A 72,089-nucleotide genomic window follows, 5' to 3' on the forward strand; every position below is an offset into this window, starting at 1 on the left:
ACGCTGGACGAAAACAGAGGACTGAGCCGGTCTTTGACTCTGAACAGAGACCCTATTGTAAAGGGATTTTTCGGGATGATTTTCAGGTTTAAAGCTGGAAAACTCTTTTGAATAATGGCTGTGCATTTTCTCCTAAAAGTATCATCATGCACGAAAGGGAAACTTGCATGCATCTTTAGTTTCGGCACAGTCGATTCAGGTGTTGCCGAGTCATTTTCTGTAGTAGCAGTTTATTTAGGGATCTGAAAAAAGTCGTGATGGAAAACAATTATTATTGAAATATTTCACTAAAAAGGATATCTCATCGTGGAAACTCTTCCAGTTTGACGAGTGGGTGTAAGCCCTATGGAGGAGGGTTAAAATAGAGTTCAGTTTCAAATGAAAGAAACACGAACTATAAAAATTCATTCCCAAACCAGTAAATGTATTTTTCTATACACACCTGTGTAAAAACCTGAGTCACCTCTGGAAATAATAAGATCAAGGAAGGGGAGTTTGTTATTTACCTCCTTCTCCATAGCGAACCTTATGTTTGGATGTTGTCGGATGACGAACTCCAGAAAGGACTCTGCATGACATTCATGACGAAATAGGAGAACGTGTCGTCAACATATCTTCGATAAAATAGAGGGCGGAACCTAATGGGACATTCTTCTATTATGCGCTCCTCCAGGGAGCACATGAAGATGTTAGCAAAAATTGGACCAAATGGTGATCCCATGGCCATCCCTTCAGTTTGTTTATACAAACTGAAGGCAAAGGTCGTGTCCAGCACGGCCAGCTCTAAAAGTTGTTTAAAAAATGTTCTACTAAAATTATTAAAAATTGCATCTTCATCAGTAAAAAGTTTGCTTAATATTATCTCAGTATTATTATTATTATTATTATTATTATTATTATTATTATTATTATTATTATTATTGGAGAAGCAATTCCACAGTTATGTATATGTACATATATTTGAAGATAAATATACAACTGTGGATTTGCTTCTTCATTTTAAGACTCATGCTACTATGAGTATTTTTTTTATTACTATTATTTTTTTTTTTTTTAGAATATGAATCCAATTCATACGGGACAAGCATACAGGGACCATTGACTTGAAATACAAGCCTCCAAAGTATATGGTAGACAGGTTTTCCAGGAATATTGGAAAAGTTTTCCGTGCGTCTTTAATAGTGTTCTTGAAGAATCTAAAAATTATTTCTTTTCCGAAGAAGAATTTTCTTTAAATAAGACAAGCGATTTAAACTACTCTGTATCCTTCAAAAAATCTACTATTATAATTTGATGCTGGTACCATAAAAAAATATATATTTATAACTTACTCTGCTATGCGAAAAAACTTAATCATTCCTTGCTGGAGGCAGCCATCTCTCTCTCTCTCTCTCTCTCTCTCTCTCCCTAATAAGGTGATCAATGGCAATGGAGAAGCCTTGTTAAAACAAAAAGGTCACTTTTCTCTTGAAGCTGACTGGATTACTGGGCGCTAGTGATGACCATTTCAGGAAACAGAAATTCTTGAGACCACCTTATTTTTAACTATTGGGAAAAATTAACGCACACAGACGCACAAACCAGTGTATAACACACACACACACACACACACACATATATATATATATATATATATATATATATATATATATATATATATATATATAAAATATATGTATATATACTTATATAAACATATATTTATGTATATGTATCTATCTATAATAATAATTTCCAAGTTGATCTTGTCCTCCCCGGGGTGAAATTTTCTAGAAAGCTTTATTGCCGCGAAAATAGCATTTTTTTTAAAGAAATAAATGTAAATGTAGCGAAAAATCATCATCATCGTATCCTTTTCCCTCGTCGTCGGGAGGAGATATCTATCTATCTATCTATCTACCTATCTATATGTATATATATACATATATATAGATATATAAATATATGTAGATATACATATATATATACATATATATATATATATATATATATATATATATATATATATATATATATATATATATATATATATAATATATATATATATATATATATATATATATATATATATATATATATATATATATATATATATATATATATATACATACATGTATATAATATATATACATATATGAATATATATATATATATATATATATATATATATATATATATATATATATATATATATATACTGTATATATTATATATATATATATATATATATGTGTATGTATATATACATATATATATATATATATATATATATATATATATATATATATATATATATATATATATATATATATATATATATATATATATATATATATATATATATATATATATATATATATATATATATATATATATATATATATATATATATATATATTCTCCCAACGACGAGAGAAAAGGATACGATGATGATTTTTCACTAAATTTTTAATTTCTTTCTTTTTTAAAAATATTGATGTTTTCGTCGCAATAAAGCTTTCAAGAAAATTTCATACCTTCTGCTGCAAGAAAGAATCATTGTCGCCTGGCGCCGTAATATCTTCGTGTTTTTCCTGCAGTCGTTTTAGAATTCTTCCGCTCATGCGTATAGCGCCATCACTCAATAGGTGCACTGACACCAAGGACTACAGTGGCCATCTCAGGGATCCTCCAGGAAGACGTCTTGAAGCCTTCAGAGACAGCATGTGAGCAAAGAAGGTGAAGTTTATGGTTAAAATGAACTGGATGACGAAGCAGATCGACTAAAAGAGATTTTCAAGAGGAAAAGTACATCACGAGAATGGCAGATAGCTTCAGTCTGTAATTGTTTACTGCTGAAAATATGGACTACTTCGTGGAGCAGTATGAAGTCGAGGTTCCCGCCTTCTGCGATTATTCGGCACCTCTACAGTCGTATTGTCACTCACGGACGCAAGCTCTTCATTCGAAATAAGAAAGGAAATAATCAAGAAGAGAGGAAGACAGTGGAACGGAGGAACTGAAGAATTTATACGAAATAAAAGGTAGAGAACTTGAGGTGTTTTCTAAGCTGATTGAGAGGGGATTTTGGATGCCCAAAATTACCGCTTGGAGCAGTTCTTCGCTCTAATTAAGAAAGAGAAGAAACAAAAAAGAGACGACATCGGCGTGGAGGTATACTGAAGAATGCTGACGAAGAAAAAAGTAGATAACCTGAGGTGTTAGAAACTACTTCAAAGATTTTGGATTCACAGAATTACTTTTCGGAGAAGCAAGGAAGAATCGAAGGGATGATCAATATTGTCAGTAAGAGGAATCTCATAAGTTTATAGAAGACGACTCCTTAAAGCAAAGAAGCTGTTTATGTGCCAGAAAAAGAACTCCAAGTAATGGTTATCGCGATGTTGAAATGATCTAAAACCTTCGAGATTTTCCTTGAAGACATTTTGGAATCCTTCAGTCTCCGGCTCCTGGAAGGACGAGAGAAATGCCATTCGCGCATGCGCCGAGCTTCAAAGTGTCCAAGAACAATCTCCGAGATGCTTCAAATCGTCTGGAAGCCTTCGGAGACAGAAAGTGTCAGTTTTGAAAAGTAGGGTAAGAGAAAGCAAAGAGTATTGGTGAGGGGAAGGGTCCGACCCAGAGGCCGCTTCCTTCCTCAAGGAAGCAGCCTATGGGTCTGACCCTTCCCATGGAAAGGGCCCAAGCCCTTTAAGGATTGGCCCCAAAAGCCTACAAGGCTTGCCAGTCTTTTGAGGGCAGCCTTGAAGGGAAGGGTCCGACCAGAGGCTGCTTCCTCGGAGGAAGGCAGGTATCCTGTCAGGCTGGGGAAGCAGGCCTGGAGAGGCCCCAAGAACTTCAAGGATGAGGCCCAAAGTCCTCCAAGGGTGGCCAGTCTCTTGAGGGCAGCCTTGAAGGGAAGGGTCCAACCCAGAGGCTGCTTCCTCGGAAGAAGGCAGGTATCCTGCCAGGCTGGGGAAGCAGGCCTGGAGAGGGCCCAAGAACTTCAAGGATGAGGCCCAAAGTCCTCCAAGGATGGCCAGTCTCTTGAGGGCAGCCTTGAAGGGAAGGGTCAACCCAGAGGCTGCTTCCTCGGAGGAAGGCAGGTATCCTGCCAGGCTGGGAAGCAGGCCTGGAGAGGGCCCAAGAACTTCAAGGATGAGGCCCAAAGTCCTCCAAGGATGGCCAGTCTCTTGAGGGCAGCCTTGAAGGGAAGGGTCCGACACAGAGGCTGCTTCCTCGGAAGAAGGCAGGTATCCTGCCAGGCTGGGGAAGCAGGCCTGGAGAGGGCCCAAGAACTTCAAGGATGAGGCCCAAAGTCCTCCAAGGATGGCCAGTCTCTTGAGGGCAGCCTTGAAGGGAAGGGTCTGACCCAGAGGCTTCTTCCTCAGAGGAAGGCAGGTATCCTGCCAGGCTGGGGAAGCGGGCCTGGAGAGGGCCCAAGAACTTCAAGGATGAGACCCAAAGTCCCCAAGGATGGCCAGTCTCTTGAGGGCAGCCTTGAAGGAAGGGTCCGACCCAGAGGCCGCTTCCTTCCTCCAAGGAAGCAGCCTATGGGTCTGACCCTTCCCATGGAAAGGGCCCAAGCCCTTTGAGGATTGGCCCCAAAGCCTACAAGGCTTGCCAGTCTCTTGAGGGCAGCCTTGAAGGGAAGGGTCTGACCCAGACGCTGCTTCCTCGGAGAAAGGCAGGTATCCTGCCAGGCTGGGGAAGCGGGCCTGGAGAGGGCCCAAGAACTTCAAGGATGAGACCCAAAGTCCCCAAGGATGGCCAGTCTCTTGAGGGCAGCCTTGAAGGGAAGGGTCCGACCCAGAGGCCGCTTCCTTCCTCCAAGGAAGCAGCCTATGGGTCTGACCCTTCCCATGGAAAGGGCCCAAGCCCTTTGAGGATTGGCCCCAAAGCCTACAAGGCTTGCCAGTCTCTTGAGGGCAGCCTTGAAGGGAAGGGTCTGACCCAGAGGCTGCTTCCTCGGAGGAAGGCAGGTATCCTGCCAGGCTGGGGAAGCGGGCCTGGAGAGGGCCCAAGAACTTCAAGGATGAGACCCAAAGTCCCCAAGGATGGCCAGTCTCTTGAGGGCAGCCTTAAAGGGAAGGGTCCGACCCAGATGCCGCTTCCTTCCTCCAAGGAAGCAGCCTATGGGTCTGACCCTTCCATGGAAAGGGCCCAAGCCCTTTAAGGATTGGCCCCAAAGCCTACAAGGCTTGCCAGTCTCTTGAGGGCAGCCTTGAAGGGAAGGGTCTGACCAGAGGCTGCTTCCTCGGAGGAAGGCAGGTATCCTGCCAGGCTGGGGAAGCAGGCCTGGAGAGGGCCCAAGAACTTCAAGGATGAGGCCCAAAGTCCTCCAAGGATGGCCAGTCTCTTGAGGGCAGCCTTGAAGGGAAGGGTCCGACACAGAGGCTGCTTCCTCGGAAGAAGGCAGGTATCCTGCCAGGCTGGGGAAGCAGGCCTGGAGAGGGTCCAAGAACTTCAAGGATGAGGCCCAAAGTCCTCAAGGATGGCCAGTCTCTTAAGGGCAGCCTTGAAGGGAAGGGGTCTGACCCAGAGGCTGCTTCCTCGGAGGAAGGCAGGCATCCTGCCAGGCTGGGGAAGCGGGCCTAGAGAGGGCCCAAGAACTTCAAGGATGAGACCCAAAGTCCTCCAAGGATGGCCAGTCTCTTGACGGCAGCCTTGAAGGGAAGGGTCCGACCCAGAGGCTGCTTCCTCGGAGGAAGGCAGGTATCCTGCCAGGCTGGGGAAGCAGGCCTGGAGAGGGCCCAAGAACTTCAAGGATGAGGACCAAAGTCCTCCAAGGAAGGCCAGTCTCTTAAGGGCAGCCTTGAAGGGAAGGGTCTGACCCAGAGGCTGCTTCCTCAGAGGAAGGCAGGTATCCTGCCAGGCTGGGGAAGCGGGCCTGGAGAGGGCCCAAGAACTTCAAGGATGAGACACAAAGTCCCCAAGGATGGCCAGTCTCTTGAGGGCAGCCTTGAAGGGAAGGGTCCGACCCAGAGGCTGCTTCCTCGGAGGAAGGCAGGTATCCTGCCAGGCTGGGGAAGCAGGCCTGGAGAGGGTCCAAGAACTTCAAGGATGAGGACCAAAGTCCTCCTAGGCTGGCCAGTCTCTTAAGGACAGCCTTGAAGGAGGGTCTGACCCAGAGGTTGCTTCCTCGGAGGAAGGCAGGTATCCTGCCAGGCTGGGGAAGCAGGCCTGGAGAGGGCCCAAGAACTTCAAGGATGAGGCCCAAAGTCTTCCAAGGATGGCCAGTCTCTTGAGGGCAGCCTTGAAGGGAAGGGTCCGACCCAGAGGCTGCTTCCTCGGAAGAAGGCAGGTATCCTGCCAGGCTGGGGAAGCAGGCCTGGAGAGGGCCCAAGAACTTCAAGGATGAGGCCCAAAGTCCTCCAAGGATGGCCAGTCTCTTAAGGGCAGCCTTGAAGGGAAGGGTCTGACCCAGAGGCTGCTTCCTCGGAGGAAGGCAGGTATCCTGCCAGGCTGGGGAAGCGGGCCTGAGAGGGCCCAAGAACTTCAAGGATGAGACCCAAAGTCCTCCAAGGATGGCCAGTCTCTTGACGGCAGCCTTGAAGGGAAGGGTCCGACCAGAGGCTGCTTCCTCGGAGGAAGGCAGGTATCCCTGCCAGGCTGGGGAAGCAGGCCTGGAGAGGGCCCAAGAACTTCAAGGATGAGGACCAAAGTCCTCCAAGGATGGCCAGTCTCTTCAGGGCAGCCTTGAAGGGAAGGGTCTGACCCAGAGGCTGCTTCCTCAGAGGAAGGCAGGTATCCTGCCAGGCTGGGAAAGCGGGCCTGGAGAGGGCCCAAGAACTTCAAGGATGAGACCCAAAGTCCCCAAGGATGGCCAGTCTCTTGAGGGCAGCCTTGAAGGGAAGGGTCCGACCCAGAGGCTGCTTCCTCGGAGGAAGGCAGGTATCCTGCCAGGCTGGGGAAGCAGGCCTGGAGAGGGTCCAAGAACTTCAAGGATGAGGCCCAAAGTCCTCCTAGGCTGGCCAGTCTCTTAAGGACAGCCTTGAAGGGAAGGGTCTGACCCAGAGGTTGCTTCCTCGGAGGAAGGCAGGTATCCTGCCAGGCTGGGGAAGCGGGCCTGGAGAGGGACCAAGAACTTCAAGGATGAGACCCAAAGTCCTCCAAGGCTGGCCAGTCTCTTGAGGGCAGCCTTGAAGGGATGGGTGGGCAGCCTTGAAGGGATGGGTCCGACCCAGAGGCTGCTTCCTCGGAGGAAGGCAGGTATCCTGCCAGGCTGGGGAAGCAGGCCTGGAGAGGGCCCAAGAACTTCAAGGATGAGGCCCAAAGTCCTCCAAGGATGGCCAGTCTCTTAAGGGCAGCCTTGAAGGGAAGGGTCTGACCCAGAGGCTGCTTCCTCGGAGGAAGGCAGGTATCCTGCCAGGCTGGGGAAGCAGGCCTGGAGAGGGCCCAAGAACTTCAAGGATGAGACCCAAAGTCCTCCAAGGCTGGCCAGTCTCTTGAGGGTAGCCTTGAATGGAAGGGTCCGACCCAGAGGCTGCTTCCTCGGAGGAAGGCAGGTATCCTGCCAGGCTGGGGAAGCAGGCCTGGAGAGGGCCCAAGAACTTCAAGGATGAGGCCCAAAGACCTCCAAGACTGGCCAGTCTCTTAACCCTATCTGGTGCAAGTTGGGTCTGGGCAGACCCACCCTACGGGACTTTTTTCATTTTTAGATAATTTTATTTAATAATCGTTTTTAGTTGATTCTATGATTACCAAAGTATGGGAAATTATTAATTATTTTCATTTTCATTAGATGAACAATAGAAGTATATTTAGTTATTACGGTATTTAAATTCTAAATGTGAATTGCAATATTCAGTACTAACAGGAAAATATTTTTACTCGTCAGTTTTAGTAGCGGGCATTTTATCAGAGTATTTTGAAGCGTACCTTTTATTCTGAGACGAAAAATAACGTAATGTGTGTTTTCAGTTATAAAATAGCGTATCAGTTTTAGTAATATTTACGAACTAATGAAGGGATTTGTATATACTTAAACAATTGTCTGAATAATTCTATTTTGCCAATAATAATAATAATAATAATAATAATAATAATAATAATAATAATAATAATAATAATAATATCATTGATACTATACTTATTGGCTTTATTATTTTTAATTATTATCATTAATGACATTAATTATGCCTCGAAATAAAATGTCCACACATTACTTTAACTTATTTTAGTTCCTACATATCCATTTGTATGTAAATAACTGAATAAAACAATACATTTGTTACCATTTCAACAAAATTGCCAAAGTTTTCTTGCAAAAATATGATGGAAATGTAAATTTTAATCAATATCTACAACAAATGACCTTGGCAGCATGATAAAATACACGGTTAACGTGTCATACAATAATATTACATGTTGAGAAAGCTTCATGTTAATCAGTACCGCAAGAAAATTACCCAAATTGTTGCTAATAAAAAACCTGACTAAAATTTTCATGAAGGAACATGATAAAAACAAGTAAAAAATGCGCCGAAGTTTCTTCGGCGCAGTCGAGTTTTCTGTACATCGTATAATTAAGGCCTCCGAAAATAGATCTATCTTTTAGTGGTCACGGTATAATGCTGTATGAGCTGCGGCCCATGAAACTTTAACTACATTGCCAGATGCACGATTATGGCTAACTTTAACCTTAAATAAAATGAAATTTACAGAGGCTAGAGGACTGCAATTTGGTATGTTTGATGCTTGGTGGGCGGATGATCAACATACTAATTTGCAGCCCTCTAGCCTCAGTAGTTTTTAAGATCCCAAGGCGGACAGAAAAAGCGCAGACAGAAAAAGTGCGGACGGACAGACAAAGCCGGAACAATAGTTTTCTTTTACAGAAAACTAATAATAGTCCAATCCAATTCATAATTAAAAATGACCCAAAATCATTTCTAACTCCATAAAAATCACTTGAAAAAAAGACGAACCACAAATCCCCATCAATGAAAGATTATTTCCTACCTCTAGCTAAATCTTCTCTTCCTTTCCCTTTAAGAAAACATAATCACACGCAGTTCCTGACAGCCTTTTGATGACTACTTCATCCCTCTTTCACCCTCTCGTTCCCTCTCCATATTCATGTTTTTTCGATTTTTAAAATTAATTTCCTCCAACGAGAATTGTCCACTAATCCTTCATACATCATTACTGGGTTCCGACTATTTTCCTTGTTTGTTTTTTTTTTTCAATTAATTTCCAGTGGTTGAGTAAAGCATGGATTAACTGCAGTGTGCAAGCGTTTTCAATTTCTCTTTTAATTTTTAAAACGCTGTGCTTGTGAACAATTTCTGAAAGATTAACTCAACCATTGCTTGTAAATTGAAGTGTGTAGTTGTTCCTATATGTAGGTGAAATTGATCGATAACAGAGAGATATTTCGTTCTCTGAATAACAAAAACAGTAAAACATGACGACAAAAGGTAGTGAGGCAAAAGTTTGAACTATCGTGTTATATACAGCCAATACAAGGCAATAAGCCTTCCTGTAATTCTATTTGTTTTCTGTACACGTCTTCATTTCAAGGAGGGCGGAACAGATTGTCTCTGGGAAGCCTACAATGATTCATGAAGTCTTTTAACAAAAATATAAAATGATTACCATAGATTACTGCTTACAATATATAATATAGCAAATGCATTACTGGAGATGTTGTTGGTGTCTGCTCAGAGTAAATACGTCTCTGTCTGTCTGTCTCAAGCAGAACTTTACGTGACGGACTCTATTAACAAAATGTACTGAAATACTGATAATGAAACCCAATTTATTGATGATATCGTTCTCTGGTTGGTAAACATTTCATAATAGAATCAAATTAACATCATCGACAGCAAAATAATACGATAAGCCGCAGTGATTCTCAAACTGGGTGCCGTGGCACCCTGGGGTGCCACAGACAGTGCCTAGGGGTGCCGCAAGATTGTCATGAATTTTGTCTTGGCTAGATCATCTCAATGAACATTTGTAAAAATAAAAAAGTTTGCAGAAGTTCCATATAATTATTATCAGTGTGTCTACTCTAATTATGTTTATCTAATTCTTCTGATATGCTCTTTGTTTGTACAGTATATTTCTGCATGTACGGTGTGCTAATTTTGGTTTGAGTATGGATAATAATTTTATTCGTTAAATAAGAAGTTTATTCATGCGATATGGTGGAATGGTGAAGATGGGGTGCCACGGTAATGATTACATTAGTTAGGGTGCCATCACTAAAAAAAAATTGAGAGCCACTGAGAGGCTAAGGTGTCACTGACCAGTAAGATAATGTTTTATAACCTCTATAGGAAAAAATGAATGGACCTACCTTTTTTTTTACATCGACAAGGAAAACGCTTTAGAAAAAGAAGATAACTTTTTGACAAATAATAATGATTTTACATTAGCATAATTTTATCGATTTCGTAGTGTAGTGTCTGACTCACATTTTTTAACTGACATTTTTTTATTTGACTTAGTTATTTATCTAAATAATTAATATATTGAATATTTAGAAGTTACACTAATTATAAATTTCTAGAGCAAATAATGAGGTATGTAAATAATGCGGTATTTGTCTGATTTAAATATTAAAATAACAACCAGCAGTCTAAATTAAGCTATCAGTGAATAAAACATTAAGTTAACAAAAATATTAACACATCACCTAAATTCCTGGTTTTCTGATGAAGGAGAATGATGATGATAAATAGATAGTACACACACACATATATTATATATATATGTGCGTGTGTATGCATATATATACTTATGTATGTTATATAATTATACATACATTATATATATATATATATATATATATATATATATATATATATATATATATATATATATATATATATATATATATATAAAATATGTGTGTGTGTGTCTGTGTAGAATCTACTGGACACTTTTTACCAGATTCGTATGTAATTGTAATAGCCACAATGCCCTCTTAACTTCTCGAATTCTTCGCGCTTTTTTGGATGCACTTTTCACTACAAAGCCTTAAGAACCAGATGCAAGAAATATGAAGAAATTATGATGTGATGTCCAGTAGCGGGAAATGAACGTGGGTCCCATAATCAGAATGAGGTCCCATTGTCGACCTGACCACGAGAGGGATAAAAGTCTACTGCCTCTCGTGCATACATAAACCTGTCGTTTTCAGATATATATTAGAGGTGGAATAGTCCCATCCTCACCATCGTAGCCAAGTGGACAATCATTTTTATTGCTTTTTAGGCTGAAATATTTATGTAGAATCTACTGGTCACTTTTTACCAGGTACATATGCTATTGTAATAGCCACAAAGTATGAGAGGCAACAGTTTTTTCCTTCTCGTGGTTAGATCGACAATGGGACCTCGTTCTGATTAGGGGACCTGGGTTCGTTTCTTGCTACCAAGCATCATAATTTCTTCATATTTCTTGCACTTGGATCTTAAGGCTTTGTAGTGACAAGCATATCCAAAAAAAGCGCGAAGAATTTGAGATTTTAAGGGGGCATTGTGGCTATTACAATTGCATTATACACACACACAGACACATATATATATATATATATATATATATATACGAGTATATACACATACATATATATATACACAAATATATATATATATATATATATATATATATATATATATATATATATATATATATATATATATATATGTGTGTGTGTGTGTGTGTGTGTGTGTGTGTGTGTGTGTACATATGTATGTGTGTGTATGTGTTTGTGTATCTTGTGCTTTTACAGTAGCTTTCTTGTTTTAACCATCTTTTAGGTTTTACCCCTTTTCGTGAATTCTCCTTTTCTCCTCCTTGGACCCTCTTCAGTTCATATCCTAACCTTTCTTATCATTAGCATTATATACCACAGTACTAGCCATTAGTTTTACCCTACATGTCACCTTATCGTTTTGGGAATTAATATTTATTATATTCAAAATATAAACAAATATTATCGGCTTTTTTATTCCTTCCAAATTTGTATATATATACAGTATATCTTTTCAGATAACGAAATCCGTTCCTGTTCGCCTGGTCATGATGTTGAATACACTGAATTCTACAGTTGATGAAATATTTTCCTAATTGATCTCAATTATTTTACTCAATCTAGTTATTATGTATCTTCTTCCAGAAAAGAAAAAATATCATGAAATTTCTCTTTCTTCTATGAGGATGGCACGAAAGTTATTCTCCATGAAAGTACTTGCTTTCAGATAGTCATTAAAATTGTTTTATTTCTTACATTCGCTCATTTTGATAAATATGACACAGACCGAAAAGAAAAAGAATCAGCAACGGTTGGGAATCCTTCAGTAATATGGAAATGTTTTATGCGTAAACGTACTTGGATACTTTGTGTCAATAAATGCCAATATGCATCATCCGGTCTTCTAACGAATTCACTTTAGAATTAAGATGTTGTGTGTAAACAGGCAAGAAGCAGCTCTTTATTCTACTTACCTTATATCTTGTAGTATTAAGACGTGGATCAGTCTCTTTCTTCCATTATACTGGCTGACTTGTTCTTTGTCTTGTTTTTGAACCAGAAATGGACAGCCCTGTCCCAATACCGTTAGCCTTTAGGGATAGAAAATAAAAAAAAAATTATTTTAACCTGGAATGTTCATTCGTAAGGATATAATTGCTTGTTTTAAAATAAAATTTCTACTTGGTCAGTCGAAGAACAACTGCTTATATCTCACAACAAATAATTGTATATTGACAGCCACAGCGTTTATGCAATTCTGTTATAGATTTTTTTTAACACTTGTCCACCTGTGCATGATAATCTACAAATAAGACTAATTTCCGTGCAACCTCCCTGAATACAGAAAAGAGATAAAGTGTTGCCAACATGAATTCACCACTTTTGTGAGACAAAGGCGCTAGAGATTCATTTTATTTAAAAAAGACTCACTGCCTTGAGGCTGTTCCATCTCGATTATGAGCAAAGAGGATGAGGGCAATCCTTTATAAAAACTGTAGGATACTACGAATGTTGATCTTTTTTTTTATTTTCTATCCACATCGCTGACGCCTCGCAGGAGTGACAGCTCGTTCAAGGATCGTTTTTCTCCAGCAACCAATAAAAGTCCTCCAACAAAGTCGGGTCCTTGATGGATGTGTCCCCATAAAGAAAAAGAAGAAGAAGAAGAAGAAGAAGAAGAAGAAGAAAAAAAGAGGCGATAAATTAAAAACATGTCTGTTGCTCAATTTTGCACGGAACAAAGAGGTGGCCATGGAAGACCTTTTTTTTTAATTATTTTAGATGTGAGAGGTCATTTTTAGGAGCGGGAATTAAAAAAAAATATACAAAAGCAGAAGTCACGTTTAGGAACGGGAATTAAAAAAAAAGACATACAAAAGCAGAAGTCACGTTTAGGAACGGGAATTTCAAAAGAAATTATTTATATACAAAGTAGAAGTCACGTTTAGGAACAAGAATTAAAAAAAAATGACTGCAAAGCAGAAGTCACGTTTAAGAATGGGAATTAAAAAAATTTACATACACAGCAGAAGTCACGTTTAGGAACTGGAATTTTAAAAAATTGATATACAAAGCATGCATAAATCACATTTAGGAACGGGAATTAAAAAAAAAATAAACATACAAAGCAATACGTTTATATTTTCTTTTCTTCTGTCTTCCTGATCCTCATCGTCAACTATGATTTGAAGCAAATGAGTATTGTACGAAAATATGAGAAACAAGGAATCGTTTCCGAAGTAATGCATGTCTCCACAAATATTCACGTTGAATCCGATCTACACCAACTCTCATTGCAAACATTACTCTTCAAGTATTGAAAATTCGCTGTGAATAATTACGTAGGTTGCCGATGAACTCTGATTAACTTGCTAAGTTCATAGAAATTTTCGACTTATAACATTCTGTTATTGATAATTTGATTATGCCAACCGAAAAGTAACTGAACATAAAATATACACAGACTTCAATACTGCTTTGTGCAACTGATCTCTTGATCTCTGTGAATCGGACAAACATGGCTTCAATTCCAAATAAAGCTGTTTTATGGACTCAGTACATCAGTGAGCCTTTGAATCTTTCGCATGCAAAATCTTAATCCTCAATAAATGTTTTCCTCTTTGGCTTTGATGCAACGAAGTGTAAAATGTATTGCTCCTTTTAAAACATGAAAGAGTAAATGGATATTTATTTTGAATGACTGTCACAAAGTACAAAATAACATAAGCCTTGAACAACAACGGTAGTGTAATAGCGTCTCATTAAGTATACTTGAAAAAGATTTGTAAAGAAAATAGGTTAACAAAACCTCGCAGTGGAACAAAAAATATTTTTCTACTTTTTACTTTGCTGTAAAAGAAAACTATTGTGCCGGCTTTGTCTATCCGTCCTCACTTTATTCTGTAAGCACTTTTTTCTGTCCGCCCTCTGATCTTAAAAACTACTAAGGCTAGAGGGCTGCAAATTGGTATGTTGATCGTCAAACTACCAAATTGCAGACCTCTAGCCTTAGAAGTTTTTAGTTTATTTAAGGTTAAAGTTAGCCATATTCGTGCTTCTGGCAACGATATAGGACAGGCCACCACAAGGCAGTGGTTAAAGGTTAATGGGACGCGGCTCATACAGCATTATACGGAGACCACTGAAAGATAGAGCTATTTTCGGTGGCGTTGATTATACGCTGTAGCGGCTGTGCAGAAAACTCGACTGCGCCGAAGAAATTTAGGCACATTTTTTTTACTTTTTTTTTTTTTTTTTTACAAATTGTTGCTCACAGCTTTTCTGTGAACAGATAAGTCAGTTTCAAGTTTACGTACCCTGGGCCATAAAGAACTATGTTGGATCTATAATTTATCGCCTTTAAAAGCAATATTTCAGTCAGCTATATAAGAACAAACACAGGTGAGTGTATAAAGAGAGGTATATGGAGGAATACATGCAATACGAAAACAAAATCAGATAGGTGAAATCAGATTCATAAATGAGTCAGTAAACTTCACTTTGAGATAAAATTGGCGTCATCTTTGTAAAAATTATGGAACTGAAAATTAATCAATATATATATATATATATATATATATATATATATATATATATATATATATATATATATATATATATATATATATGTATGTGTATATATATATATATATATATATATATATATATATATATATATGTATGTATTAGTATGTATTATCTTAATCAGCACTATTTTAGATAATATTAAATGACAATATTGAATTCTGCTGTCAAAATTAAAGGTTTTTAAAGCTGATAAATTTGAATTACTTGAGTGAATATAATTATATTCTCCCCTTAGCCTGATATAGCTGGTATCAGTTGAAAATTCCATATGTATTCTTCTATCCATCTGATGACATTTCGTGAACATAAACATTCTTCATATTTGATATTCATATTGCAACAATTTAATTTTGAAGCGTATCCCATTTGACATATTCACTTCCCGTACAACAAAAAACATATACAACGCTGAATTCCCATCCCTCGTAAAAATCAAATATTTTAGATTTGTGGCGATGTATCTTGTTTTTTAAATCCTACATATTTTCTCAAATAATAGTCCCTATTTAATATTCTTTACATTTTCTGGGGGTACATTTAATTTTGAAACATAATGGACAGTTATTATGAAATATTTTTGCTGAATGAGTTCTGGAACCCAACTTCTACTGTATATCAACTGCAATGGCGTCAGTGACCTTAGTAGTTGTGACGCCAGAAAAATCCCAAAAGTTAAATTATTCAGTTACTAACATCAATTAGTATGTGAAATCAAAATGAATAATCTTTTGTAAGGAAGTAATAAAACATCTGATCCATTATGTACGTTCAACAGTAACGACAGTTCAGAAATGTAATTTATATGACTTATATATATGTAATTTACGTTTACTTAGTTTACAATTCATCTTGAACGAAGAAAATATGTATAGCTAACACTCTTGCGCAAAAAAATAAAAAAAACAAAACTTACCCAAGCACCCTCTCTCTCTCTCTCTCTCTCTCTCTCTCTCTCTCTCTCTCTCTCTCTCTCTCTCTCTCTCTCTCTCTCTCTCTTCAGCTATAATTAAAAACCAAATGTAACATCTCGAACAATTCATTCGAACTTATTTTGAAGACTCTCCGTTGTTTGTGACGTCATCGAAATGACTATTGTACACCACTGTCAATCAGAAACCAATAATGAAGCTGAAATGTATCTGTCACATCTGAAGTTTGTGTTGCAATGTCGCAATATGAGTAATAATGCATCGAAGTCTAAGATAAGGAATGGCGATGTGAAGCAATCATTTTCGATACACATTCTTGAGATCAGCTCTATAAACCAACTCGAGAAGTAACGAATATTTTTTTTTAATCATAGTGTATGAGATGAGCAATCGAGTGATTGCAAGCAAAAACGTGTTACCGATTCCTCTTCTTAAATAATGACAAAGCCCCTTGGCATGATGCACAATATCTCGCTTTTCGTGTGTTGCCTAAAATTAGTATTCATTTGGCATAGCTTTCGAAGAGATGGATACCTGCAGACGGATGATCTCGATCATTGACAGTCTTCCTAACTCTTATATCGGGCATGAGCTTGTTGAATTTTTATCATCTCGTGTGTATGTATGATAGCTGTTAATATATCGTAAATACATACTGACAATATACATATATATATATATATATATATATATATATATATATATATATATATATGTGTGTGTGTGTGTGTGTGTGTGTGTGTTTATTCATGTGTGTACACACACACACACACACACACACACACACACACACATATATATATATATATATATATATATATATATATATATATATATATATATATATATATATATATATATATATATATATATATATATATATATATATATATATATATATATATATATATATATATATATATATATATATATACACACATATATATAATAAATATAATACATATATATATATATATATATATATATATATATATAATATATATATATATATATATATATATATATATACAGTACATACATTTACATACGTGTGTATTATTTGTGAAAAGAAACAAACTTAATTTTTTCACATTCAGTTTATATACCTGAAGACCCTCAAACGGAAGTTTTAGAGACTTCAATTCCATTCACAAAGCCATAAAAAGTGTTCAGTATTTCCAGATTTAAATTCTTGACGTTATTTTAGGAACAAAGCGGGCACTCGTTTTGGCTTCGGAGATAAGTATTTATAATCATGCTGAGAGAGTCTGATTTTAATCTCGATATGTAATTTCATCTCTGAGTCTGTTTGTAGAAGTAATTTGATCCAGCTTGAAAGAATGAAGATTCCTCTTATCTGTCTACTCATCCTGGCCATTAATAAGTAGTGTTTCGAGCTAATTCCCCCACTGTCTGCCCTTCGGATTTTCTCTTCAAATGCTCTATATATTCCATTACTTTACTTTCTCTACGTTTTCCAAAATTTCCAGTAACATTTTTGCTTCATACACTGCCCTTTCTCTTCATCAGCAAGCCCACTGTAAATCCGTCAAATTAACTCAACTTTTAATTTTTAAGAGAATCTCTCTCTTCTCTCTCTCTCTCTCTCTCTCTCTCTCTCTCTCTCTCTCTCTCTATATATATATATATATATATATATATATATATATATATATATATATATATATATATATATATATATATATATATATATATATATATATATATATATATATATATATATATATATATATATATATATATACATACACATACATATGTATTGTCAATAAGTGTTCCAAGTACCTAGTTATTACACAACTAATCTTAGAATTAAAAAATTTACCTCACTTCAGCCAGATACCTGAACTCTCATAACAATAAAATTGCGACTGAGTACTCTAAAGGCAACAGTGATCCCTTAAAAACTTACTAATCATGTGAGAAATCAGACTAAGTTTATCAAAACAAGTGTGAGGTATCAACATTTAAACAAGAAATATACTAAAATAAAAGGGGATCACTCCATCAAACATCTTTAACTGTTTCCCCGGCCGTAATTCACTTCAGCAACTAAAGGAACAAAACACGGTTATCACTATGCCTATCACTGGTGGTCAGTAAATGAAACATTGCTGTAAAAATCTTAAATACAAAAATTTATCTTTGAATTCAACATTTATAATCAGAATTCACAATCTGAAAAATTTACTATTACTTGAAAAAAACACAAAATTAATTCATTCTTGAGTTAAATTACAAAGGTCAATTTATCAAGAAATTGAATTAATCAAGCAAAATTTAAACTATTCAGAAATATTTAAGATTTGAAAAGAAAATCTAAGTAAATGAAAATTAAATCAAGAATCCAAAGTTAAATCATTAAGAAATACTTAAAATGCTAAGTAAATAAATGTTAAATCATGCTATATAAAATGTGAAAACTAAGAAATTGTAAATATACAAAATATGGCAAAGTGTTAAATTCACAAAGAACTGGAAAAATAATTCAAAAAGAATCAAATAATTCAAATGACATTAAGAACACACTATTTTACAAAATATCCGTTAATATATCGACTTTATAATACCATGGTAATAATAAGTAAAAGTCACTTTATCTTACAAAAGCTTGTGAAAACTTTCACAAAATCACCCCAAATGCAGCTGCTCGAGATTCACATAACACACTTTTTTTATATGCACCATTACCAATATATACACTTTTTACTGCGTTATCAGATCTCAAAAGCTAAGATTAATATCAATGACCACACAAATATTTTATGTTAATAACTTCTCTCTTTTGAGAGAGAGAGAGAGAGAGAGAGAGAGAGAGAGAGAGAGAGAGAGAGAGAGAGAGAGAGAGAGAGAGCCACACAAGAGGTCCCTGAAATCAGAATGAGCAAATTTGTAAGATTCCAATCAGTTGACATCATTATTAGGGCATTTTGGGAACGAGATACAACTTTTGGGGATGCGACCCACAAAAGAATATTCTGGAACATTCTGAACCTCTGGTCACATGAACACGACCAGAAAAATATATGATGTAATCGATCAAGAATAATGTGACTTAGGAAATCGCTTTGGACAAACCCAGCAGGTGGCTAATCATGATTGGCATGTTTATAAAACACGAAAGAGCAAAACGTTCTCTTATCTCTTGACTGGGGAAAAATCTTATGCTACTGGTCGAATATCTGTCAACACCTTTAACTTTCGCGAAGACACTCAAAGCACAACAAAGCATTCGCTATCACAAGTACAGAACACATGTGTTGCTGTTAGACAAAATGAGAGATTATATACGATGTTATTATCAAAAGCGTATTATTAATTCTCTTTTACGTTCTTAAGTTATCTAAATCATTAATTCATATAAGATCTGACATTACACTACTTACGATACCTCAACAATTATTATTACACAAAACACATGATAACTACAACAGAAAATACATCAAAATCATGGAAAGATATAAATTTTAAAGACAATATCATGAGAGTATATATATGTACATATATATAAATATGTATATATGTATACATATATATGTATGTTTTTATACACATATATATGTGCTTTTATACATTTGTAAGTCTGAGCTTTTATGTACACGTGGTTACATCTGTGAAGTATTGTTTATTCACAAGTATTGTAAATAAGCATGTTCTTCTTTGGATGGAGAAAATGACTTCAAGATCTTTGCATGCATCTTTAAAAAAAAAAAAGTATCACTCTCTTGTTTTCTCAAAACTCGCAAGGGAGAGGAGAAGGCCTTTAGCCCGTTATTGGAAAATCAATAAGAGGTCGTGCTTCATGTATTCAGTGTGTCTTGGGAAGTAAAATGAAATATCTCTACCGGTATTAACCATGAGTATTTTTTTTTTATTACGGAACTCCTTTTGTGATGTGATTATGAAAAACTTCTTTGAAAATTGCTGCGTGTAACTGCCTTTTTTATAATGATAAATATCTTCAGAGTCACAGCAAACCACTGCTAATATTTCTTCCTAACACTATAACTAGTACTACTACTTTTAATAATAATAATAATAATAATAATAATAATAATAATAATAATAATTATTATTATTATTATTATTATTATTATTATTATTATTATTATTATTATTATTATTATTATACCAAAATAATTTCAATGAAATATACGCAGCAGAATTTTCTTTAATTTCACTAAAGATTATTTACAAAAAGTCAAATTATGACAGGCAGAACTTTGATTTTTTCTGTCTGGTAGGAATTTTTTCTCTTTCCATATACCGAGCAGATTGTTCTCTTTTCAAATCCAGTATATTATATAAAGAGGACTCTCTCTCTCTCTCTCTCTCTCTCTCTCTCTCTCTCTCTCTCTCTCTCTCTCTCTCTCTCTCTCGTATAATCGAAAAATTCCCTCGCTCGCCTAGCTTAAAAGACTGGATTAAAACAAGTCTGTAATAACTCCTTACCAAAAACAAAGGAGAAATATCTTTTACTTTTTTTTATATCTTAGGCATCCGCCATGTCACAATTAAGAAGCCCATTTTAAAAGCACTCTCATCATTAGGCGGAAACGCAGAGAGACTTCTCTCAGGAAACTTATGAGGAAGAGACAAAACGCAAAGTTTTCCTATTATCGCTTAAAACGAGCGTTAATTAAAAGTGATCACGAGGGATTCTCTCTCTCTCTCTCTCTCTCTCTCTCTCTCTCTCTCTCTCTCTCTCTCTCTCTCTCTCTCTCTCCTTTTCGTTTTTTCTGAGAGGTAAAACTTCTCAAATATTATGCAAATATTTAAGGATAGGAATCTCTCTCTCATTCCTTTTCGTTTTTTTTCTGAGGTAAAAATTTCTCGAATATTACGTAAATATTTAAAGATAGGAAATCTCTCTCTCTCTCTCTCTCTCTCTCTCTCTCTCTCTCTCTCTCTCTCTCTCTCTCACACGGTCGCTCTTCTTTAACATGAATTGTTGGGGGTTTTCCTCATAAGGGTAGTAATTTAAGAGACTTCCTCTGATTTATCCGTCAATTATCTGGAATCACAGGAAACATGGAACAGTGTTACAATCATTTGTTCTCTTGTAATACGCTATTTATTCAGTTTTGTCTAAATCCATTTGAACGTTTTAAAAGGAATATTGCAACAATCATCTATTCACTTATAAGCGTTAATAATTCAAAACTTCGTCTAAAATCAAAATCATCAATATTTTCTTTTTTCACCATGATGGTACAGAGTGATCCGAATGACTTCATTATTTGAAGTAATCGGATTATGAAGGTCAGGTAAGAGAATTTAACATTCCAAGAATAACATTGGAGGAATTTATGAAAAAAACATAATATATGTAGTTGGATGGAAATATATATGAACATATAAAGTTCAAATTGAAAATTTATTTTCCATGATTTTGATGTATTTTCTGTTGTAGTTATCATGTGTTTTGTGTAATAATAATTGTTGAGGTATCGTTAATCTTATAAGAATTAATGATTTAGATAACTTAAGGTAAAATAGATAAAACATCGTATATAATCTCTCATTTTGTCTAACAGGTGTTCTGTACTTGTGATAGACAACATGTCTTCGCGAAAGTTAAAGGTGTTGAAGATATTCGACCAGTAGCAAAAGATTTTTCCCAGTCAAGGATAGGAAATAAACATGAATCATGATTATGTTTGTCAAAGTGATTATTCTTGCATTACATCATATATACTGGTCGTGTTCATGTGACCAGAGGTTCAGCTTCCAGAATATTCTTTGTGGATCTCGTTTTAAAATGATGTCAACTGATAAACAAATTTGCTAAAAACCTTTTGTGTGGCAGTTTTCTTGAATATTACGTAAATTAAATAAATTGGTGGGGTTTTCCTCATAAGGGTAGTAATTTAAGAGACTTCCTCTGATTTATCCGTCAATTATCTGGAATCACAGGAAACATGGAACAGTGTTACAATCATTTGTTCTCTTGTAATACGCTATTTATTCAGTTTTGTCAAAATCCATTTCAACGTTTTAAAAGGAATATTGCAACAATCATCTATTCACTTATAAGCGTTAACAATTCAAAACTTCGTCTAAAATCAAAATCATCAATATTTTCTTTTTTCACCATGATGGTACAGAGTGATCCGAATGACTTCATTATTTGAAGTAATCGGATTATGAAGGTCAGGTAAGAGAAGACATTTAACATTCCAAGAATGAAAAGGCATAATAGAAGTTGGATGGAGATTTATGCATGTGTATAAAAACATGCATATATATGTATACATATATACATATTTATATATATGTACATATATATACTCTCATGATATTGTCTTTAAAATTTATCTTTCCATGATTTTGATGTATTTTCTGTTGTAGTTATCATGTGTTTTGTGTAATAATAATTGTTGAGGTATCGTAAGTAGTGTAATGTCAGATCTTATAAGAATTAATGATTTAGATAACTTAAGAACGTAAAATAGAATTAATAATACGCTTTTGATAATAACATCGTATATAATCTCTCATTTTGTCTAACAGCAGCACATGTGTTCTGTACTTGTGATAGAAATGCTTTGTTGTGCTTTGAGTGTCTTCGCGAAAAGTTAAAGGTGTTGACAGATATTCGACCAGTAGCATAAGATTTTTCCCCAGTCAAGAGATAAGAGAACGTTTTGCTCTTTCGTGTTTTATAAACATGCCAATCATGATTAGCCACCTGCTGGGTTTGTCCAAAGCGATTTCTAAGTCACATTATTCTTGATCGATTACATCATATTTTTTTCTGGTCGTGTTCATGTGACCAGAGGTTTGTTCCAGAATATTCTTTTGTGGGTCGCATCCCCAAAGTTGTATCTCGTTATGTCAACTGATTGGAATCTTACAAATTTGCTCATTCTGATTTCAGGGACCTTTTGTGTGGCTCTCTCTCTCTCTCTCTCTCTCTCTCTCTCTCTCTCTCTCTCGCTCTTCTTTAACATGAATTGGTGGACAAAAAATTTATCCGTCAATTATCTGGAATCACAGGAAACATGGAACAGTGTTACAATCATTTGTTCTCTTGTAATACGCTATTTATTCAGTTTTGTCAAAATCCATTTCAACGTTTTAAAAGGAATATTGCAACAATCATCTATTCACTTATAAGCGTTAATAATTCAAAACTTCGTCTAAAATCAAAATCATCAATATTTTTTTTTTTCACCATGATGGTACAGAGTGATCCGAATGACTTCATTATTTGAAGTAATCGGATTATGAAGGTCAGGTAAGAGAAGACATTTAACATTCCAAGAATGAAAAGGCATAATAGAAGTTGGATGGAGATTTGTGAACAGCCAAAGTTCAAATTGAAAAGATTATATGAAAGTTAACTTACGAAAAAGGTAACAGAAAAACTGTAGTAGGATTGTGCAGACAACATGAAAGGGAAGAAGGTTGTACGGTAGGAAAAGATAGAATGTGCAAAGTGATTATCTAGCATACTCTGTTATCTGGGAATAAGCTGTGGATTTTAAATATCGATAAAAGCTAAAAAATGTGCAGTTATTAATAATAGCATGCGGCGCATTTATTGTGAAAGGAACCAGGTTTACCTATGACACAGTAATACACACACACACACACACACACACACACACACACACACATATATATATATATATATATATATATATATATATATATATATATATATATATATATATATATATATATATATATGCAATAAACTTTATAATTATCGATGAAAAACTACAGTACTGACTTCTAGACTATTAATGTACAGAAATTTTTGGGAAGAAGAGTATGTTAATGTTTAGTAAAAAAAACGTGAAATTATTTACACAAATTTATTATGTTAACTAGAGATAATCACTATTTAGACAAAAAATCAGCGTCGAAAATTAGTGCCACCAATTATATATATATATATATATATATATATATATATATATATATATATATATATATATATATATATATATATATATATATATATATATATACATGCATATAATTGGTGGCACTAATTTTCGATGCTGAATTTTTGTCTAAATAGTAATTCTCTCTAGTTGACATAAGAAATTTATATACAAAACTTTGCGTTTATTTTAATAAACATTATCATACTAAACATTAATAGTCTAGACAAGTCAGTAATGGTAGTTTTTCATCGACAATTATAAAGTTTACAGCTTAATATCCCCTGAGAAAATTTTATATTAAAACAATAATGAAGAGATTTTCTTAATCTATGATAACAATGCAGTTCATTAGTGAAAGATATAATAAACTCTCTCATAAATGTTAAATTGTACATAAACTTTTCATTACGTTTTAACCTTAGCGTCATATATATTTCTCTGAACTTCCCTTAACAGAATAAATTATGACCAACATAAAAACAATTTAAAAAAGCGCCGAAGTATCTTCGGCGCAATCGAGTTTTCTGTACAGCCGCTACAGCGCATAATCAAGGCCATCGAAAATAGATCTATCTTTCGGTGTTCTCGGTATAATGCTGTCTGAGCCGCAGCCCATAAACTTTAACCACTGCCCGGTGGTGGCCTAACCTACATCGTTGCCAGGAATACTATTATGGCTAAAAACCTTTAAAAATATAAAGACTACAGAGGCTAGAGGGTTGCAATTTGCTATGTTTGATGACTGGAGGGTGGATGACCAACATGCCAATTTGCAGTCCTCTAGCCTCATTAGTTTTTAAGATCTGCGGGCGGACAGAAAAAGTGCGTAGGGACAGACAAAGCCTGCACAATAGTTTTCTTTTCAGAAAACTCAAACAGAAACATCTGTTTTTCAAAGGCTCCGAGACTCCTGTTCTCATCTCTCAGGGCATCACATCATCTTCCAGGTCTTGACAAACGATCGCCCCGCTGGGAAATGGTTCTCAAAAGTGTTCGGGGCAAAATCCTCTACGAATATTTGCCAGACAATATCTTTCCGCACCATTATTTCTCCTTTACTATCCGGGATGTGGTGCATTTAATGTGGCAGACGGATTATGGGATCATGAGCCTAATGGGTTTTGCAACATCACGATCGCGGTGTCGTTTCTTGCTAGTTTCTTTATGGTTGTTATGGTAATAGTTAATATCATTATTGTTGTTATTTCAATTTTTTTTCTTAATTTCAGAGTCGGTTTTTTTTTAAGTAGGGTTTTTTCCTTCCAAGTTTTTTTTTATTTTCAGTAAATAGGTTGTTTTTTAAATGTATTTGAGCGATGTTGTTTTTCCAGTGCTATTTGCGCTTCAGATTAATTTACACTCACTTAGGTTTCGAATAGTTTTTCTATATAAATTTTTATTTAGGGATGCTTATACAGGTTCAGAGCTTAATGAAGAGTCCTACATAAATCAGTGCGACCAAATTTAAGCATATCATAATTTCCAAATGTGTTTTTTTAACGCATCTAGAAATGATAGAAATGAACACCAAGAAAGAATATCATCTTCCCCTTGATATTACAAATTTCCCTCCTAATACAGTGGAATATTAGGCTTAGATTAACGTAAATCATAAATTGACCTGTTTAAATTTGGCCTGTCGTGCTAGGCCAGATTGGGGCACTTTAGATAATTGAATATTTGGATTCCGCTCTGGTCAACAGGGCAAAACTGTCGGTCCTCAAAAACTCTCTCATCTTGCGCTACGCTTAATTGCAGAGCGTTTAGAATGCAATAAAATTCTCAAAATATTAAAGCGATTCCATTACACTGACGTATATCCTGCATAGAGCTGAAACTGTTTCATAAAGTAAATGAAGAACTTGCCCACATTTTCAGTAAATATTTGCCAATGTCGCTTCGTCTATATGATGATTTTCTTTCAATGCGAACCACATCTTTTAGGCAACGCACTCGAGCGGACTGAAACTCAAATAGTTTGCTCGTGACCAAATTTCTTTGATTTCTTAAAAAAAAAAAAAAAATCACACAACCGTTATTTTAGCCTTGAATGTTAACTAATGTCAAGATCAGTCGTCAAAATATTTGTGTACGACGAATATCTTTGTAGGTACGGAAATAAGCATTGAAAAAGGTTCCCGTTATATTACAATATTTCTTGTATCAAAGTAAATGATCCACTAGGTAAATAAATAATCACTGAATTAAATAGTTCAACAGTGAAAATGTGCTCTCCCCATCCCTTCCAAATTTAGAAACCGTCTGGATTATTATTATTATTATTATTCAAATCATGAACCCTATCCATATGGAACAAGACCACAGCGGCCACTGACATGAAATTCAAGCTTCTAAAGAATATGGTGTTCATTAGAAAGAAGTAAAAGGAGGTAATACGAAACGCAGAAAGAAGAGACAGTTACTAAAGATGTAATAAACTAACAAATTAATAAACAAACAGATAAAGAGACTTGGTTGCACTGAACTGTAAATACTGGAAAAGCCCAGCACACAAATACATACACAATGCATTATCTAATAAATTATTTTACTCCGGTTTGGGAGAGAATTACCATATTGGGTCCTGATCTGCTAGGTCGTGAGTCATACCAGCTAACACCTGATCTACGATGCCTGGAAATAGTGATGTTTAGAGTCGAGATGAAATGATGGAATTATCTGTTATGGCAACATAAAATGAAAAAAAAGGGGTGTAGGGAAATTTAAAGTTTGGTGATCTAAGAATCCCTTGCGACAAGACAAAAATATTAATGAAATGTGGAAAATTAAGTACTGAAGTCTTAATCCATGAAAAGTGAATAAAAATTAGAAAAAGAATACAGAATTTGTTCTGTAACATTTACTTAATATTCAGAATGTTGAGATATAAACACAGATGTACTGGTTTAAAAAAAAGATAAGAACCAGAATTTTGCAGACATTAAAAGACAAAAGAAAAACTGTCAGTGAAACACTAATATGAAACTATTAAGAGCCTGATAAAATATGTCACTAATTCTAGTTAAATAGGTGATATTAAACAGGCTTCCTCTTCTGAAATGAAAAGTGGTAATGAATTACCTGAAATACTTCGATTTATCCTCAGATAAATAAGGCACAGCGGTACAATTTCATTGAGGCGAAGCAAATATTTATAATAATAATACGACCGGTCTTCAGATTGAGAGAGAGAGAGAGAGAGAGAGAGAGAGAGAGAGAGAGAGAGAGAGAGAGAGAGAGAGAGAGAGAGAGAGAGAGAGAGTCGTTGAGATTCCTTGCCATACTTTGTTTCCTCCTGATGACTTTGTTGTTAAGTATGAAACCTTTCTATTAGGGTGTACATATTTTTACTTGATGGACGGCAGGAATTTTATGAAGAAAAATCTCACCAGGAAAATGAAGGCTTCATTTAAGACGGCAAAAGACATAAAAAAAAATCGAGGCACTCGAAATTGAATTACTTTTGCTACTGAAGACTGGATATTTTTTAAAGTTGTGTACTGGTCTGTGATTTTGATGGTCCTTACCAAGCGATTCCTTTTTATCTCATGAAGAGTTTGTAACATTTCATAACCGTTACATTTATATCCTCAGAATCTTCAAAGATATCCTTCATTCTAAAATTAAACAGCTTATCCAGAAGAGTTTTGAGAGCAGAAACCACATGGGAGACAACTGAATTTCTTGAGTATGTTAGGAACACCAACCAAAAAAATACATAATTAGCCATCAGTGTGTCAGTCTGTCTAAGTGTCTGTGCATGTGGAAATGAATGTACAGAAATTTATGTTGCTTGCAGATGAGGTTAGGATAGGTATACTATTTTTCCAATAAAAACTGATCATAGATAAATGACTTTTAGGCGTTACAGGATCCAATCAGGAAGGAAATCGGTTTTAACTTCGTAATAAAGGAGGTAAAGGTACTCGTCTGCGTCAAGCATTCTGTATCGACTGAGGATTAAATGGCAAATGAATTTATTAGTTACAAGGCTTCCTTTATTATGAAATTAAAACCTATTTCCTTCCTAGCTGGATCCTGTAGCGCTTAAAAGTCATTCACTTTTAATAACTTCTTAACGGAAAGGAAATGACACCTATCCTGACCTTGTCTGCAAGCAAAATAAATTTCCATAAATCAATTTCCATACACACACATTAAAATCATGAGCAGCTCAAGCCACGAAGGAATACTCTTAGAATACGCTGATGCATTCAAAATGCAAACTGGCGCCCGTTCTATATTCGAAATTTTGTGCTATATCCCTTTCAGATGTGTCTGGCCATGTCTTAGCTCTCAGCTCGCAGTCCATATTGAATGAGGTCTCTGTGTGATACAGCAGGGACAAGATACACTCGAATAGCTTCCCTGAATAAGTGATGTTCATCTAGGCTAGATTTGACTCCTAAAAATCTGATAAATCAATGAAGATTCTCTAATTTCGTTTAAGAAAGAACTCATGTTAAAAAAATAATAATCTTGCGGTAAAAACGTTTCAATATTGCAGCTTCTAGAGCCATCGATCTTTCAGTGATTAAAAATCTTGTTCGTTGAAATAAAAATAAAATCTCTCTCTCTCTCTCCCTCTCTTAATCTTACGAAAGAAACCATCCATGAAATTCCAGCAATGTTAGTTGCCGGCAAAACTGGATTGCACGAGTTGATCCAGTCCTGTTTTTATCTTAATTTTCTTTGAAAACTAAAGGTTTCTCTCTCTCTCTCTCTCTCTCTCTCTCTCTCTCTCTCTCTCTCTCTCTCTCTCCCCCCTTCAACAGGAGAGCCCCTGTCAACACCTCACGTTATTACTAAAACATCAAAGGCTAAGGGTGTTGAAGCTAGTAAACACGTCCCTGATATGATTCATATTACCATATATTTCATATACATTTTTTTCCTTTTTATTCTTTGACTGGTGAGTGGGGTGGAAGAGAGGAAAATGACGATAAAGTCTGCAATAAACCTCTCCGGAATGGAAATGTATTTAGGAACTTTCAATACTATTTGCGAGGGTCCTTAAATTCGTTTATTTGTAGTTTTAATGAGATTATAGAAGAAAGTGGTGAAAAAGAAAAATAGTAAGTGATACCTGATCAACGTGAAAAAAAAAAATATTCATAAACAGAGAAATGTAAATCTAAAAGGCTTACGCAAAATAAAATAAAATTTTTTTACAAATTTGCGCAAAGTTATTCAAATAAATAAACATTACGAAAGAAGAGAAAGCGTAAACTCGTATTTTGAATTTCAAAGACGATTACTGAGACACTGGAGAAGAAATCCTATATAAACTAAGTTTAATTATGAGCTACAGAATACATGTACTGTAGAAAAAATAAATTAGATAAAGATGCTAGTAATCAAATTTTACAAAAAGTAAAAGAACATATATATAAGACAAATATAAAGTAACAGGGCAAAATACAGGAAAAAGCACAAAGAAATCCAAAGAAATCAGCAAAGAAAAAAGTTCGAAACAAAAAACTCCGAACAAAAGTACTTAAATAAATGGAATTCCTTTACCTTCAGAAACACTGAACATATAGAGTAAAAGAGAATCAAGTGTAATATGAAACAGCCAATAAATTTTTATTTAAATAAATCTAAATCCTGTAATATATATGCCCTCCTTCCAAGCACCCTTTCAAAGGAAAGCGATAATGTCACCGGTGAAAGTTTTAAAAAGGACAAGAGGGTGCGTGCAGCAGACTGAGTTATGCAACAAAAGAGAAACCGTTCTTTGATGATTAAGAGATTAGTTGGGTTTTATTTATTTTTTTAATAAGTTTTTATTCATTGAATTACTTACAAAAGATTACACAAAATCTCGAACTACATACATTCACATTAAGAATACATTGCACTCAATATTGAGAATTTCTTTTTGTGAAAAGCTTAAACATTTTATTTTTAAAATGGTTTTGACATCTCTTTGGTTGCTTATAATGGAAGCTTTTATTTTATTTATAATCAAACGTTCAGGCACATTCTTAGCGAGAAAGTGTAAGACTCTCTCTCTCTCTCTCTCTCTCTCTCTCACACACACACACACACACATATGCAGCTAACTCAGACTTTTGTATGTACATTACCGTTAAACTTATTTGAATGTTAACTAATACTTAATGGCGTTTATTGAATTCGCATGTTATGATAATAAATATTCTTAACGGTCGACAGTTCTTTTTAATATATTGGCTTCTAATATATTTCTGTAACCATTACATCACGAAATAAAATAAATTTTCTTTATCGTGGTTTTCGATTTAGAATACAACGGTACTCCTTACAATCGAACTAGACCTTTCTTAATACATATTCCACAATCATTGTTATATTCTTTGTGTTAATCATGTTAAACAAGCAATAAGATTCGTGACGTGATGTTCAATACAGAATGCCGACAATTTAAAACAATTTTTATGAAAGTAACCCTATCTAATGCTACACACACACACACACACACACACACACACACACACACACACACACACACATATATATATATATATATATATATATATATATATATATATATATATATATATATATATATATATATATATAATATATACATACATACATACATACACACACATTATATATATATATATATATATATATATATATATATATATATATATATATATATATATATATATATATAATATTCTTCGCTATTAATATGGTATGAATATTTTACGTTTTTTTAAATGAACGAACGGGAACTAACATTTTCTAAGTAAATTAAAATGTTTAGCCACCGACCGTAGCAGTAATGTAAAATAAACAAGTTATCAGCAGATTTTAAGGATTTCTTCACCATTAAGTTCCAAAAGAACAAAAAGAGACTATTGTTTTCGTAGACTAAAACATGGCAAAATTCGTCTTTACTTCAGCCATGCCACTTTTTGTTTCATGAAGAAGAAATCTCTGTAGTCAATATTGGGCGATGGAGACTTTTGATGAGGGCAATATAATTATGCTAAGCTGTGGCAAACATATAGATATAAGTCCGTTCAGATATTTTCATACTAGTTCTTAGCCACGCTCATCTTTAATTTCTATTCAATATCTAGGGTTTTTAGAAGTATTGGGAATCACATACACTGCTCAGCTTTTAACAAGTAAGCATTCTGTACATTTTATCTTACCGTATAATAAGCCGGTTTTTCAGATTGGAGGGTGAATATTTCAAGACTACTGTTATTCAAATGCAGGGTAACAGTTCACCCCTATTAGCCGATTGTAATTTCTTAGGAAACCTTTCTGAATGTTAAGTAACTTTCCTGAAAAATGTTATCTGTATCGAACATTTTGAGAGACAAGAGGAATAGTTTGGCCAGCATGGTGAAGGTTCTAAACGTTTTATTTCATTTCAAAGAGAAGAACAGCTCTGGAGAGAGAGAGAGAGAGAGAGAGAGAGAGAGAGAGAGAGAGAGAGAGAGAGAGAGAGAGAGAGAGAGAGAATATTTCTTAAACCAAAAATGCTGGATTTCATCTTTTTTTTTTATAAAAAGTTTCCGGAGGAAGAATAAGGTCTTTCGATAGGTAGAAACCTACAAAGTTGTCTTCTATTGTAGCATCCTGGCAGATAAAAGATCCACGGAGCTCCCACGTATTCACGAATGCGCTTGGGGAAACGAAGTTAGTGGAATACGTCTTTGCCAGTCAGGTTTTGACCTGGGCCAGGAATGGAATTTAGTAAATTTCGGAGAAAAGCAACGAGAGAGAGAGAGAGAGAGAGAGAGAGAGAGAGAGAGAGAGAGAGAGAGAGAGAGAGAGAGAGAGAGAGAGTCGCAGAAATTCCTTAAGAAATGCAACTGCAATTAAGAGAAAATGACTACCCCCAGTTAATTTTGGAACAATCAGCAACAGATTATACACGAGGGCAACGTACATCGTCATATTCCTGCCAAGGCCAAGAGAAAAAGAAGGTCTGCTCACTTCCCCCCAAATTCCCCATGTAGGCGGAGCTTTGTCTACCTCCTTATTGCGTCAGCAGGTGAATTGCCGTAATGAGCAGGTACCTCTAAGATACGTCATCGCCTACGTAGTTACTCCAGGTGGGAGGCGACTCCACCAATTGCGTAGACCTTGTCTCTCTTGGCCTTGGTTCCTGAATAGTTCCTCGTTGGACGAGTCGGTAGAGTTCTCGGATAGCACTCTGCTAGGCCCGAGTTCGCTATAATGTGGTTCGGATTCCACAATAAGCTGTAGGTCCCGTTGCTAGGTAACCACGTAAAATAAGTCTAATCCTTCGGGCCAGCCCTAGGAGAGCTGTTAATCAGCTCAGTGGTCTGGTTAAACTAAGGTTTAATTAACATTATCCTGACAGGAAACCACTCCTGACTGAGGAGCACTATCAAAATAGACTGGCATTTGGTTTGCAGTAGTAATCAGTGGAAGGAGTATTTTGGAAGTAAGTTATCATTTCAAACGAATCTGTCAGTGAAAAATGATATTGTAAAGGAGACTTAAGGATTTCATTTCCAGTAGACACTGTTCATATTAAAGAAGTCGATGCTTAAGAATAATCTTGCGAGAGTGGACGAGTACCAGGCTTTTTAATTTCCAGAACCATGTCAGCGTCCTTCGCGAGTAAGGAAATGGAAATGAAATATACAATCTAGGCCTAAGGCCAAGCGCTGGAGTCTAAGAGGTCGTTTGGAGCTGACAGGGAACTGGGAATCAAAAGGTTTGAAAGGTGTAACAGGAGGGAAACCTCGCAGACGCACTGTGAAACAATTGTTAGGAGAGGGTGGAAAGAAAGATGGAGGAAAGCGAATATGAACCAAGGTACAGTGAAAGGAACCTTGAGTAATGCCTACAGTGCAAAAAGCGAGGTGCACTAACGGCACCAAACCCCCTACGGAATCCTTTCCGAGTATAACAAGGAAGAAATTCTAACCTGTGAAACGGACTGACAACTGAATGAAAGGTTTTAAAGTATAGAATTATAGGAAGAATTTAAAATTTTGACATTTTAAGGTGTGGTAGGGGAAATTTAAGATGATTATTGTATAAAATGGGTATATGTTGAATGAAACCTAACAAGAGAAAAAGCAAGTGCAGCATACGAAGTGGCTGTTCCACAGAGTGAAGAAAACGAAAATTGTCAGAGATCTGAACGTCACACTCTAATTAACAGAGGGCCTTGTAATACTTGTATGGCCTCTGAAGAAGCTGTACTATATATACATGTGAAATATTTTTAACCAAGGCATCTTACAGTAATGGAGTATTTTGAAGGGTACGTTCCTGATGACGAATTTAATCTGATGAAACTACATTTCCTCTTTGGGTAAAGTAGAAGTAATAATAATAATAATAATAATAATAGTAATAATAATAATAATAATAATAATAATAATAATAATAATAATAATAATGATTTAATAACACATTATTATTATTATTATTATTATTATTATTATTATTATTATTATTATTATTATTATTATTATTATTATAAAATACTAAAATAAAATAAAATACTAAAATAAAATCAAATAAATGGAACATTTTACAGTTATGGAGTATTTTGAAGGGTACGTTACTCATAACGAATTTAATCTGACGAAACTACATTTCCTTCTTGGATAAGTAGAAATAATAATAATAATAATAATAATAATAATAATAATAATAATAATAATAATAATAATAATAATAATAATAATAATGATAATAATGTGTTACTGAATCATTATTATTATTATTATTATTATTATTATTATTATTATTATTATTATTATTATTATTATTATTATTATTATTATTATTATTATTATTATTATTATTATTATTATTATTATTATTATTATTATTTGAAAGGAGACCCATCAATATCAACAGTATTCAATGCCAAGTCAATAGTATTTACATTAAGAAATATACGCCTGACACTTTTTTTCATAAATCGAGCTCTGGATCTGATATGCACCCCCCCTCTCTCTTTCGTGGATGTTGCAAACTCCCTCCTGCCTTCCTAGTCTCATCTATTTCATTGTTCACCTCTTCTCTAATGCTAGTATTCTAGCAGGAGAATGAAACTGCTTTGGAGAAATTTATGTGGGACTAAACACAGCGAATAAATGTCGGAATAAGAGAAGAGGTGAACAATAAAATAGTTGAGACCAGGAAGGGAGCAGGGAGTTGGCAACATCCACGAAAGAGAGAGGGGGCTGGCATATCAGATCCATAGCTCGATTTATGAAAAAAAAAAGAGTCAAGCATATATTTCTTTATGTAAATATTTTCTCTTCTAAAAGAACAACTGTTGAGTTGGCACTAAATACTGTTGATATTGATGGGTCTCCTTCTTATAATAATAATAATAATAATAATAATAATAATAATAATAATAATAATAATAATAATAATAATAATAATAATAATAATAATAATGTTATTAAATTATTATTATTATTATTATTATTATTATTATTATTATTATTATTATTATTATTATTATTATTATTACTTCGGTATATGAAACCTGATGCACTGATTGAGACCTTCATTAGTGTTCGTTGTCATTCCACAGAGTTGCGGAATTTGAGTCAGTCTATATGCTTTTAAACGAAACTTCTAGGATTAGGTATGAACTTATTTTGCTTTGAATATAAATTCAAAACTATCATGGGCGTCTAAATACAAACTTTATGCTTCAGCTCATAAACTCATATATTTACTCTTCTTTCCAAGTAATACTGTAAAGTTATCCATCTGCATTTTTTTTCCTTAACAAGACATAAAAATGACTTCTGCTGAAATAAAGTTCTAAATAAAGCACCCCATTAAGAAAGAAAAGAGAAAGTAAATGAAACATAAAAGTCCATTACATTAGCAAGCACAAATGAAATAACCTTTTATACCTCCAGAAGAGCTCCTCTAGAATAAAGGGAATGAATAATGTCCACCTAATGATAAAATTATCCACGCCGTTTTGAAAGTGAAGACGCTGGTGAAGTTTTACGTCCATAGTGAAATGCATACCGGGAAGGGAGACATGTTACTATGAATAAGAAAACGTTAAGAATTATTGAAAATTCCTTTTATGGACTTTCAGAATTCTTAAGTTTCTTGCACGAAATTTTTAAGAATTAAAATGGAATTCTGATTTGAAAGTTGGACGGTGCTTATTCTTCAAGTTCGGCTATTTTTCCATGAAATTCACGAATGAACTAATTAATCCATGAATGAACTAACTGATTAAAAAACAAGATTCCTGTCTTTCCACATAATGAAAGATTGCACGTATACTTTTTTTTTTTCGGGGATATATTTTGAAACTAAAATACAATTTTCTTAGTATGTTAACGCGAGAAAGAACAAAACAAGGAGTGACGTACAACCTCCGAAATTTCAAACAACCAAAACATTGGGAAACATCCAGACATTTATATTAGATTTAATATTAAAAAACTAAAAAAATGCGCCTAAGTTTCTTCGGCTCAACCGACTTTCCTGTACAGTACATCGTATAATCAAGGCTAACGAAAATAGATCTATCTTTCGCTGGTCTCGGTATAATGCTGTATGAGCCGCGGCCCATGAAAATTTAACCACAACCGGTGGGGGCCTGGCCTATATCCTTGCTAGGCGCATGATTATGGATAACTTTAACCTAAATAAAATAAAAACTACTGAGGCTATAGGGCTGCAATTTGGTATGTCTGATGATTGGAGGGTGGATGATCAACATACCAATCTGCAGCTCTCTAGCCTCAGTGGTTTTTAAAATCTGAGTGCGGACAGAAAAAGTGCGGACGGACAGAGAAAGCCGGCACAATAATTTTATTTTACAGAAAACTAAAAGTATTATTTCAGTACACTTCATAACCAAACGGAGCCAGTGCTCTTAGTTTAAATTCAATGAAGAATTTCATATTCCAATGAACCAATCAACGGCAATTAATAAAAAAAAAAAACTTTAGGCTTCCTCCACTGTCACATGAAGAAAATATTATTGGTTCAGAAAATTCGGACGACTCTGATATCACTTTGCATCGTGATATATATATATATATATATATATATATATATATATATATATATATATATATATATATATATATATATATATATGTGTGTGTGTGTGTGTGTGTGTGTGTGTGTGTATACAGTATGCGTGTGTGTATGCATGAGCGAATCCCACAGGAAAGTGACGGCCAGAAGTTCAGTACCAAGCGCCTTCACGTTTATTAACGCATCGTCTTGCCAGTTCATGAAAATCTCCAGGAATTTCTGGTTAAGCTAAATAGTTTAGTCCCTTCTATACAATTTCCCGTAGGGGAAGAAAGATATTGTAATTTGAATTTTCTTGGTGTAACTGCCCATAGACAAGATAGAAATTTCACCTTTTCAGTCTTTCGAAAATCAACTAACATGGCCTCTTTTGTTCATTATTGTTCCAGTCACCATCAAAATGTTGAATTCTCTGTCTTTTCTGAAATGTTCTTAAGGGCTTCACGCGTTTGTAGCCCGCAGTTCATTGATGCTGAGATTAAAACTATTTATGATGTTGCTTTGAAATTTAAATACCCAAGGACTTTTATACATGTAGCATGGAAAAGAGCCAGGAAAACATTTTATTTAACTGATGTAGCATGGAAAAGAGCTAAGAAAACATTTTATTTAGCTAATGTACTGTAGTATGGAAAAGAGAAAAAAAAAACATTTTATTTACGTAATAACAAACTTTATGCTTCAGCTCATAAAGTCATATGGTAATTCTCAAATTACCATATGATGAAAGGTTTTTATAAATTCCTGGAATTTTAAAGCTTTCCAACATAAATGTTATTTTCATTATTTTAAGTTTAATAATAAAAAAAATTCTCCTAAAGATGATTCTGGCTGCATCTATGAAATTCCTTGCAAAAAGTGTGATAAAATATATTATGGACAAACTGGAAAATCACCTTCACTGCGCATCAAACAACACCAATATTCTGTGAGAACTGGCCAAATATCGAATACATTATTCGTACATATGAGAGATTTAGATCATCCTATTAACTGGAGTGAAGCAAGATCTTTAGTGCCGTGCAACGACACAGTTAAAGGAATATCAATGAATCTAGTTTTATCAAGTCAAATAATGGAAGTGTTCTAATTTTAAGACTTGGTTTGTTTAAACTATGCCTTCACAATTAAAAAATTTTGTTGATAAATATAAGCAAAATTAGTATTCAGTTTTGTACATGTTTCTGGAATTTGAATGGGTAACATTCCGTATCTCTTATGGTTAGGTATATGGTTTTATTTTGTGACCGCGTGATCCCGGATTATCCTGGATTTCCTTTTTGTTTATTACCCTTTGACAATTAACATTCTGGTATTCAACTATATACATGTTTTTGGATTTTGTATGGCTAAACTTCCGTATCTCTTGTAGTTTGGTCTATGGTTTTAGTTTGTGACCGCTCGATCCCGGATTATCCTGGATTATCTTTCTGTTTATTACCCTTTGACAATTGACCATCTGGTATTCTTCTTCTTTTTGTTTACTTTGTTACCTTTTCATCTGTGTCTCATTTGTGCCCAGACGATGCGTTAATGAACGTGAAAGCTCTTGGTACTGAACTTCTGCCTGTCATTTCTCCTGTGGGATTCGCTTATGCACTGAGGTCTCGTGCATCTACTGTGATTTTTAAGCATATATATATATATATATATATATATATATATATATATATATATATATATATATATATATATATATATATATATATATATATATATATATATATATATATATATATGTGTGTGTGTGTGTGTGTGTGTAAATATTATCTTAATGTTTATCTTAAATATTCTTGATCATACCTCGACGATGCATTTCCCTTCACATGTGACATTTGACATTTTCACTGTTTTAATCCATCAAAAATTTACATTAATTTCATTTTGCTTCCACAAAGACGGGAGGTATTTATGTAACGACCTTGGGGAATCTTACATATTATTCACCTCTTCATTTAGGCAAATAGCATTATCTTTACAAAAATATATATTTTTTTTCTTGAGTGTAAAAATTATATTAATTTTCCTACTTTAATTAATTGTGCATGGAGCAAAATATTCCATTATCTATGACATTCTAGTCTGAGATTACTTGTCCTGTTCGCGTTATTTTTAAAAATTCTTTTGTGTATATTGTCTCCAGTAAAAGGCCTCCTTCAACAAGGATGTGAATTTTAGTATTTTTATAAATAGCAGCAAGAAAAACGTAGATAAGTATCCTCAAATACGATCGGAGTGTCGAAGGGGGAAGTAGGCCGAGAGAGCAGTTCGAAATTAAGGGCAGGTTCCATAAAAGTATATCTTAGTTTAACCAGACCACTGAGCTGATTAACAGCTCTCCTAGGGATTGCCCGAAGGATTAGATTTATTTTACGTGGCTTAGAACCAACTGGTTACCTAGCAACGACACCTACAGCTTATTGTGGGATCCGAACCACGTTATGACGAGAAATGAATTTCTATCACCAGAAATAAATTCCTCTAATTCTTCATTGGCCGGACGGAGAGTCGAACGCTGGGCCAACAGCGTGCTAGCCGAGAGCTCTACCCACCCCTCCAACGCAGGTTCCATAGGATGACCGGGAAATAAATGAAGCGGATTTTGGATGACTGTATTTTGTGGATGACTCCATTTTGAGGGAAAACTTAAAAGGAGACAATCTAGACGTCACAGAAGAAATCGCAACTTTTTGGGAGAGCTAGAGCCTGGAAGAGTACGATGAAGTGGAAATAAAGCAAACAAGTGAAAAATGCGCTGAGGTTTCTTCGGCGCAATCGAGTTTTCTGTACAGCGTATAATCAAGGCCATCGAAAATAGATCTATCTTTTGGTGGTCTCGGTATGATGCTGTATGAGCCGCCGCCCATGAAATTTTCAGCCGGCCGTGGTGGCCTGTGTTGTTGCGTTGCCAGACGCACAATTATGGCTAATTTTAACCTTAAATAAAATAAAAACTACTAAGACTAGGGGCTGTAATTTGATGACTGGTGGGTGGAAGATCAACATACCAATCTGCAGCCCTCTAGCCTCAGTAGTTTTCAAGATCTGATGGCGGACAGAAAAAGTGCGGACAGAAAAAAGTGCGGACAGACAAACAAAGCCGGCACAATAGCTTTCTTTTCAGAAAACTAAAAATGTCACTAAGAACCAAACAAATATTTCATTCGGGTTAAAACCTCATACTGCCTGAAAGCTTTGGCTCTACTCAGACTAATGCCAGACGCCATTAAAAGCCTCAGAGAGACAAACAACAGAACTAAAATATTCCTGGAGCCAAATTTTAAAATGAGAAAGCCTCTGGCATATAACGCGTAATGGAAGCTACAGTGGGGCTATAATCAAGATAATGTTACTGAAATTCCCATCATTATGATGAGAATATCAGCAGATGAAAGCTAAGATATGCGTGAAAATTTCTCTTTTTATACAAACAACAAAGTAAAACAAGAATAAATTACATTCTGTCCAGGTGTTAAGAAGTCATCATTTCTATGTCAGTACCTGGATACGCATTTCCAGTTCGTGCTTAAAGGGATAGCCTTGAGGTATTGGATTGGCCTCCAGGGTCTACTTTAAAACAGAGAGGTTGGTGGGAAGGAATAGTGACCAATCAAATCGCTTATGTTTTTCATCAATTATTTTGAACGTATTCTTAAAATTCTGTAAACATGTTCATTTATAACACACACACACACACATATATATACATATATATGTGTGTGTGTGTGTAATATATATATATATGTGTATATAAATATAAGTATATATACATACATATATATATATATATATATATATATATATATATATATATATATAATATATATATATATATATATATATATATATATATATATATGTATATATACACGAGTTAATATGTATTTATATGTATATGTTTATAGTGGCGTTGTCTTTACCACATCACGTGTACTACAAGTGGTCTGAAAATTAAAATTTGGTTGTTTCCACACGATTCTAAAATTTACATTTCTTCGGAAAGATTGCATGCAAAGTAACAATATACAAACGAGGTTGGACACCGGTGAAAGGCGGTAACATCCCATACTGGCTGCATAAATGCATGGACAAATAAAATATTCTGTATACCCTTTTGATGAATCCATATTTTACTGTTATTCTCCCACTCCTGAACTGATGAAAATTTTGAAAATAAACTCATTGCTCCACGTATATTAATTAAATAAACAGACTGATTGTTCCACTTGAACGTTTATTGTTTAAGAAAATAAATAAATATATAAAAATAAATGCTTCGAAGCAATTTCAGGGATGGGCGTTTTCAATGGCGTTGAGAAATGATAGTCTGAAACAACATTCCATCTTCGTCGCATCTTTCCTTGGCGGCCTTTTACTGGATGAAGTATTTCTTTTTCGCATTTCTGACGAGTAATACTTTGTCAGGTCATACTTATCCTATAATTTATGATACTGGTCTCCATGTGGCTGCTCTGTTAATGAAACCAGGTGCTGATGCATCAAACGATTTGGGGAAGTTTCAGGTAAGTCAGTCAGATGAGAAACTTTTATTATTATTATTATTATTATTATTATTATTATTATTATTATTATTATTATTATTATTATTATTATTATTATTATTATTATAAAATCAGTCTGCATAATGCAACCATAATATTCAACAATGCTTGCCTAAAAGAGGGTCTTCTTCCTTCTTATATTATTATTATTATTATTATTATTATTATCATTATTATTATTATTACCATCATAAAATCAGTTTGCATAATGCAACCATAATATTCAACAATGCTTGCCTAAAAGAGGGTCTCCTTCCTTCTTATATTATTATTATTATTATTATTATTATTATTATTATTATTATTATTATTATTATTATTATTATTATTATTATTATTATTATCATCATAAAATCAGTTTGCATAATGCAACCATAATATTCAACAATGCTTGCCTAAAAGAGGGTCTCCTTCCTTCTTATATTATTATTATTATTATTATTATTATTATTATTATTATTATTATTATTATTATTATTATTATTATTATTATTATTATTATTATTATTATTATTATTATTATTTGGGTAGTAGACCTTCTTTCAAACAAGTATCGTTGAAAGTTATTGCTGCATCACCTGCATTCAATTTTTATAGAGTTTTCTCTATTTTTCTAATAACTGATTTCTCTTGGCCACTGCATCGGGCCAGCAACATACAGCTTTCAACATCCTAGGGAGGAAAAATTGTCGTAGATCAGGGAGTAGTTTTATTCGTATATTCAACTAGTTACCGAAGCGTGGATATCATGCTCCGTAGAGCCTTGTACAATCAGGTACAAAGCAAACTGAATATTTTGTTGTTATGCCAACGTTTCTCTCAGTTCCAGCTAAGTATGGTCACGGCGGATGGTGGCATTAACAAAAGAATAATTGCAAAGGCGAATATTTGCTAGTAAGCCACAATTTGTGAAGTGGTTAAGAAATATAACTTAAATAATTTTTTTATATGAAAATCCAAATATTCCTGTAACAAATATAAAATAAATGGTTTCAAGATAATTTCATTGTCGCTAGTCATTGTAGACCTATGTTCCAGGTGTTTGCGCCGCCACGCTAATGGTTGCTTCAGACACGCTCCGTTCACCCGCTGATATCGGTGGATGCATTCTACTTTTGCATTTACTTATTTACATTTTTTTCACCGTTGAGGCGTAAAAAAGCCATCAAATAGGACTGTTTTAAATTTTATGGTTGCATTGGAAGCAATATTAATGTTATGACAATTTTTTTAGTTTTTTAACTAACATTTGAATTGAGGTTTGGGATGACTTTTTTTTTTATTTTTGTCAAATGCATCGACGATGAGTGAACGAAAATTTGTTTCGTAACTGTTTTTGAGAAATTTGGCTACTCGTGATATTTTTTTTTAGTTTTGAAATATATGACAGATTTCACTCTCATGAAACATTTATGGCCTTATTGTGTGTAATAATCGTGTTTTCGCATTGAAATAATTGATAAATATGGAGCATGTTAGGTTGCCATTTCGTGAATTTTGAACGAAATCCTATGCAATCATGTCGCATCACTTAAGAGCGTAGCTGTACAAGTCGTTATCACCTCTACATGAAGCCTACAAGGCACAGATTTAATTTCTGTCCCGAGGCGATGCATTTAAATGTGCTTCTCTAAGGTGCATTTTATCGTCAGGGTAAAGTAAATTCGATATTAATATGCATTTATATTTTCGACTTGACAGTCATACCCAGATGTATATATTGATGTATATATATATATATATATATATATATATATATATATATATATATATATATATATATATATATATATATATATATATATATATATATATATATATATATATATATATATATATATATATATATATATATATATATATATAAATAAACTCACAGTCATACCCAGTCATATGTTTATGTTTATATATATATATATATATATATATATATATATATATATATATATATATATATATATATATATATATATATATATATATATATATATATATATCACTTGGTATGACTGACTTCGTGAATATTTCAATGCAGAGGAAAAATAAATGTTCCTAACGTTTCATACAAATAAAGAGAATCATAGTCTATAGAAAGTTTATATAAATCTTAGCAAAATATGTAAATATATATACTGTACTCTGACGTTTAGACAGTCTCAACAAAACGACGAAACCGAGAATTAAAAAGATCACGGAGATGAGGTTCGTGACAAAGCGAAAGCATAGCTGAGCTGCAGCTGAACTGACGTCACGGCATCTTACCGAAAGGTCATTAGATTTAGTGAAAAGGTCAAAACGTTGCAGAAACGTAACGACCCTCCCTTGAGGTAAAAAAAGAACTATTGAGTACATTAGATGTGACTCATGGGACGTTAGCGGAAATAGAAACATTAGTTATTAATCCAGTGGGAGCAATCACAAAGGCTTGGAACCAAACCTCTGATTAAAATGTAAGTAGCCAAGGATTCTCTTTCGTCTATAATCTGATTTTAATGACTTTCTTCATTACTAATTTATTATTATTATTATTATTTCGGTAGATGAAATCTATTCACACGGAACAAGCACACTACAGGGGCCATTGATTTGAAATTCAAGCTTCCAAAGGATGTTGGTTTCAACATCCCACCGGAGACCCCACACTGCAGCAGTAACTGATCATGATACAGAGCCAGTGATTTTTTCATCTCCTTGGGGGAGGCTCACTCTGTATTCCTTCGAAGCCAAGATGGTTAATGTGGGAAATGATAGCAAAGAACAATGAATTATATCAATATCCATTTAGAAAAAGCTGCATTAAAAATTCATTTCTGATATGACGGCCAAAAAAAAAATGAAGGGACATCAGTATTTGAGTTGAGTGAGCTATGATACAGTGCAAAAATTACACCATTTCCACATAACTGCCTTTAATTATATACTATTGCAATTTTCTACTAAACTTCGATATACTTTTAAAATTCTATGGATACGAAATTAACCATTCAATGTTTTCCTGCCAGTGGCTGGGGTAAAAAATGTTCACCTGATATTTTTTTTACAGCTCTTGAGTTTTCATTTGTGTGGTCCATTTTTCATCTCGCCATAATCCCAGGCACTGGAAGGAAATCATTGAATGGTTAATTTAGTGTAGGAATTTTAAAAATATATCGAAGTTTAGTATCAGCAAGTAAAAAATGCGCCGAAGTTTCTTCGGTGCAATCGAATTTTCTGTACAGTGCATAATCAAGGTCACCGAAAATAGATCTATCTTTAGGTAGTCTCGCTATAATAAAACTAATGAGGCTAGAGGGCTGCAATTTGGTATGTTTGATGATTGGAGGGTGGATGATTAACATAACAATTTGCAGCCCTCTAGCCTCAGTAGTTTTTAAGATCTGAGGGCGGACAGAAAAAAGTGCAGACGGACAGAGTTTTCTTTTCAGAAAACTAACAAGGATCAAGCAGTCAAACGGAATAAGAGTAACACTGCCTGTAATAAAGTAGCTATACTTTTAATATCAAATGTAATCAACATAATGTACATCACGGATAACGGAGCCGTTTGTTTGGGTAATTGATGGAGACACTAGACGTTGAAGAAAATTAACTATTCGTGATTAGTAAATGTGATGTAGAGAACCTATTCATATGCTGCTTTGTGTGCTTATTATTAGCCCTATGATCACCTCTCTGTCCGTCTGTCAGCCTATCTCTCTCTCTCTCTCTCTCTCTCTCTCTCTCTCTCTCTCTCTCTCTCTCTTCTTGTATGGCCTGATGGTTCAGTTGGTAGCACCCTTTTCTTTAACTTGAAAGACCTGGGTTCTGATCATGATGTTGAGTCAGAAATATATAATACATATATATATATATATATATATATATATATATATATATATATATATATATATATATATATATATATATATATATATATATATAGAGAGAGAGAGAGAGAGAGAGAGAGAGAGAGAGAGAGAGAGAGAGAGAGCTGCAATCTGAACCATAGTCAAGTATATTTAAGCAGAACACGAACCTACGTGTATACGAGGCTTTGTAATAATAAAAACAATAATTTGCACATGGGTAAACAGAAATACCTGTATCAGAGTTCATCATTAGCTCTGTTGGCGTCTGGGGAAGCAGCTGAAATGAAATGGCTATTGAAAGAGAGCGGTGAAATCTTCTGCCATCTCCTGCGTACTACCTCTGCACCTCTCGTCTCCACGAAAATGCAGGAGTTTTAATAGAATATATCATTGTTTAGGCATGACCACGATACGGGAGCAACAGCGGTTAAACCTCCGTAGCACCCAGTGACAAAAGGGGCTTCCAGTAATAAATCCTAAAAGTCTTTTATCATTATTTTTTCTCCACGAGGAGCAGTGAGCTAAACATGGAAAAATTACTGGGCAATATGTCACCCTTAATCTTGTATACAAGCGGAATGGTTAGGAGGGGGAGGGGGAATGAGGGTTTAATACCTCATGGGGTTTTACCGCATGGAAATAAATGTGATTATGACTGTGGACCCAGAATTTATGACTTTTGCCACCCACGAACCCAAAATATGAAGAAATACTTTGTTTCTAGCCAGCAAAAATGAAACTGCTCTAGTACAGTTTTGGTTATATTACTAATTTATACGTCTAGAGTATTTACCAACATAATTTTCTATCAAAATCTACTGATATATATGCTATTCTTTTGGCTATAGTATAGTTGTAATACCCTACAACTGCAAATAAGTTATAAAGGTTCAGAAATGATAAAAATATTCAATTTAATTGCTCATAGAAGTTCAGGAGTCCCTAATAGTATTTTATTGTGCCTTTAAACTCCTAAAATAAAGTTAAGGTTAATTAACTGAAAAAGTCTGTGAGAGTTTCTTACTTGTGCCTTTTTAAAATGTACCTTTCCACCTGAACTTTATATATGTTACAGGCAGATAGCGAAACTAGGCATTTCGCGAACTGCCTGAAATTTCAGGCAGATAGCGAAATGCACTTAGGGACATTTGATCACTCCCAAGGGCTAGTACTAAACGCGGCGAAACAGTGCCTCACCCACACTGTTTCGCCGTGTTTAGTACTAGCCCCTGGGCGGTCAAATGTATTTCGCCGTGTTTAGAAATAGCCCCTGGTGGGTTAAATGTATTTCGCCGTGCTTAATACTAGCCCTGGGGTATCAAATGTCCCTGAGTGCATTTAGCCATCTGCCTGAAATCTCAGGGAGTTCGTGAAATGCCTATTTTCGCTATCTGCCTGTAACATATATAAGTAAATGGTAATTTTTCCATTCCTTTTATTTGCTGCAGTTACAGACCACTATCAGCAGCTTACTGAGATGTAAAGGCAATCTCTCTCTCTCTCTCTCTCTCTCTCTCTCTCTCTCTCTCTCTCTCTCTCTCTCTCTCTCTTATTTGGAGTGGTAGGCACAGAAAAGGTTAGGCGTCTTTCCGTAATCATTTTCATAAAATCCCTTGCACTCATAATGTACAAAACATACTTAAAGAAGAAATCTATTCCAGGTGGTAATTTCTCTCTCTCTCTCTCTCTCTCTCTCATTTGAAAATGGTTAAATGTCTTCCTGCAACCATTTTCATAAAGTTCTTTTCACCCCGAATAACATAACATACTTAAAGAGGAAACCTATTCCAAGTGAATTCAGTCTCTCTCTCTCTCTCTCTCTCTCTCTCTCTCTCTCTCTCTCTCTCTCTCTCTCTCTCTCTCATTTGGAGTGGTAGTTACAAAAAAGGTTAGATGTCTTCCTGCAATCATTCTCATGAAATTCCTTTCACTCCTAATGAACAAAAAAAAAAAAAAAAACTTATTGCAGGTGAAGTTCAGTTTTTCGATATTGCGAAGTTGCATTGTAGAGAATGACAACTTCCTTCCCTCCCCTGGCCACACTTTCCCCCTCCTTACCATTTTGGCGATTGCTACTTATTTCCAAAAATGTTACAGCTTTGGAATTTTCTCCTGCTTGGGGTTTTTCGCATTTTCTGCAATCTTCCGTGTTTCAAAAGTCGATTATTCTGGTTCACCCTAGGGCGATTTCTCCTCTCTCTCTCTCTCTCTCTCTCTCTCTCTCTCTCTCTCTCTCTCTCTCTCTCTCTCTCTCATCACTTCTGATCTAGATAAAGGCAATCGGTTGCCAGCCATTTTAGTTGATAATTCTTTATAGAAAAGACTCACCTACTAGATTTCCCCTCAGCTGTATAAAAATTTTCATCAATGATAATTTTTAACATCCATACTGAGAGCTACTAATTTCATCGAGTGTTAACTCATCAGCACAATCTTGCATACTGTTATCATTGCGCAAATGATGCCATTCGTATGAATTACAGTTTTATCTCGCATCCATTTTATATTCCTATTCAATGAAGGGCAGCCCTCATGAATAAGTAATTATCTTTGATGGTCTAATTTGATTGATGTCTTACGAACTTTGATGCAACCAAATGGCGTTCGCTTTGATGCTCTGTTTGTATTTGCATTATTTTATTGAAGTTCTCCGTATATCCATTATATAATCATCCAAATGACGTGGTAATGACAGTGATATGTTATGTGCTCTTACTTGTTTACATTTTCAAAATTTTCATACATAAATTTCTGACGTATATTTGTCATTTGAGTTCAGCAAGGTTAACAATCACACGAACCGAGTTCATTCTGTATGCAAGCGAAGGAAGGAGAGAGAGAGAGAGAGAGAGAGAGAGAGAGAGAGAGAGAGAGAGAGAGAGAGAGAGAGAGAGAGAGAGAGAGAGAATGTAATGTATATAACGTACGTAAGCGAACATGTTTTTAAAATATCTAACATACTTGTTACTGGAATCATTATAATGAATCCTTATCTGTAATATTAAATAACCAAATATACGTTTCCATCCTCACATTTATATCTTGATTTTGAATCTAAGGAAATCAATAAGTAAAGAGAATCTCTTTCCATAAAGGGATTCGAAACTACCGTACGTGAAATTCCAACTAAGTCATGCTATCAGACTGCGATTTAAAAATGTCAAATTTATATGAACTAAGTCAAGAATTCCCTGTTCCCCAAACCCCGTAGTGGGCTACTGCCGTTAGTGCACCTCGTGGTGCACTGTAGGCATTCTTATGGTTGTTCGTAGCGTCCCTTCGGTCCCCAGCTGCAGTCCCTTTAATTACTTTTATTGTACTTCCGTTCATATTCTTTTTTTTCATCCTAATTACCACCCTCTCCTAGCAGTTGTTTCATAGTGCAACTGCGAGGCTTTCCTCATGTTACACCTTTAAAACCCTTTTACTCTCAATATCCTTTCCAGCGTGGAATGACCTCATAGGTCCCAGAGATTGGCCTTTTTATATTCCATTCCACTAGATATTACAAGAACTCATATCAAGCTATATATATATTAATAGAGAGAGCTCCCTAATATCCACAAAAGGCGATCACATCATGTTCAGAGCAGAGCGAACACATATTTTCAGAATGATCTCACTAAGCCGGCGAGTGCGAATGACGGCGCCCAGCAGGTTACAAGAGGTGGAATGGGAGTCCTGAATCCAGGATCGAACTGGAATTTAGGGAAGTGAACAGTGTTGACAAATGAGACGTAAGTGGAAGCTCTCTAAATCTTCAGCAATGTTATAGCAATGAAAGAAAAACTGCATAAATATAAAAACTGTAACATAAAGCCTCGGATAATATCAAAAGGTTGTTTCAATACACACACACATACATACATACACACACACACACACATACATACATATACACATACATATATATATATATATATATATATATATATATATATATATATATATATATATATATACACACACATATATATATATATATATATATATATATATATATATATATATATATATATATATATATATATATATATATAATATATATATATATATATATATATATATATATATATATATATATATATATATATATATCTCTCTGTGTGCACCATCAAGTAGGCATATAAATTCTCAGTTAATGCAGAGAAAAAGCAAGGTGAAGCAGATAATGAATGGGTCATTGGAATATCGAAATGCCCCTAAAATTCTTATATGAGGAAAGTAAAAAAAAAAAAAATGAGAAAGTGAAACTCGGTGGAGAATAAGATATCTCGTTCGTAAAAAAAGTTGCCAAGTATACATTTTTCGGGCGATATTCTACAAAGGGAAGCCTGCGTGCTTCATAAATTCCTGAATTTATTTCCCCAAGCCAATTGGAGGGTAACGCAAGAGGCATGCAAAGGCATTTTGGCCTCATAAGACAAGTAAAAAAAAAAAAAAAAAAAAAAGGCACCGAAGTTTCTTCGGAGCAATGGAGTTTTCTGTACAGCGTATAATCAACGCCACCGAAAAAAGATCTATCTTTCGGTGGTCTCGATATAACGCTGTATGACCCGCAACCAATAAAACTCTAACCACGGCCTGGTGGTGGCCTGGCCTATATCGTTGCCAGACGCACGATTATGGCTAACTTAACATTAAATAAAATAAGAACTGCTGAGGCTAGAGAGCCGCAATTCGGTAAGTCTGGGGGATCAACATACCAATTTGCAGCCCTTTAGCCTCAGGAGTTTTTAAGATGTGAGGGCGGACAGAAAAAGTGCGGACGGAGAGACAAAGCTGGCAAAATAGTTTTCTTTTAGAAAACTAAAAATGGAGAGAAGAATAATGCTAAACAAAAAAAATGGACTGTAAAGTAACACGCATACCAATGAGAGAGAAATGTACATCCGACGGGGCGGGGAAATGGAAACAGACGTGTTTCTCGCAACCTTATAAATTACAGAGAAATAAAGGGAACGCTGGAGGTGGTTTAACATTTACTAGAAATATAATTGTCGACTGAACAATAAAGAATAGATGTTTACGTTACCTATTTATTTTTTGGAAGAGAGAGAGAGAGAGAGAGAGAGAGAGAGAGAGAGAGAGAGAGAGAGAGAGAGAGAGAGAGAGAGAGAGAGAGGATAGTATGGAAAATTTTCTTTCCAAGACACACACACACACACACACACACACGCATATTATATATATATATATATATATATATATATATATATATATATATATATATATATATATATATATATATATATATATATATATATATATATATATATATATATATATATGTATGTATATATATATATACATATATATGTGTGTATGTATTTATATATGCATGTATGTATGTATTGGTCTTGGGTAAAGTTTACTATAGATGAATCCGCCTCTACAATATCGCCAGAGCACATCAAAAGGTAGATATCTTTTTAATATTTCAACTCTAATTATGGCCCAATAATTTCAATGATCTCACATAAACTTTCATTTAAATCTTTCCCTATGTCTATCTAATTAAATTTATGGATATCACTGCAAGATTACTAATTAGTAGACGGGCAATACGGCCTGCCTGCATTCCTGTCTATAAAAGCTCCCGCCCCCCTCCTTATCTAGACGCAAGAACGTAAGGACGTTTTGCAATTTGTGATCATATGAAAATCTAATTAAATCACCTTGGTTTGTACTTTCCTTAAAATTGAAAATTATTTAAATATATTTGGGGTTTATGGCATTACAGAGAAATACATGTAAAGTGAGAGTGAATGGATTACATTCGCTGTGGAAAATTGGTGAGTTAATTGGAGATTTGTAGACCCTAAAGAAAAGGAAAGGAAACGTAGAAACGATATAAATATTTACAACTGATGACAATCTATATGTATAACAATGGATGTATGTATGTATTTGTGAGTATGTATATGTCCCAGCATAACTCTGAAACTCACCGAACAATTTCAACCAAATTTGGTATACATATGACTTACTATCTGGAAAAGAATACTGCAGGGTAAGACATCACTAGCACCAAAGGGCACCAAAGGGGGTGGAGATGGGAAGGGCTTCCCTGTAGCGGGGCTGGTTCTCCCCGCAGACTTAGTAACTAGATAAACTCTACAAATTTATCATACCTCATTTCGGTATACATATGACTTACTATCTGGAAAAGAATACTGTGGGGGTAAGACGTCACTGGCACCAAAGGGGGTGGGGGCTGGAATGGAGTGACAAGTAAAAATAACCAAAAACGACAGATGTTGGTGTCTAATCCATAGTTTTCGAGGTCGCTGAGATGAATAGTGGCACCCCCTTCTCACCCCCACCCCCTTTGGTGCCAGTGATGTCTTACCCCCGCAGAATTCTTTTCCAGATAGTATGTCATCTGTATACCGAAATGAGGTATGATAAATTCGTAGAATTTAGTTAATAAGCCTACAGGCTTATTAACTAAATGTGATGTCTTACCCCCACAGTATTCTTTTCCAGATAGTAAGTCATATGCACCCGAGTTTGGTTGAATTTGCTCAATGCGTTTCAGAGTTATGCTGGAACTTACACGCACACACTTACATACATACATCCATTTCTATACTCACATTAATATATATATATATATATATATATATATATATATATATATATATATATATATATATATATATATATATATATATATATATATATATATATAAAAGTTCAGCAAAAGTTCTCTCTCTACAGGATGGAAAGCACTTATTAGGTCCAAGGAAGTAAATTAACGGGAAACTGTTCATTTTTGGCTTTAATTATTAACCGCCATGATTTAAAACTCGTCACCTACGATTGTTTTTCACCTGCATTTTCCTATCATATTTATTAATTCTAAAGGTTTTCGTCTTCACCACGTAGGTTAATTTCTTTATTACTTTGTCATCATTACTTTTTTCTCAATGTTTTAACTATTATCATTACTATCATCATCAATTAAAAAATACTTATAGTTTAATCTTGAAATGGCGAAACAAATCCACAGTTGTCTATGGGTACAAATAATTTTAAAAATAATTCTAAAATGAGAGCTTTCGGGAATCTGTTTGATTCCCCTTGAAAAGGGGAATCGATCAGGTTCCCGAAAGCTCTCTATTTGGAATTGTTTTTAAATATATTTGTACCCGTAGGCAACTGTGGACTTGTTTCTCCATCATCATCATCATCATCACTAATTATAGCAGCACCAGCAACAGGCTGTTTCATCTGAAACCAGAATAAACTAAGAGGCTCGTTTGCCCTGTTAATCCTTTAACCTTATGCTGCGCAAAAGGGATTTTAGTTCCTTTGTAAGAATATGCAAACGCAAATTTAGTCATAAAGTTACTCTTAACGGCCTCCTTAACAACATTATCGCCGGGTCTTTCATGCATTTTATATAAATAATCCGTAAAAATAAGGTTGATTTTTATCATCACCTCAAACGGAGTTTAAGAAACATTTTAAAGCACAAGCTACCGAAGTGTAACCTAAAACACATCCTTAATCTGCTATATTTACTTGAATCTTCGAGCTCTCCGCGGGATAAATACGGAGGTTCTAACCTTGTTGAATTAAGCAGAAGGCAATCAACATCGGTAAACCCGAGATCTGTCAGGAAAAGTCTGTATTATTCCACCTATCCTCGACTCCGCGCCAGTTATTTGCTGGATCCAAACTCGGGGATAGACTTCGTTTACAAACCACATTCTCCTACCAGCCACTGCTTCAGCGCATGATGGAGCCGTGGTGTAATACGATTACGGTACGACACCTTCCTATTTCGCTCGGAGCGAAAGCAACGCTTCGTCATTTCTGAGTGGATTCACTGAAGTATTACGTAAGGAGTCGTCTGCTATGAAATCTGTACTTTCCAGTTGCTTTCATAAGGTGTAATGTGCTTTAACTATGGACCTTCCTCTTAGTTTTCTGTAAAAGAAAACTATTATGCCGCCTTTGTCTGACCGTTCTCTCTTTATTCTGCCCGCACTTTTTCTATCCGCCCTCAGATCTTAAGAACTATTGAGGCTAGAGGGCAGTAAATTGGTATGTTGATCGTCCACCCTCTAGTCATCAAATATACTAAATTGCAGCCCTCTAGACACGGTAGTTTTTATTCTATTTACGGTTAAAGTTAGACATAATCGTGTGTCTGGCAACGATATATGACAGGCCACCATCGGGCCGTGGTTAAAGTTTTTATGGGCCGCGGTTCATACAGAATTATTCCGAGACCACCGAAAGACAGACCTATTTTCGGTGGCCTTAATTATTGGCTGTAGCGGCTGTACAGAAAACTCGATTGTGCTGAAGAAACTTCGGCGCATTTTTTTCTGTTACTGCAATATTAATAACTTTTTTTATTTTTTTCCTGAAACAGGAAAAAGAAAATAACACCAGGAAATAAAAGTTAAAATATTTCCTTCTAGAAATGATATATAAATTTAGACAGCATTGCGCGGGGCGATAGTCTGATAATTATAATCTGTATAGCAGACTTATCCTCTCAATTCTTCATTCCATTCAAGGACAGCAAACGAATAGTGCAAATTTTTAAAATACAAATTCATATATCTATCCCTTTACTTTACTTGATCAAGGAATGTTATCTTTACTTATGCGAAAAATATGTTTTATAGAATGTTTGATTCATGAATACTGAATTTCAGTAGCTAAAAATTGTCCAAATTCAGGAACAAGTTGACCAGCTACTCAGGCTGTCCATAGGAGTTAACTGATGAACAAAATAAGGTAAGATATTTAATAAACGTTAGGACGACAAAAAAAAAATAAAAAATCTATGTCAGTTACATAATATTTGACTTATTTTTATTACTGAAGAAAAGTTGGGATATCATGTAGTCTCGTACGTCCATGGAACGGTGTTCATTTTATTTTATTTATATCTCTGATCATCGAAAGCTAATTCCGGCCTTTTAAAACGTGCATAATAATATGGACTTATTTTATTTTGTTCATTATTTTACCACAGAATAATACATTTCTTCTCTCTCTCTCTCTCTCTCTCTCTCTCTCTCTCTCTCTCTCTCTCTCTCTGTTAATTTTGAAAAGACACCGTCCTGTAGAGTTTGTTGCCGGCAAAACTTTAAATGGATTTCACATAAATTTCTTGGAATTTTAAATATACTTTTGACCGCTTAGAAAAAATCCGGGAGAACACGGAGCTGGCAGCTGTCTGGATAAAGTTCTGGATAAAATCATACAAACATGTCTCACAAACCTTTATGCCCACGCGACTCTAAATTTTCATTTAGAGAATTTAGAGAAGGGGAGATGGAAATTTAAGTGATGATAAAACATTCCAAATAAAATTAGATATTCCTTAGCGGTAGAATACTATCAAGCAATTGTTTTGGACTGGAACACAGTATGAAAATTAAAAACAAACAAAAGGCGGAATTGATTCAGGAACTGAAGTTTGAATCCAAGTCTTTGCATTTAATGAATTTTAGGCAGAACGTATGTAACAAGGCATGCAAAAACATAACACCTCTTTAAATAAAGGTATAAAGACAAAGCCCAAATCTTTTTTCATTAAGAGAGAGAAGGAAAAATAAAAATGACCCTGTCTCTCAGTTTTTTGGATATCGTATAGCAAAAGGCCAACGATTATAAAGGGACAATGAACACCAATTAAAATAATTGTCAAAAAATACATATCTTAATATTTCCACGTTTTATACAGCCATGAAGCCTTTCATTACCTGAGCCCTCCCCTACAAGAAACCAGTAATCTATAAATAAAACAGATTCGGAAAACTGACACAAAAATCGAAAGTGGGCCAACTAACAGGACTTGACAACAGAAGCACGTAAACGCACTACAAAAACTCGTCAGAAAAGGAGAATAGTTTTTCTCTATCGTTGGGTTTTTTCCCTTTAGCCATTCTGTACTTCGTCTCTTTAATTTTTATATTTTTTTTTTTTTGTCTTTTTTTCTCAGCTGGAAGGGGACCTCTGGGAGCGTTGCAACAAAACAAAAACAATTCCAGTTTGATCAAGGATAACACCGCACTTTTGGGGGGAGGATGTTGCTCTGACCTAAAACTTTGCTTGGGCTTCGATATTATTAAGCTTCTGCTTGAAATAAGGATAGGCTGTTTACTTATTGATTACTCACTTCACAGGGGAATGCTATTCACTCATTATTAGGCGTTAAAAAGATGATCTCAACATGAAATTAGGTAAATGATGTACAAATAAAGATCGGCTGATAATTGTTGTCGTCATCTCTTATTTACTATGGTCTTCAAACAGTGTTATAAAATTACTTTTCATTAGATACAAACACACATTTTTTTTTTTTTTTTTCCTCCTATGCATATTATACATAACATTAATAAGCTTATAATTGTTGAACATTTCTCCTTTGTGACACAATTCGTATATTTTCACTTAAAAACACATACACACACACTCATATATATATATATATATATATATATATATATATATATATATATATATATATATATATATATATATATATATATGTGTGTGTGTGTGTGTGTGTGTGTGTGTGTGTTTAAAGTGAAAACCATACGCTCAATATAAGAACTGTGCCACAAAGGAGATATGTTCAAAAAACATAAGCTTATTAATGTTATGTATATTATACACAGGATGAAAAATTATGATTTACGATTCATAACAAAACTTCAAACCCATAATAACTCATTCAGAAGTTCTCCCTCTGCATAGGTACCCTAATGAAGTGAACATAAATAACAAGGAGGATGAAAGAGGCAGGAACAGACATTAAAGCTAAAAAAAAAAAAAGTGAAAGCAAGAATTTACAGAAAGTGACGGGAGGAAGGATAAGTTAACACTTTCTGAATACCTGTGAAAGATAAAAAAAAATTGGCAGAATACTTGTATTTGCATACTGTGCATCGACTAGTAAGAGAGAGAGAGAGAGAGAGAGAGAGAGAGAGAGAGAGAGAGAGAGAGAGAGAGAGAGAATGACCACTTACTGCTAGGGGCAATGCCGCTATAAGGTGCGTGCTTTTCGCCATTATGATAAAGGATAATTTTTTGGTTCCAAGTCACCATTAAAGTTTAAATTTTCCCTCTTCTTTTTCCTTACTGCTAATGATAGCGTAAATTCTACGCCATGTTTCCGTGGCTTCTTTTTTCCCCTTCTCCTTCTCACATGTCCTAACAAGTAGATACAACATGAATTCTTGGAAAAAATTTTACCAGTTTCCTGGGCCGTGGAAAATATTTTTTTTATGACTTTTCATAGAAGCGGACCAAAATTCACACGTTATCATTCCTCCACTTTTAATAAATAAAATTGTGTGTGTGTGTGTGTGTGTGTGTGTGTGTGTGTGTGTGTGTGTGTGTGTGTGTGTGTAAATTAAAAATGGATACCCGTTTCATAATTTTATGCCAGGGAAATGTGTAGTTATATGCAAAAAATCCTTTGAAGGTTATAGAAAATTCTAATGTACAATGAAGTCTATAATTTTTAATAGTATACCTAAAGATTATAAAAGAAGACAATATATAAAAATATACGTCCTCTTGCAATATTATTATTATTTTACTTAGCCTCGTGGATTACCGGCGACTTTTTAATGAAGCTTTGTGAGGAATTCCTGAGCTTCATTACTTATTAAACGTAGGAAATAAAATTTTACCAAGTATCTTCAAACCAGCTGAAGTTAATCCAATTCTTTTAGAGTAAAATACTCTCGACATTTACTCCTTTCCCTCTGCCATTCGTCTCTCTCTCTCTCTCTCTCTCTCTCTCTCTCTCTCTCTCTCTCTCTCTCTCTCTCTTACTCTCTTTTAGTAAAATAGCTGACATTTACTTCTTCTTTTAGCCATTTGCCCCTACTCTCTCATTTACTCCTTCCCTCTCTCTCTGCCAGCTTTACTCCACCCTTCTAGAGTACAATACTCTCTCATTTACTCCTTCCCTCTCCATTTGCTCTCTCTCTCTCTCTCTCTCTCTCTCTCTCTCTCGCCAGCTGAAGTTACTCCAATTCTTTTAGAGTAAATTACTCTCGACATCTACTCCTTCCCTCTGCCATTCGCCTCTCTCTCTCTCTCTCTCTCTCTCTCTCTCTCTCTCTCTTTTAGTGTCTGTAAAGATCTGCATGCCTTGGATGATTTCAAAGGCGACCAAACAAAGAAAGATTTAGCCAACTCCAATCCCCGGATGAACAAAGAAGGAATATCTGTTTTTCTTCGCTGTTTTATTTTCCGAATCATCTCCCCAGGTGTCTCAATTAAAGGAGACCGTTATGCGCGTCCTTTGATCAGCATATGAACACGTCAAAGCTTTCCTTTGGCACGATTGTGAAACCTCTGCTGGAATCAATCTCCCACCCCTCACCAGCTCTCTCTCTCTCTCTCTCTCTCTCTCTCTCTCTCTCTCTCTCTCTGTCTGTCTTGCATTCGCTAAATTGTTCTGCTTCCTGAGGCAATGAATGAGATTTTTATTGTTTTAAGTTACTTAACGGGGTTTGATTATCAAAAGGATTTTTCCTTTTATTTTCTTACATCATCTACAGGATTTCATTTTTACTTTTTTTATGAATAATTGTAAAATGAAGCTCGATGAGCAATAGCGACTGCTAGGTTACTGTTCACATACTGGCATCTAGTTCTTCCATCTCGTTATGCAGAGGCATTTCCTACTCTTATTATATAGTATTCCTATAGCCATATCGTTCAGACGAAAATGCATAGGCGATGCGATATATTTTGCCATATCTATTTTATAAACAACCACTTTAAAAAGATATCATGAAGAAAAGATCGACTAATCTATTAAGAGTTTACTATGAGCTTATGTCTTTGAAGAATGCTTTTTAAAGCATATCTTACTTGGAAATAAACATATCAAGAGACTATAACATTTAAAATGCTAAAATCGTGGTTGCAGATTATAACATTTAAAACGCTAAAACCTTAGTTGGAGATGAAGAAAATGTCACTCAAAATAACAAAGGTAAAATGTTGATATCTAACAGCAATGAGCTGCGTAATGGTAATTAGATTATATTTGTAAAATTCATGACCACAGTATATTGTGATGTTATGAAGCGGAGGCGCACCTGGAATTTAGCATATCAATGCGTAATGGAATGTTGCGCAATTCATTATTATTTTAGGTAACTCCATGTACATCTATTTGTTGATGGTATGTCTGAGTTACTGTTATTAGTATTGCTTTCGTTATTAATGAAGATTTTGTTGGTTTCATATCCTTTTAAATTTGTATATGCTTTATGTTTCTGGGGCTAGATGTGTATTACAATGATTTAAAATTTTAAATCTTCTCTATATCTCTCTATCTCACTGTGTCTCTGCCCCTGTATGTCTGTCTGTTTGTCTCTCTCCCTCTCTCTGTCTCTCTGTCTGTCTGTCTTTCTCTGTCTCTCTGTCTTTCACGGTGTCTCTGTCTGTATGTCTGTATGTGCGTCTCTATGTCTTTCTCTGTCTCTCTCTCTCGCTCTGTCTGTCTGTCTGTCTTTCTCTGTCTCTCTCTCTCTCTCACTGTGTCTTTGTCTGTCTGTCTGTCTGTCTGTCTGTCTCTCTTCGGACACAATTCGTAGAAAAATCGCAAAATTGCGACTAGGCCTATTTACCCATAATCCATGTGATCCTCCCTTCTGAAACCTGTTGCTCGCGCCGTGTGTGTTCATTATACTGAAACCTCAGGTAACATGGTACTTTCATTAAGGCCTTGTTCCTGTAACTTTGACACTTCCTGGAGACATTTGGCCACCTGGTACCTTTCGACAGCTTTCCTTAACATTGCAATATTCTCTGTTGCACTGAGACCCACCTGGTCGCGAGACCTTCGCTTTTCTCATGGTTTTGCCAACAACGAGCGAACTTTAACGATGCACAAGGTTATTTTTGCCTGTTGCTAGCAACTGGCACTTCAGGGCGTTTTAGAAAGTTGTTGTTAGAGTGTTTATGATCAGGCATTTGACCTAGATAATGGGGTATTTTGCTCAAATTAAGGACGAATGCTGAACTGATGAAACTGTCATTTTGGGAAAAAGAAATGACATCGTGTAAGAAAGGAACATCATTGGAGTTTGGGAGACCACATTTTTGTAAAGAACGCTAGGATATATCTATTTCATTAATCAAATTAGCTTTGGATTACGATTATGGCAAAGATAAAATATGTTATTCGTCACATTTTTTTTTCAGATACGCTCACTGTTTACTTATTGTGTTTAATTCGACTCCTTTTAATGTTTTCACCTAACCATCCACATTTCTGAGCATACACACACACACACACACACACACACACACACACACACACACACACACACACACACACACACATATATATATATATATATATATATACATATATATATATATATATATATATATATATATATATATATATATATATATATATATATATATATATATATATATACACGTGTGTGTGTGTGTATGTCGATTAGGAACGAGGATTCCTCTATCAAAATACGAATGTGACATCACGAAGGATGCAGTTCCTATACTTCTTTAAGAAGAAGTGTCAAGATTCCAAACACATGTTAATTATACAAAACATGATCCCGCAACCTGTTAGTTAGAGTCATGTAGCTTCGAGCATCTGATTAATAAGTCAACAAGAACTTCCACTTTCAATATATGATTCATAGTAGTCTCAATTACGAATGAAATCTTTATACAATTAAAAATTATAGAATTCCATGTCCGGCAGCACAAGTTCGCCTCCAGGTCGATTTCTTTTAGGTAAAGTTTAAACAACGAATAATATAAGTAAAAAAAAAAACCCTGTGTGGTTTTTGTTTTCTGAATATTTATTTTCAAGCTGTTCCCTCTAGTCCTGTAAGAACTATCAGAAAATTAATATTAGTCTTGATTCTATTAAACAATGGGACTTGAATGCAAATGGGGCTTGAATGCAGAAATGGCCCAAGAAAATATTTAGCAAAGAAAATAAAAACATTTCAGAAAGACAGTAACAAATCAAAGTATGTATCCCAAGGAAGCCAAGAGTCAGGAAACGAACGATCCAGTAGATAAAGATGAGACCACAGCCTATGATATATACTGCCCTAAAATGCAAAACTGCAGTATCTGCAAGATTTTCGAAATTGAGATATGTCACCTTTTGGGCTCGTGAAACACTAAATACACAAGCTACCGCAGTTTCAGAATGATTCTTCAATGCTTTCCACGAGTATTTAGGGGGGGTCCCATTTGCAGTATCTGCAAAATCAGTAATAAGGCAATGGAAAACTGCAGTATCTACCATTTTTCTCAGTTTTGTATTTTTGCAGATAATACAGCCTTCCACTTTAGGGCAGTATATATATATGTGTGTATATATATATATATATATATATATATATATATATATATATATATATATATATATATATATATATATATATATATATATATATATATGAGACGAAGCAACGTCTTTTCTTCTTAAGCTCTCGTAACCAGGGTTAATAAAGAGTTGATTAGGGGACAAACCCTCTCTAGTCTGGATGCGGGGGCCTCAGGTAGATCCAACATCATATTCACAGAGGAGAGGAAGAAAGATTTTACGAAGGTGAGGCAGCCATAAAAGTATAGTTACCCCGAGAGGTATGGTCTGTGAGTCATTGTACTAAGTGTTATTGTTTAGGTGGGTGTTCAAAGCTTGGAAACAAGGATGCGAAATTAAGAGAATTCAAGATGCTGAGAGAGAGAGAGAGAGAGAGAGAGAGAGAGAGAGAGAGAGAGAGAGAGAGAGAGAGAAATTTAATGAAGGATAGAGTAATTGGGATGAAAATAAGGAATATAATGTAGAATAAAATAACAATATTTAACACACACACACACACACGAATAGGACATACACGTTTATATATATATATATATATATATATATATATATATATATATATATATATATATATATATATATATATATATATGTGTGTGTGTGTGTGTGTGTGTGTGTGTGTGTGTGTATGTATATGTATTACACACCGCCATGGAGGCTAACAGAAACACGGAAATAATAAAAAATATAATTCAATAGTTCATTGTCGGAATGGTAGGGAAAATATTCCTGAGCAATATTCCTTAGCAATATTCCTCTGCAGCTGCCGTCCTCATCGTCCCATCTACAGAGGCAGTCATGTGTTACCCAAAAACCATTATGGCCAACCGATTATCGACATCAGTATCCGGGGGACAGCTTCAATGAGCTATTCATTCTATCATGCGGAGGGCCAGGGAACGAATATCTTAGGGTACATAACCGAAAATAAGTAAAAAATACGCCGAAGTTTCTTCTGCGCAATCGAGTTTTCTGTAAGCGTATAATCAAGGCCACAGAAAATAGATCTATCTTTCGGTGGTCTCGGTATAATGCTGTATGAGCAGCGACCCATGAAACTTTAACCACGGCCCGGTGGGGGCCTGTCCTATATCGCTGCCAGACCCACGATTATGGCTAAATTTAACCTTAAATAAAATAAAAACTACTCAGGCTAGAGGACTGCAATTGGGTACGTTTGACAATCGGAGGGTGGATGATCAACATACCAATTTGCAACCCTCTAGCCTCAGTAGTTTTTAAGATCTGAGGGCGGACAGAAAAAAAAGTGGGGACAGAAAAAAGTGCGAACGGACAGGCAAAGCCGTCACAATAGTTTTCTTTTACTGACAACTAAAAATGAATCATTATTTTAACGCTGAGTCTACTTCGACTTGACTGAATCTTTTATCAGCCTCATAATTCAAGCCTATTTAAGCTCTGTTTTAAAAAAAAATTAGGATTACTAACATCATATGATGTTATAGTATACAGGTTATAGAAGAATACGTAAAATAGTCTTTTGAATAACAAAGTATTTATCTAAGATATAAAGTCTTTCAATTGGAATAAGTACGACAGAATAATAAGGACTTATTTGAAATCTATGAAACCCTGCAATCTGTATCATAATGAAAATTATGGAGTTCCTGTTATGTTACTTAATTGATAAGTGCTTCGCCAACAATGTGATGTGTAGTGACTAATAAGTTGATATTATCGACTCTGCCGTGCATATGCCATTCGAATTCAGATTCTATCCTAAAAATCGACTTCAACCAACCTCCCCATAAGTGGCGATTGGAAACTCTGAAAACGTTCAGCTTTTGTTACGGTTTAAATTTTAACACAAATCCCAGGGACAAATGTGGGACTACTCCTGATTAATCCATAACAAACAAAGGTATTATCAATAAAATCTGGTCGCATAAATTTGACACACTGTAAGTTATCCACACATGGAAACGCTCTATATAATTATTTATTTTTACAAGTTACTGCGTATTAGTACAGATCAGTATTATCTGGGTAAAAGGATTAAGATTGCCAATGCAAAGTCACAGTAAACATCATGCTATTAGTAAGAAAAAAAAAGACAAAATTAAATGTTAATGTTATTTTGCATTACGTCCCATGGAAATATTACTTAGAATGCACCACATAAATAAAAGGTTTGAGAGGAATTGGGTACACTGTTGAAAACATTAACATGAAAACTGATAAGGAAGACAGAAATGCTAAGTGTTATTATTATGTATCTCAGCCGGAACTGGGTACATTGTTGAAAACATTAACGCGAACATTAGAAAGGAATGACAAATGTTACACATTATCATTAAGTAGTTCAATCAGAAGTATTTCTTGAGACCCAAAGGTTTCTCTAGTTAAAGGTGGTAGTCCACTGATAGGGAAGACAGAAATGCTGGGTATTATTATTAACTATCTCAGCCAGAAGTATTCCTTGAGACTCAAAGGTTTCTCCAGTTAAACGTGGTAGTCCAGTTCATGAGGAATGACAAGGAGCATTGACTGAATAATAGGCAAATACTCAACGTTGACAAAGCAGTGTAAGAGATAAACCTTCAGTTAAATCTTAATAAGTTGGCAACACTGATCTTCCTCACTTTTATCGATAAAAGAATGATCTCTTTGTAACTCTGATTTAAGGACATATAAGTTGGTAACATTTATCTTCTTCACGTTTATGGATACAAGGATGATCTTTTTGTAACTCTGATTTAAGGACCTATAAGTTGGTAACATTTATCTTCTTCACGTTTATGGATAAAAGGAGGATCTTTTTGTAACTGATTTAAGGACCTGTAAGTTGGTAACACTTATCTCCCTCACGTTTATGGATAAAAGGAGGATCTTTTTGTAACTCTGATTTATTAAGGACCTGTTTTATATGCGCTCACATTTGTTTTTATTTCTTTAATTGAATGACCATTCATTGGGTAATCGTTTTATCAGTTCTTTTGTATTAACAAAAATATACATTTTCGATCTGTGAAAGGCTTGTGTGATACAATAACTATTATTTTTTCTATATTTGAATGAAAGAAGGATTCAATAACTAGTTGGCGCATTTTTCCCTTGAACCTGAAATTTAATAACATTAAAAAAGGCACATATCAATACTAGCAAACAAATGATTGAAATTAACCGTGGGGGACCTCTTTTATAAAATCAAAATAAGAAAAACTGCAACTTTATCTAAACAGAATGATACTATTAAGAAATAAAAGTTAAAATTTGTAATCTGTACAACTCACTATGTTAATATAGTGCAAAATCATTATTGTAATATGTTCATAATAAGACCATGGTAAGAAAACTTTATCCAATGAAATTGTGGCTAAACCACACTTTACTAATACTTACCTTTCTAAACTATTCCCTACCATGGTTATCTAGCTAACTGCCCTCATTCTTCTTTCACCCATCTTAACTATCAGATAAAAAAAAAAATCTCAGGGAACCCAATGACGTTGCTTGTGCGCAGGCGTGACAGCTGACTGCACACATCAACATACGAGATTTCACGCTACATGTGGCTGTCACAGGAGACGGCTCTAGTGTAACATAAAAGGAGTTTGAACGAATTATAAATAACATTCACAGTATATACCAAAACGTTTTAAGTGTCGGATCAAATTCGCACCGTAATAAGTGGCAGACGCATATTCTCGATTTTGTCGTCGACATTTTCATTTTCGAAGGCATAAATGCCAGGGGTCTTATCCCCCCGTCATGAAATGGCTTGAATTTCATTTAAGCCACCACAACAAATCACGAATTCCGTTCACACGGAGGGGAATAAGCCGGATTTCTGAAAACAGCTAAAAGCAATCCAGCAATTTTCGAAAACAGAGCTAAGAGCAATCTTGCAATTTTTCCCTCTGTTTCTTGTGGTGGTATAAACGGGTCCGCTTTATCCTTCCACCATAATATTTTACCGCTGCTTTCAGATCGAGGTATTAGCCTTCACTTGTTAGGTACATAATTTTACATTTACTTTTTCCTTTTATGAAACAAACTGTTAAAATACGCACATTGATTTTCACATCGATGGCAATATATCATAATAATCGTCAATGCCACTTTAACCATTATTATTATTATTATTTATTATTATTATTATTATTATTATTATTATTATTATTATTATAAGTTGCAGTACCATTAGAATCACTAAAATATCCTAGAGGGAATATAAGACATCCGCCATATTGGTATTAACAATAATTCGTAAAGACAGCTTAACCTTTAAGGAATATATTAAGAAATTGTTTAACGTATCACTGGGGATTAAAGACACAAAATAATAATTCCCTGAGTATGAAAGCTGGACATCGATGTGAGCTTTAATAATACACGCACACACACACACACACACACACATACACATATACATACATATATATATATATATATATATATATATATATATATATATATATATATATATATATATATATATATATATATATATATTTTTCACCACTTATGCAGTGGTGCTTTTGCACGTGTACATTACTATGATCTGTTTAAAGTTGCATTGGTATATAAATATTTTATTATGTTGACATTATCAAGGATTTTTATACCTAGAATATTTCCAAGTCCATCGCTCATAGGCAATATAAACTTGTAAGAAGGCATTAAACTCTGCAGCAACAATTGCAATAAAATGATTCATTCTTTTAATATTCAACCCTTTGGCTTGATGAAGTAATACTGTATATATCACGAATGAAAACTCTAGAGATTTCTGTTTAGTTTCTACTCTCATAAACCATTTGTATTGAATTGAACTGAACTGAATATAGAATTTTGGCCAAAAGCCAAGCACTGGGACCAGTGAGGTCATTCAGGGCTGAAACGTAAACTGACAGTAAAAGGTTTGAACGTTGTAGTAACAGGAGGAAAACTTCGCAGCTGCACTATGACTCAAGTGTTAGGTAAAGGTGTAGTTCCTCGTTGGAAGAGTCGGTAGAGTTCTCGGCTAGCACTCTGCTAGGCCCGAGTTCGAGTCTCCGACCGGCCAATGAAGAATTAGAGGAATTTATTTCTGGTGATAGAAATTCATTTCTCGGTATAACGTAGTTCGGATTCCACAATAACCTGTAGGTCTCGTAGCTAGGTAACCAATTGGTTCTTAGCTACGTAAAATAAGTCTAATCCTTCGGGCCAGCCCTAGAGAGCTGTCAATCAGCTCAGAGGTCTGGTTAAACTAAGGTATACTTAACTTAGGTAAGGGTGGAAAGTAAGATGGAGGAAAGAGAATATGAAAGAAGGTACCGTAATAGAAATGAAAGGAGTTGCTGTTATAGGCCGAAGGCCCGCTGGAAAGAACCTTAAGTAATGCCTACAGTGCACCGCATGAGGTGCAATGACACCACTAACCCCCCACGGAGCTCTTACAAACCAAGACACGTAATCATTCAAGATGAAAGCTGATAGCGAACGGATCACTTAATGCAGAAGGTTTGTTTATGTCTTGGCCCCAGAAACCCAAAGGGACTGACGAACTCATGATATACGAAGCCACTGGAGATCGAGGTTAGACAAGCCACTCTAATGGTGTCTAGCCGCTCGATTTAATGGGGCCACTAAATTAATTACCCTTTTTCCTCGAATTTATTTAAAAGCAGCTGCCTCTTTGGATGTAAACCTGTGCGTTTGTTTAATGAGGCGAACGCTGATTTCCCTACGGCCTATCTCCTCTTCAGAAGGAGCGTGGTGGGTTTTTAATTCATTACGAAATCACGTCTATGCTCTAGAGAGTTGGTGCTCCTTTATAAACCAAATTAAGTAACGTTCCGTTAAATTCTAAGACATACAAATACAATTTTCGCCGAATAAAACCGTGCCACTGTTAAACTTGCCAAATTAGTATTAAATGCGAAAATATCTGCCCGGGGTACAGTCACTCAAAAATGCTTTGCAACATACTTCAAAACATTTCGGACAACAGGTTATAATAGTGACGTCTGGTGCTATTTGGCAACTCCGTCGTAAGCGCATGAAACAAGCACAGTACACGACGGGTGCGCCAGAGAAATTACCTCCCGTTTCCCTTAAACCGGTTTTTATTTCTCTCTTATCATTATTATAATACCTTTATTTCTCTCCTCATCATTATTATAATTCCTTTATTTAATCATTTATTTCTCTCTGTCTGCCACTAAGTATCCACTGGGTGTTACCTGGGTGCTACTTATGCATGAAGAAGAAAGTCTCTGAATTTACTCCCATAAGGAATGAATGGATGACGAATTATAGTTTTTTATTTGACTCGTTTACCCTACCATCATGAGCGAAATTTTTCAAAATGTTTCGTTATTTTTCGTAATACAGATTTTTCATATTGTTAACCGTGTGATTATTAACCAAAATCGAATAAGAAAAGCACATTTCCTTGTACATATAAAACGAATAAATTATTAAGTGAACGAAAACTTCTGGAACACGTTACAAAATATTTTTGAGTGACTGTACCAGTGAATATGTTCGTAATATTCCCCAACTAAAATGCGTAAGATTTTGAGAGTATAAAAAAAAAAAACACTGTATTATAACATCGCCAAAACGTTACTGTAATGTGTCTCCTAACTAAATGCAACTTCATTTTACAATTTAGCAGGAAGTTGTCTTTTTTTTCTAAATTTTCGTTAACTAAAATTTGCTGTTTACAATTGGTAAAACGTAGGAGAATTACTGCCGGAGTGCAGCAACAGAGAAACAGCAATTAAAAGAAAGATATAACAGCAATTAAAAGAAAGATATAAAAGACTTTCAAAATTCAATGCGGCTAATACAACAGTCACATTAAGAGGGTCTTTTACCAACATAATACAGCTACTCTATTTGTTTGTGCCCGAGAGTTTACAAAATCCTAAAACATCCGATGTAAATCTTTCAAGCGCGCTTGCGTAAAGACGAGGAGCTCACATCTTTTAAATTCCCTGCAAAGAAACGGTTTTATTTTTATTTGTTTTTTAAACGATCCCTGAAGTTTCCCCTTCGAGATTCCCTCCATTCATTGCGTCTTCTTATCAGGAACAGTACCAAATCCCTCACGACGATAGCCACACTATTGATTACGTTCTTTCTGTCCCTGGGTATTCAGGCCTGTCAGTGAATTAAGACTCTCTCTCTCTCTCTCTCTCTCTCTCTCTCTCTCTCTCTCTCTCTCTCACTTAGTTAATCTGAAAACGCTCCTCAGCCTAGGGAACATTCTCTTCGTGAAGACAATGAATTTCTTAGGTACTTTCGTCATTTGATTGATCATTATCACTTCGTAAAAGAGGAAAACATACAATTGCAAGAATTGATCAATTCTCCGTGAGGGTCTGAATTTACAGAATGGATCTAATTGTTAACAGTTTTATTTTTCCATCAAGGTGCTGGTAATTTTACTCTTCGCAGAATAATGAATTCCTCCATTAAACAGACCCTGGAAAATTACGATTTTGAGATTGTAAGGAATCATTGGGTGATTGCCCGTAAGTTCGTCAGAGTTCGATACAGTTAAAGGCTGATTCACATCATAACATCACGTCACCGACACATCACGTCACGTCAAAGTACGTGAGAATTTATTACGTGTAATCAAATGGAGTTGTTCACACCATCACGTCACGTCACCATCAAGCACACGGCACCTACCGTTACATCACGACACGTTTTCTTGGAAAGAAAATTTTGACGTGACGTGACGGTGCTTATGCAAGTTCTTACCGCTAAATTTGAGTCGCTGAGGTTGAGCACGAACTGAACGGGATTGTGATGTATAGTGTGAATACAAGGCAAGGCTGATGGAACGCTGACGTGACGTGATGTGTCGGTCACGTGATGGTATGATGAGAATCCGCCTTAATTGTAGCTCAGGAGAGGTCGAAGACCTCAAAAGCATTTTTCTCATTCTCCAAAATTTTTCAACCAAGTGCTTAGGTTATTGGCGTGTGCAAAGTTGACTGACGCTTGATATATCAGTCAAGGCATGTCCATCCGCTTTTTTAAAAGAAACAAGTAAAAGGTATAGATTTTAATGTATAAACTCCATCAATTTTTATAAAAGAACTATACAAAAAATGTGTAGACTATAAGAAAGGTCGTTAGCACTGACGGGGAAAAATGTAAGCTGCCACTCGCATAGATAAATGGATTTGTGATTTGGGTATTTGGCCTCAGACACAAATGAGTACACAGGTCTACCCTCTCTCACTATCAGGCGTGAATGTTTGGTTTCCATCTGTCTGTATGCTCGTTTGTACTGTACCTATAGCATATGTATTGTCAACTTCTACAACTGTGAATCAGTCCTTTGAAAGTGGGTTAGATAAAAATCGAAACATGTCAGGATTTACACCCAATTTTTCATTTTCCATATGGTAAAGTTGATATATGTATTTATATATATATATATATATATATATATATATATATATATATATATATATATATATATATATATATATATATATATATATATATATATATATATGTCTACATAATACTTAGCGTATGTACAAAATCTCTAAGTATTATGTAGACATTTATTCATGAGAAGGGAACAAATACTGAAGTAAAGAAAAAGTTGAGCAACTAAGATCAAAGTCGATCTTGAATTTACTATATGACGATACAACGCCTTTAAGGAAGCTGTGAGCAGTACGGCTTTGCCAGATTAGGTTGCCATTACATGGACTTACTGCAAATTGAGTCAGCAAACCCTTTAAGTCCGCTGATGATGGTGTCACTCTCTGCTTCCTTATTTTTTCGTTTTTTTTATAGAAAATACTTTTAATCCTCGTTGAGTAAACAGGGGAAGCGGAACTGATGATTTTATATCCAAGATGAAAAATATAGAAGGGAAAGTTTGACTCCGCTCGTGTTTGCACGAAATAAGTAGAATAAAAGTGCATAGTTATTAATCCTTAATATAACACATAAATAAATGAAATAAAAATAAACCTATAAATATAGATTCTTTTCCTTTATACGTATATCATAATAATTTTTCGTAAGAAAACAGATAATAATAATAATAATAATAATAATAATAATAATAATAATAATAATAATAATAATAACCAGATATGTCGAAAGAACGATAGATGGAAATAACATCTCACCCATATGCAGGAAGTGCCATATGAAAGACGAGACCATAAACCACATAGTAAGCGAATGTCCGGCGCTTGCACAGAACCACTACAAAAAGAGGCATGATTCAGTAGCAAAAGCCCTCCACTGGAGCCTGTGCAAGAAACACCAGCTAGCTTGCAGTGATAAGTGGTACGAACACCAACCTGAGAGAGTGACAGAAAACGATCAGGCAAAGATCCTCTGGGACTATGGTATCAGAACAGATAGGGTGATACGTGCCAATATACCAAGCGTGACGTTGATTGACAAAGGCAAGAAGAAAGTATCACTCATTGATGTCGCATTACCATGAGACACCAGAGTAGATGAGAAAGAAAGAAAAAAAACTGATAAGTATAAAGACCTGAAAATCGAAAATAAGGATATGGAATATGCCCGTGGAAATTGTACCCATAATCATAGGAACACTAGGCACGATCCCAAGATCCCTGAAAAGGAATCTAGAAAAACCAGATGCCGAAGTAGCTCCAGGACTCATGCAGAAGTGTGCCACTAGAAACAGCGCACATAGTGAGAAAAGTAATGGACTCCTAAGGAGGCAGGATCCAACCATGAACCCCACACTATAAAACCACCCCAGTCGAACAGGATGACAGTGATAGGCAAAAAGAAAAAAAAATAATAATAATAATAATAATAATAATAATAATAATAATAATAATAATAATAATAATCAAGTATTCCCAGATATATGACACCATTTAGTATTTTACCAGGATGAAAGTCGTCATATTTGAGTAATAAAAAAACCTGAATAACATACATATAAAAACTGACACTATTTTGTAAAAAGCAGAAATCGATAAATTGTTTAATTATGTTAGATGAAATATCTAATCACAGGTAGCTGATGAAAAACCCACAGTCTCCTTTTGTATGGAGTTCGCATCTTTACTATTTTCCTTATATTTTACTATTTCGCTCTTGCTCCTGAGTATTCTTCCCCTCTCCCTTTACTACGTTTAGCCTATTCTCTCTCTCAACCCTTCTTCCGTTCCACTAAACCTCATCCAACTCTCCAAGGCAATGGAATACTCAGGAGTTTGTTCCAAGAGTGGAAACTCTGTCCTCTTTCTGTCCGGCATGAAATAAACATTGAATGCCGTTGTTGCTAACATTTTCAATTGAATTCTATCCTTTCTACTTCTTTTCATTATTTATTTATTTAACCTTCTTCCTACCTACCTATTTCACTAGATGAATCAACCTTGGGAGAATTATAAGTCATGAAAATGCCATCAAAATATTATTTCCCTCTCTCCTTTTTCTAGGTGTTAGCTCTCGAACCGGATGAGAGGGCATAGATGGGCGCATTTCCTAAAATCCATTGTGCCTCTGTTAACGTACCCAGTTGTTAGACGACTTATGTGGGTCGCAGCCAGGTTGGAATGAGGAGGGAAAACTTTATGTGTATGTTCATTGCTCTGTCAAAATGTATACCAACAAAAAGTAAGGTCCTCAACATGGTTTGCCCCACCCCATTGTTTTGAATTCATTCACTAGATAATCTCTCTCTCTCTCTCTCTCTCTCTCTCTCTCTATTTCTTACATTTTAATTTTCCATATAAATTATCAGTCCTTCAGTATCCGATATCCCTTCAATGTCAGCTTTCGTTTTATCCGTCCTTCATCATCATTTTTAAAATAAGTTCCATCATCCAATTTTAAATCATGTATTCTTCCCATATAAGATACGCTATTACAGAAAACAGTAAAAAAAAAAATCGTTCATATTAGAAAATACATCAAGAGATTTTTATTTGACTCCTAAGTTTTCCAAGAGTAAACCTGAGTAAAATCTGTCTATCGCTTACAGTAACGAGGTTCCCTCGTGGATCATGTATCCCTTTTACCAAAGAAATGTCACATCAGTTTTTAGAATGAAAACCCATTTAGATTTGCGGTGTTTGTATATATAGCAACCCAGCTAATCTCCAGGCAGTTCCAAACAGCCGCACAACTTTAATTATAAGAATCTCACCCCCTTTCTTACATCAACAGAGACCTCGAACTTTGCGTTCTCTGTTTCCACAGCCCTGCTTTAGCCCCCCCCCCTGTTACTTGGGAACTGAAACTCACCCGGCATTACCCTCGGAGAAATCGAGCGCAGAAACAGCCGCTGGCGAACTAACTCTCCGGGAGACTTCGAGAGCAGAGAATATGTAAGACTAATCTAAGACTTCGAGTTCCCAAAGCCTTTGGTCTCTTGCGAGTTGTGGCTTTAGCGAAGTTTCAACTGTTTTGCATTTAGATTAAACTGTGCTTTAGCTTCTTCTCTTTGATTAAGGCTGGGGGCATTTGCTTTGCCAAACCCGCAGATTATCGCCTGGTGGCAGACCCTGTCATTGTCTCTACTAGATTCTTCTTTTGTCATCTTCATTTCAAGACTTCGAACGACAGTCGTGTTTTAACGATGCGGATCATTAAGAGGTTTTTCTATATTACGTTATAATTATACCTAGCTTTTCCAAGGAAATATAAAAACTTGAGGCAACAAATAATAATTTTCCTGTCAACAAGAGAGAGTAATATATCATCACATGGCGAAATACGAACATAATCATAGATATAGTTTAATTTCTACTAACTGTGTAATTAAGCAAAAATGATCGCATACCGAAACTCACATTCCTGACCTCAAGACATTACAAAATTGTTAGGAAAATCATAAAAAAAGCGAGATATGAGACAAAGATCATATATGAATATTAATGAAAAATGTGCATTTATAGACTCAGAAACTATAGGACGTTTGTTGACTGCAACTTAATCAGATTTCCAATTCAGATATTGATTGCATAGGATATTATGATAATTTCTTAGAAGACTTCTTCAAAAAGTACGCTAATTTCATATAATAGTCATAAAAGGAACAGGAAAAAATACAGGTATTAATCCAAAGGTTTTCACTGAACTCCCAATTTAGTTATTAAAAATCTGAAGTGAATTAAGAAGACCCATGAAAAAAAAAAAATATTGATTGCATTAAACAAAACCCGCTTGTCTGTTCAGATTATGCCGTCCTCAGCAGTTATGCAAATGAGACAACGTGATATTTCTGAGAGAAAGAAATTTTCGAATCTGTACGAACGGGTCGGGAAGTCTAAGTCAAAGTCAGTGCATTCGTTTCAGACTTTAGGACTCCGAATACTTTTCCAATACGAAGGCATCGCAAGAGGATGATACTTTTTTTTTTTTTTTTTTAGTAAAC

This window comes from Macrobrachium rosenbergii, chromosome 43 (genome assembly GCF_040412425.1).
Source record: "Macrobrachium rosenbergii isolate ZJJX-2024 chromosome 43, ASM4041242v1, whole genome shotgun sequence".
NCBI lineage: Eukaryota > Metazoa > Arthropoda > Malacostraca > Decapoda > Palaemonidae > Macrobrachium > Macrobrachium rosenbergii.